This window comes from Rhinoderma darwinii, chromosome 7, assembly GCF_050947455.1.
Source record: "Rhinoderma darwinii isolate aRhiDar2 chromosome 7, aRhiDar2.hap1, whole genome shotgun sequence".
In the NCBI taxonomy this organism is placed as follows: Eukaryota; Metazoa; Chordata; class Amphibia; order Anura; family Rhinodermatidae; genus Rhinoderma; species Rhinoderma darwinii.
Genome location: NC_134693.1, coordinates 14,444,882 through 14,516,970, shown reverse-complemented (window position 1 = coordinate 14,516,970; position 72,089 = coordinate 14,444,882). Strand labels below are relative to the sequence as shown.

General features: G+C 45.5%; 2 protein-coding genes across 2 annotated transcripts; one reads left to right on the top strand and one right to left on the bottom strand.

Moving 5' to 3' along the window:
• Positions 1-14,027: 14,027 nt before the first annotated feature.
• Positions 14,028-33,986, bottom strand: CTH (cystathionine gamma-lyase). Its single transcript, XM_075832836.1, has 12 exons — positions 33,750-33,986; positions 31,614-31,695; positions 29,860-29,955; positions 29,271-29,380; positions 27,393-27,524; positions 25,040-25,097; positions 24,764-24,841; positions 23,388-23,540; positions 22,439-22,560; positions 21,229-21,281; positions 20,113-20,251; positions 14,028-15,325 (listed from the first exon to the last, which is right to left on the bottom strand). Exons 1-12 carry the CDS (start codon positions 33,924-33,926, stop codon positions 15,260-15,262), a joined length of 1,266 nt encoding a protein of 421 aa, XP_075688951.1. The 5' UTR covers positions 33,927-33,986; the 3' UTR covers positions 14,028-15,259.
• Positions 33,987-43,302: 9,316 nt separating this feature from the next.
• ANKRD13C (ankyrin repeat domain 13C) lies at positions 43,303-70,596 on the top strand. Its single transcript, XM_075832835.1, has 13 exons — positions 43,303-43,871; positions 53,172-53,213; positions 56,726-56,830; positions 58,559-58,644; positions 58,752-58,797; positions 59,559-59,625; positions 60,066-60,210; positions 62,444-62,575; positions 65,145-65,306; positions 65,560-65,639; positions 66,261-66,359; positions 66,736-66,836; positions 68,397-70,596. Exons 1-13 carry the CDS (start codon positions 43,571-43,573, stop codon positions 68,525-68,527), a joined length of 1,497 nt encoding a protein of 498 aa, XP_075688950.1. The 5' UTR covers positions 43,303-43,570; the 3' UTR covers positions 68,528-70,596.
• The last annotated feature ends 1,493 nt before the right edge of the window (positions 70,597-72,089 follow it).

Below are 72,089 nucleotides of genomic sequence, written 5' to 3'. Positions count from 1 at the left end.
ACTTACTGCCAGGTTTCCCCACGATTACAGCTGATCGCTAGGGGTCCCAGCAGGGGGAAACTTTGTGATCAGCTTCTAGCAAGTAGGAATTATGTGAAAGCTGAGAGCCTCTCTATTCAATTGGGAATTATATTTAATAAGGGCAATGTCAATTTTGTCCATTTTAGGCTCGAGAAGAATTTTCCTACAACTGCTGAGGGGATTTTGTTTTGCCTTGCTCTGAGTGAAACAATAGTTTTTGTCATCTTCTGTAATAACATAAGCTTTGGATATGAATGGAGAAGAAAACAAAATGCAAAGCTGGTACAAAATAATGAAAGCAACATTTTCTGTAGATGTAGGTTGTGAAATAAAAAGCCAGCATCAGTTTTATTATTCACCTTACAGAATACATATTCATCATTGGGTCCCAGCTGTGTTTACAGAAACATCGAAGCATCTATCACCCACACAAATGTTCATCTAAACGTAATAATTGAATGTTATTAAATATCTCTTTGCCTACGTATTAAACAAAGTGCAGTCACTTTCCGTAATTTCTACAGAAGGTTAATGACAAGACTAAAATTAAAATCATAATATAATGTTCATGTACAGTTTGTCTCATAATATCAGCCCACATAATAACGCTATATTGTGCCAAGACAATATTGACATATAATGCCCACATACCACCATATAGTGCCCAAATAAGACACACCATCCAAGTAATACTCCCTTAAAAGGCCCTCATAATATCACCATATATTTCCAACATAATACTGTCATATAGTTCCCACATAATACTACCATATAGTTCCCACATAATACCCCCATTTAGTTCCCACATAATACCGCCATATAGTTCCCACATAATACTGACATATAATTCCCACATAATACTGCCATATATATCTCACATAATACCCCCATATAGTTCCCACATAATACTGACATATAGTTCCCACATAATACCACCTTATAGTTCCCACATAATACTGTCATATAGTTCCCACAAAATAGTGTCATATAGTTCCCACATAATACTGTCATATAGTTCCCACATAATACTGCCATATAGTTCCCACATAATACTGCCATATAGTTCCCACATAATACTGCCATATAGTTCCCACATAATACCACCTTCCAGTTGCCACATAATACCACCATATAGTTCCCACATAATACTGCCATATAGTTCCCACATAATACTGCCATATAGTTCCCACATAATACTGCCATATAGTTCCCACAAAATACCACCATACTGTTCCCTCATAATACTGTCATATAGTTCCCACAAAATACTGTCATATAGTTCCCACATAATACTGCCATATAGTTCCCACATAATACTGCCATATAGTTCCCACATAATACTGCCATATAGTTCCCACATAATACCACCTTCCAGTTGCCTCATAATACCACCATATAGTTCCCACATAATACTGGCATATAGTTCCCACATAATACTGCCATATAGTTCCCACATAATACTGCAATATAGTTCCCACATAATACTGCCATATAGTGCTCACATAATACCACTATATAGTTCCCACATAATACTGCCATATAATTCCCACATAATACTGCCATATATTTCTCACATAATACCCCCATATAGTTCCCACATAATACCGCCTTATAGTTCCCACATAATACTGCCATATAGTTCCCACATAATACTGCCATATAGTTCCCACATAATACCACCTTCCAGTTGCCACATAATACCACCATATAGTTCCCACATAATACTGCCATATAGTTCCCACATAATACTGCCATATAGTTCCCACATAATACTGCCATATAGTTCCCACAAAATACCACCATACTGTTCCCTCATAATACTGTCATATAGTTCCCACAAAATACTGTCATATAGTTCCCACATAATACTGCCATATAGTTCCCACATAATACTGCCATATAGTTCCCACATAATACTGCCATATAGTTCCCACATAATACTGCCATATAGTTCCCACATAATACCACCTTCCAGTTGCCTCATAATACCACCATATAGTTCCCACATAATACTGTCATATAGTTCCCACATAATACTGCCATATAGTTCCCACATAATACTGCAATATAGTTCCCACATAATACTGCCATATAGTGCTCACATAATACCACTATATAGTTCCCACATAATACTGCCATATAATTCCCACATAATACTGCCATATATTTCTCACATAATACCCCCATATAGTTCCCACATAATACTGACATATAGTTCCCACATAATACCGCCTTATAGTTCCCACATAATACTGCCATATAGTTCCCACATAATACTGCCATATAGTTCCCACATAATACTGCCATATAGTTCCCACATAATACTGCCATATAGTGCTCACATAATACCACTATATAGTTCCCACATAATACTGCCATATAGTGCTCACATAATACCACTATATAGTTCCCACATAATACTGACATATAGTTCCCACATAATACCACCATATAGTTCCCACATAATACTGCCATATAGTTCCCACATAATACTGCCATATAGTTCCCACATAATACCACCTTCCAGTTGCCACATAATACCACCATATAGTTCCCACATAATACTGCCATATAGTTCCCACATAATACTGCCATATTGTTCCCACATAATACTGCCATATAGTTCCCTCATAATACCACCATATAGTGCTCACATAATACCGCAATTTAGTTCTTAAAAGATACCACAATACATTGCTAAATAATACTGAGCGGGTTTCGTTTGCTTTTTGAGTTCCCGTTCTCTGGGACCCACTAGAGAGCGGGTTCCCTGGGCAATTACCCAATTTGTCCACCCCAAACCATCCCTGATCAGACCTGTAGGACAATAAAAGGTGATGATTGCCTTTATGATAAGGTATTTTCTCACCCTGTGTAAGACGCACATGCACACGACCGTATTTCTCACCCGTAATTACGGACCCATTCTTTTCTATGGGCTACGGACACCATTCTGTATTTTTACGGATGGGTGTCCGTTCCGTAGAAATGAACATGTCCTATTCTTTTCCGTAATTACGCCATGGACTCCCCATAGAAATCTATGGGCGTTTCCGTAATTACGGACGGCTACGGATGAGCACCCGTAGCCATCCGTAATTATGAAAGCGTGGCTAGGCGAAGCCAGGTTTGCAACTGTTGCACATCATTTGTGGTATTCTTCTTTTTGCGGATCCGTATACACGGATGCACTATGGACTGTATTTGCGGATACCGTTACGTACATGCGGATAAGTTGCAGATGACTACGGATCCGTATTTACGGACAGTATTTACTGATGGATGAAATTTGCGCCAAATTTTGACCCTCCCATCAGCATGGTGCTACAGAAATCTGGACTCATCTGGCCAGGCGACATTTTTTCACTGTTCAGTGATATAATTTTTCCGCTCTCTTGCCTTTCCGTTTCCCTTAGACAGCAACGGCACTTGAACTGGTCGTCTGCTATTATAGCCGATCCGTGCTATGGACGAGTTGTGCGTTTAGACACGTTAGTTGGAGCACCAGCGTTGTATTTGGCTGCAGTTTTCTTGTCTGTTCCTCCAAATATTTCTTGACATCCTCCTCGGACCCATGTCGTTGACGAGTTGGTGACGTCCACAGGATCCTCTTTTGCTGGATGTTTTTTCGCGATCGCACCGTTCTCCATATCCTCTTGCAAAAACCGCAAGAGGTTGGCAGTTTTTGAAATACTTGCCCCGGCTAGTCTAGCAGCGATGACCATGCCTCATTTCAAGTCGCTCAGATCGCTCTATTTTCCCATTCTAAGGTGGATTCACACTGAACCTGATCCATGGAAATGGTGATCACTTGATTTTATGCTGCACTCCGGGGTCACGCGTCTTATTTCCATACAGGGAAGCTCCGATCATGAAGTGGCCACACAGTGTATGCACAAATTGTGCTCATAGTGTGCCATGACACGTTTCCGGGTGTTAGCAACATCCTTGTAGTGCCCATAGCGCCAGCCATATTATTCCAATTCACCGACCTCCTATGAGGAAAGCTTCTGCACCTGTATCCCTATGACAACACTTCCTGTTCTTTCACTCTATAGCTCTTTGTTATTATAGGGTTGCAGGCCCTTATAACAAGTCTGCCAGTGAGAGACATTTTCATAGTTCATGTTTATAGAAAAAGAGTCCCAATTGTATCTATCCCATAGTTTTTAGATTTCATTTGGCAAAATAAATTCATAGAGGCAGGATCATAAAGGAAAGTCTTATAGCAATACATAAAACGAGCTGTAATAACACACAATGCACATTTCCTCCAGAAAGACATAAAACGCTATGGCCCAAAGCAAAGATATTTGCAGACATCAAACAGAGCCGGAATGAGACAGAAGCAATGTAATCAAAATGTACTGTGGAGACGTGAGGCAGTATGTACGGGGAACTCCAGGTGGACGGCATCGCAGAGGAGTTTACACAGCTCCTGGAAACACTTTATTACAGGTACGGTAAGAACACCTGCTGTGTACAGCAACATTAAGAGGAACAGCGACATGTAAAACACAATAATCAGCCATTTCCCAGAAATAGATTTAAATATGCAACAAATGACAAATCCAAAAAGAAAAAAAAAAGGAGATTCGGCTTTAGCTCCGGCTCTGAGTTTGTTGTTGGTCTTTATGTGCTTATGTACTGCCGTGTAACTTTGTTTTTCTTATCTTGCACCGATTTTGAGTTACATGACGTTTTCTTCTCCATTCACAAGCAAAGCTTTAGTAACAGTGATTGAAGTGCATTGTGCGAGCTCAGATGAGCTCAACTGTTAGAAATGTGCAGTGGACGTCATATGTGTATGGAAAAAAGACTGTTCTATTATCAGTATAGGAAAGAGTTCTCTACAGTAAGAGCAGTAATGGCAAAAACAATGACAAATCAATTTACGCAAGTCTAGACCAGGGACGCAATCAGAGAGCAGTACGATCTTTTACACTGCCATCAGGGTCCTTGCCACAAAGATAAAAAAAAAAGGAGTCTGTTCTACATAGAAGTCTATTCTGTGGTTGGAATATTTTTTGGGGGGTTATGGTCTGGGGTCTGAATTCATTTTAGGGTCTGCTCTGGAGTCTGAATTAATTTAGGAGTCTGGTCTAGGGCCTGAATTAATTTAAGGGTCTGATCTGGGATCTGAATTATGTACATAGAAGTCTGGTCTGGGGTCCGAATTAATTTAGGGGTCTGGTCTGGGGTCTGAATTAATTTAGATGTCTGGTTTGGGCCCCTCCCGATCACTGGAACTGGGGCCCCTCCGTCCTCCTCACTGCATGACCGAAGTGGTTGTCACACATCCGTCCTGCCGCTCCATTCAATGTCTATGGAGCTGACAGAAATAGCAGCTCAGATTTTGGGTCCAAATGGATCTTGGCTGAGCAGATGGAAACTGGTGACATTAATAAAATAATTGTTTTCTGGTGGTTGAATTAATTTGATTGTTTCCATTTTTTGGACACAGGAGAGTGAACAGGATTTCATCAACTAAGAATCTAGCTCATCACTGCCATCTAGTGGTAAACATATATTACAGTCTAAAAAGTTCAGTAAAAAAAATTGGTAACTTTAAAAAGTGTACACATTGCAGAATTTGATGCAGAAGATCCTCATTAAGGGTAGGAAGACACACCGCATGTTCATTACGGATATCCTGTGTCAAGCTGCGCAGCGTATCTGCCCTGAACACCGCAGGGCATGCCGTCTGAAAAATCGCGAAGTTTCCGCTGTGTAAAGCAGCACCTGAAAAATAAAAATAAAACGTTCATACTTACCCCCTCCCTCCTCTCTTCCAGCCTCGTGGGATGACGTTGCAGGCCATGTGACCGCTGTAGCCTGTGATTGGCTGCAGCGGTCACATGGGATGAGGCCAGACTGGAGAAGAAGCAGGGAACTCTGGGTAAGTATAACTTTATTATTTTTTTTCTTACTTGTGATTTTTGCGGCAGAATCGCTGTGATTCTGCCGCAAATGTCTCAACACACACCACTTTGTTGCAGGTTTAAGCGCCCCATTAAATTCAATGGGAAAACCTGCAACAGAAGAGCAGCGCTTCCGCAGCATTAATTGAGATGCTGCGGTTGAAGAAATCCGCAGCGTTTACGCTGTGTGTGTTCGTACCCTAAAACCGTAATAAATTCCACAGGTAAAATCCGCGGTTAATATTGCGTTTTTAATAACGATAATTCGACATGCTGCGGATTATAAAATATGTAACGCAGGTCAATTTACTTTGCAGAAAAATTCCGCAATGTGTTTATGAGATTACTTGAAATCTCATTTACTTTGCTTGTACTTTATTACGCTGCGGATTTACGGATAACATTCTAATCATTTTGATTGTTACAGATGCGGAGATAACAATTATGTTTATTTTTTTATTGTTTTCATTATTTTGTGGGAAAAAAATCTAAAAAAAAGGTTTTTTACTTTTATTATTTTATATATATATATTCTTAAAAACTTTATTAAACTACTTTTTACATATTTTTTTTAGTCCCACTGAGGACTCGAACCTACAATCATTAGATCATTTAGCATTGCAGTACATTGTACTTTTTGCCGGCTCCCATTAACCCCTAAATGGCCAAGATGGCAAAACCGCAGGGCTTTCATCAGGTCGCCGGCTGCCATGACAGTCCATCACAATCACATCGCGACGGGCCAATGAAATGACAGAGGCCCCTCTGTCTAACGGCTTAGATGCCATGGTTGCTATTGAACGTGGCATCTAAGCAGTTAAACGGAAGGGATCGGAGTTATCACCAATCCTAGCCATTAAAGCAAGATGTCAGCTGTAATATACATCTGACACGCGCAACGTATGGAGCGGGCTCAGCACCATACTTACCCTTCCGACTGCTGCCAGACATGTTCGGCGGAAGTCGGAAAGGGGTTTTCTAGTTTCATGTAAGTAATAATAAATAGATAAAAAGATAAGAAATTGTTTAATATATTTTGTGTTTCAATTCCTCACCATTGTTTAAGATCTCGGCTTTATGACAGGAAATAGAAAAGTTCTCATTTGTATTTAAACTTATCCTTTCAGTCCTAACAAACCCAACCTGCCCCATGATCCCACATCCTGCCCCATGACCCCACAACCTGCCCCATGATCCCACATCCTGCCCCATGACCCCACAGCCTGCCCCATGATCCCACATCCTGCCCCATGATCCCACATCCTGCCCCATGACCCCACAACCTGCCCCATGACCCCACAACCTGCCCCATGATCCCACATCCTGCCCCATGATCCCACATCCTGCCCCATGACCCAACAACCTGCCCCATGATCCCACATCCTGCCCCATGATCCCACATCCTGCCCCATGATCCCACATCCTGCCCCATGATCCCACAACCTGCCCCATGATCCCACAACCTGCCCCATGATTCCACAACCTGCCCCATGATCCCACAACCTGCCCCATGATCCCACAACCTGCCACATGACCCCACAACCTGCCCCATGATTTCCCATCCTGCCCCATGACCCCACATTATGCCCCATGACCCCACAACCTGCCCCATAATCCCACATCCTGCCCCATGACCCCACAACCTGCCCCATGATCCCACATCCTGCCCCATGACCCCACAACCTGCCCCATAATCCCACATCCTGCCCCATGACCCCACAACCTGCCCCATGATCCCACATCCTGCCCCATGACCCCACAACCTGCCCCATGATCCCACATCCTGCCCTATGATCCCACAACCTGCCGCATGATCCCACATCCTGCCCCATGATCCCACATCCTGCCCCATGATCCCACAACCTGCCCCATGATCCCACAACCTGCCCCATGATCCCACATCCTGCCCCATGATCCCGCATCCTGCCCCATGATCCTGCAACCTGCCCCATGATCCCGCATCCTGCCCCATGACACCACAACCTGCCCCATGATCCCACATCCTGCCCCATGATCCCACAACCTGCCCCATGATCCCACAACCTGCCCCATGATCCCACATCCTGCCCCATGATCCCGCATCCTGCCCCATGATCCTGCAACCTGCCCCATGTCCCCACATCCTGCCCCATGATCCCACATCCTGCCCCATGATCCCAGATCCTGCCCCATGATCCCACATCCTGCCCCATGATCCCACATCCTGCCCCATGATCTTACATCCTGCCCCATGATCTCACAACCTACCCCAGATCCTGCCCCATGATCCCACATCCTGCCCATTGACCTTACATCTTGCCCCATGACCCCACAACCTGCCCTATGACCCCACAACCTGCCCCATGACCCCACATCCTGCCCCATGATCTCACAACCTACCCCACATCCTGCCCTATGATCCCACATCCTGCCCCATGATCCCACATCCTGCCCCATGACCCCACAACCTGCCCCATAATCCCACATCCTGCCCCATGACCCCACAACCTGCCCCATGATCCCACATCCTGCCCCATGACCCCACAACCTGCCCCATGATCCCACATCCTGCCCCATGATCCCACAACCTGCCCCATGATCCCACATCCTGCCCCATGATCCCACATCCTGCCCCATGATCCCACATCCTGCCCCATGATCCCACATCCTGCCCCATGATCCCACATCCTGCCCCATGATTCCACAACCTGCCCCATGATCGCACAACCTGCCCCATGATCGCACAACCTGCCCCATGATCCCACAACCTGCCCCATGATCCCACAACCTGCCCCATGATCCCACCACCTGCCCCATGATCCCACATCCTGCCCCATGATTCCACAACCTGCCCCATTATCCCACAACCTGCCCCATGATCCCACAACCTGCCACATGACCCCACAACCTGCCCCATGATTTCCCATTCTGCCCCATGACCCCACAACCTGCCCCATGATCCCACATCCTGCCCCATGACCCCACAACCTGCCCCATGATCCCACATCCTGCCCCATGACCCCACAACCTGCCCCATGATTCCACATCCTGCCCCATGATCCCACAACCTGCCCCATGATCCCACAACCTGCCCCATGATCCCGCATCCTGCCCCATGATCCCGCATCCTGCCCCATGATCCCGCAACCTGCCCCATGTCCCCACATCCTGCCCCATGATCCCACATCCTGCCCCATGATCCCACATCCTGCCCCATGATCCCACATCCTGCACCATGATCCCACATCCTGCCCCATGATCCCACATCCTGCCCCATGATCCCACATCCTGCCCCATGATCTTACATCCTGCCCCATGATCTCACAACCTACCCCAGATCCTGCCCCATGATCCCACATCCTGCCCATTGATCTTACATCTTGCCCCATGACCCCACAACCTGCCCTATGACCCCACAACCTGCCCCATGACCCCACATCCTGCCCCATGATCTTACATCCTGCCCCATGATCTCACAACCTACCCCACATCCTGCCCTATGATCCCACATCCTGCCCCATGATCCCACATCCTGCCCCATGATCTTACATCCTGCCCCATGACCCCACAACCTGCCCTATGACCCCACAACCTGCCCCATGACCCCACAACCTGCCCCATGATCCCACATCCTGCCCTATGATCCCGCATCCTGCCCCATGATCCCGCAACCTGCCCCATGACCCCACATCCTGCCCCATTATCCCACATCCTGCCCCATGATCCCACATCCTGCCCCATGATCTTACATCCTGCCCCATGATCTTACATCCTGCCCCATGATCCCACAACCTGCCCCATGACCCCACATCCTGCCCCATGATCCTACATCCTGCCCCATGATCTTACATCCTGCCCCATGACCCCACATCCTGCCCCATGACCCCACATCCTGCCCCATGACCCCACATCCTGCCCCATGATCCCACATCCTGCCCCATGATCTTATATCCTGCCCCATGACCCCACAACCTGCCCCATGACCCCACAACCTGCCCCATGACCCCACAACATGCCCCATGATCTCCCATCCTGCCCCATGATCCCACAACCTGCCCCATGATCTCACAACCTGCCCCATGGTCCCACAACCTGCCCCATGGTCCCACATCCTGCCCCATGACCCCACAACCTGCCCCATGATCCCACAACCTGCCCCATGATCCCACATCCTGCCCCATGTTCCCACAACCTGCCCCATGATCCCACAACCTGCCCCATGACCCCACAACCTGCCCCATGACCCCACAACCTGCCCCATGATTTCCCATCCTGCCCCATGACCCCACAACCTGCCCCATTAATTACCTTTCATATGGATCTATGTTACATATTTATAACCTAATCCATCCTATTCTGACATCAATCCATTAGCCGGAGTAATGTTGCATACAGATTTCAGATTACTGCTCGCCATGGCGCTGACAGTGATTGTAAGGCAGTGCACGTACCCCCATATCCATAATGAAATACCGCGTTCACTCCACATCTGTGGATGTAGACGTCTCCGCAGGGCTCCTGTTCTCTATATTAAAAAAATGTGCACCGTACAAACACTGGATCTGCAGCTCTACGTGATACACCTGGGGATAGAAAACCTGTTCACAAAACAATACGGCCGAGTGTTCAATGACAGCGATGTATATAGCTCCTCTAGGAAACCCGTGTGTTTCTACTTCCTGAGCCGGACCGGTTATATAGAAAATGGGGCCCCGGGCAATAAGCAAAGTAGGGCCACCAAGACCCGGCACGCAGGGGGCACCCACTGGTTGTTTTTCCTCATAATTTTCAAATCTGCATACATATACTTACATTGCCGCACAATGCCAAATAATGGCGCACGGTGTAAATGAGCGACTGGAACCGCAGGGGGCAATATATTTTTCTGTTTCATGCTCAAGTTGCTCATTGTGGTCTCATCCTCAGGGGGGCCCGGGGCAGTTAGCCAGTTTGGCACACCATTAAAATTCTATGCAACCTCTTGTACAGAATATCTGTTTCTAGGAAAGGTGAGTACGATCAATACGGATGCCATTGTCCTAGACTTCTGAATGGCACAGTTGCCAAGTAATATGGAAGGGAGTGGGGGGGGGGGGGTGTATCAGTGCATAGCTCCAATTAGTTCAGTAAGACTTTCTGCTGATATAGCAGAGCTGAGTTTGTCATTTCCCTCTTTGGAGCCGCACTGTTGTTTATTCTCTTAGTTAGGATACAGACCTATATAAAAAGCCATGGAGAATACATTATGTTGTGACCAGGAGTTGTCGAAAATTACTTTTTTTTCTGTCGGATTAATACACGGAAGAAAACAATAATAATATCAAAAGCACCGCAGGTCCCCGTGGAAGTTTATGGGTGCTGTAACGCGCTGGTGCGCATGAGGCCGTACTTGTAGTATAGTGTGCGGGTGTCACTAAGTGGGGAAGGCTCGTGGATTAAATATACCAAAACAAAAAACTAAGCAAACCAAGAATTCGTATAAGGAAGATAAAGTGACTAGCAAGATGCCCCAAACTTATCGCATAGCGTGCGCCACGGACATATTTGGCACATCTGATTAGACACAAATGTCTCACAGGACACATAAGTATTTTGGTGGGAAATAAAAGGTCTCAACCACCTGCATAGGTTGCTAGAGATAAGGACTCTAACGATATATATATATATATATATATATATATATATATATATATATATATATATATACACACACTAGAGAACAAAGGAGTCCATTACTATCAATTTTAGAAAATTTCTTTATTATAAACAAAATAGAGAATCTAAAAAACAAGTCTATATCTGGATCTACGTTTTACATGCACTTTGTCAAAAACATGTACAGAGGATATATATATAGCATGGAAAATCACATCGTTTTACTATCCCGTTTAGAGATGTATCCACTCAAATAGGTACATGTCAGGAGAAAAGGAAAAGAAGAAACTCATAGTAAGAGTTTTAGGAATAATTGAGGTGACAGGTACGGTAGGTATATGTAAGACCCAACAAGACCTTGGTAGTGCACTTACCCATGCTAAGTGACGTTGTTACGTGACCCAGGAGATGAGGTAGCGCCCCGACGCACGTTTCGCAAATAGCTTTCTCAAGACTTGTTTTTTAGATTCTCTATTTTGTTTATAATAAAGAAATGTTCTACTTTTTCTAAAATTGATATTTGGCACATCTTCAGATGGCCTGGTCTAGGTTTATGGGGGCAGATTTACGTAAACTTAAACCCAGCAGTCTTCGGACCCACGCACATGGCTGTGCCCGTAATCACAGACCACGGTTACGGGCATGGCTGGCCGCTGACAGCCACTCGCATTTTTGGCCCGTGCTCCCACACAAAAGTATGGGAGCACGGCCCGTAAAAAAACAAAAGAACGGACACGTTACATAATTTGCGGTACACTTTTAGGGGCCGGACATCTTCCCGCAAATATAGGGGAAGCTGTCCGTGGTCAATAGAAGTGAATGGGTCCGATAATGGGGACCATAAGTATGGTCCACAATTACGGATGATTTTTACGGTCGTGTGAATGGGGCCTTAAGATGCAGCAAATTTATCACAGTGGCGCACGCTATATGATAAATTTGGCACATCTTGCTAGACACTTCTCTTCTTTATACCAATTCTTGGCTTGGTTGTCATTTGACGCACTTTGGTCCAGTTTTAAACCACGCCCCTTTCCTTCTAACTCAAACCCCCTTTTCTAGATTTTTTTATTGTCCGGTGAGGCGCAAACATCTGTTCTTATATTAGTCTAAAATTAAATGCACCAAAATGTGGTGCATTTTAAAACAGATTCCAGACACAGTAGTAAATCTGCCCCATTGTGCCTCAACCAACACAAATTCATAAAAGGCAAATTTGAGAAAGAGAAAGAGAAAGAGAAAGAGAGAGAAGAAAGAGAGATAAGAAAGAGAGAGAGAGAGGAAAGAGAAAGAGAGAGAGAGAATCTGAATTGTGCCGGAATGATCAGTTGGTATAAATGTGAAAGACCGTAACCATATGGTGAAGCAGTGAGTTTATTTATTTTTATCTCTTCAGAATCTCTAACCCCTTTAAGAACGCAGTGATTTTGGTCCTTGTGTCCCCATGATCTGAGATATCGTTTTTCCATTTTTCTGGTGATGGGGCTGTGTGAGGGTTTGTTATTTGCGTGTCGAATTGTAGTTTTTATTGGTATCATTTTGGGGTACATCTGACTTTTTGATCACTTTTTATTTCTTTTTTTGGGAGACAAAAAAACAGCAATTCTGGTATTTTTGGGGGCTTTTTTTTAAAGGCACTCACTGTAAAAGGAAATAAGGCCTTCTTATTAGGGAATTCTGAGATAATAGAGGGTGAGGGGGCCTGTTGAGGATCCTCATCTCGTGGCCAGAATAGAGAGTGGTTGCATAGAGTCTCTGGAGGACCTGTCCTGTATTACTCAGACAACCTATTAATATGAATGGACACTGTAATACTTCATTTTCCCTGCGGCGGTGCTGTAGAGAAATTGAACACTTACTGCCCGGTTTCCCCACAGATTACAGATGATTGCTGGGGATCCCACCAAGGGAACACTTTGTTAAACATTTGCGTTGACAAATTTTGGCCATAGATTTTTACATTTTTCATGTAATCATCTATGTTATAGGCTGATGATTCCGCTTACATTTCAGCTTGTGCTTTGTACACTGGGAGCAGGGTCAGTAATTATCTCATCATCAGAGCATGGGGTTACAATGAAAGGTAACAAACATCTCTATTATAAAGCTGGGAGGCAGATAACACAGGACAATAGCTCATGTGGACGGCTGCTCCTCCTCCCTCCCTGCTCAGTAAGTCACAGAACGCTCACAACGCTCTCCCATAGAAGTCAATACATTATTTTCTAATGTCTGGTTCCCAGTAGCTGCAGCAGCTCAGGCAGGACGACTGGCCCACCATAACTTTTTTTTATTTAAAGCCCCCAAATTCGGTATGGAGATGTGCCCCCAATTACAGTCGCATCTTTAGGTTTATTCATTTTATATTATACCCTCAAAATTTGGTCAATTCATCTGACCTTAAAAATGACTGTAACCTTTTGTCAATGAAATAAAAACCACAACAAGCCGTCAATATAAAAATAGTATGAGATTTATTGGAGAATCCAGTGGATTAAATCTTGTTAAAACCGTTTACTATGGATTACAGCACCTACTCCGGGCACAACAGACCGTTCTAAGCAGCACTCACAGGTTGCCATAGAATACAGTATTTTTTTTTTCTGTGCAACTGCAAAACACCACCATGGTTAATAAAGTTAATGCCAAATCCCTGAACCAAGCCCAAGGGCGGCATTTTAATATAATTGTGGGGGTCATTAAGTTGAGTCACCGTGTACATACATTACATATCTTGTACTGATCCTGAGTTACAGACTGTATTATACTCCAGAGCTGCACTCACTATTCTGCTGGTGGAGTCACTGTGTACATACATTACATTACTTATCCTTTACTGATCCTGAGTTACATCCTGTATTATACTCCAGAGCTGCACTCACTATTCTGTTGGTGTAGTCACTGTGTACATACATTACATTACTTATCCTGTACTGATCCTGAGTTACAGCTTGTATTATACTCCAGAGCTGCACTCACTATTCTGCTGGTGAAGTCACTGTGTACATACATTACATTACTTATCCGGAGTTACAGACTGCATTCACAGTTCTGGAGACTTCAGAGCTGACATTTTCCAGTATTCCCTGCTTGTTCACGGAGTCATTCACTTTCATTGAACACTGACACCTTTCCGTAGCACTACGGAAGGGTGTCAGTGCCGTGGAAATGTTCCGGGAATTATGGAACATGTCCGTTCTTTCGCATTTTGCGGGCTGTGCTCCCATACTTTGTATGGGAGCACGGCCCGAAAATGCGGCTGTCAGTCAGCGGCCGGCCGTGCCCGCAATCGCGGGCCGTGATTGCGGGCACGGTCGTGTGCATGGGGCCTTAAGGGTGTGTCTGGTGACAAGATTGTTGACTGTTTAAAGTGACAGGTTGAAGTTATGTGCAAATATGTAACAAGCAGGGAATGCTGGGAGATTTCAGCTCTAATGCCAGCAGAATTAAGAATGCAGCTCTGGAGTATAATACAGGATGTAACTCAGGATCAGTAATGTATGTACACAGTGACTCAACTGCTTATAATTAATATTGTATTTCAAAAGTGAACATTTGGTTTAAAAGGATCATAAATTACATAATTACAAAGTGTCATGTGCCTGTTCTGAGTTGTCACAGATTTCTTAACTAATCTTCTAAAATATTGGGCAATGCGGTCGGAATGTTAAATTGGTCAATATTCAACAGTTGGACTTTAGATGCTGCAACAAATCCTGCACCTTGGTTGGGTTTGTAAGATCTGGATGCTGTAAGAGAAGAAAAAGAAAATGGACTGTTGTATTAGCCAAGACCTTGTTCATACATTGTGGTTTACTTAAAAACCTATAGGGTGGAGGGTTCAATTAACACATGACAATGTTGTACAGAGAAAATACAAACTTTATTCACAAAAAATTGTAACAATATAAATTAAAAGATGAGTCATGCAGAGCATAGACAAGGCGTCGCTCCTTGCAGGAATGGTATATTCACAAGCTATGTAATACATGGGCATAAATAAATAAATGGATAAAGTGAATAGTGCACACTATTCTAAGTCAGCAGTTGATCCCAGACTAAAGCGGTTGCTAGTGCCACATGAAAACAGTAGCTGTGCCTGGAAAACATTGTGCCTGGGAACATAAAAACTGCTGTTACATACCCATGTAGTGAAGCCTGCTGGAGAGAGACGCCAGACCCGACGCGCGTTTCGGCGGAAATGCCTTCGTCCGGGGGTGGCGTCTCTCCAATGGGAATCAACATTAAAAGAGATAAGCAGCCAAGGGTCCCAAGTGGGGCTGTAGGGCATGCGGACATTGTGTCGCATGCCCTAATATTGAAAGAGCGACCTCTTTTGTGGATTCAGCAGGGATGAAAACCTTTACAATCACACATTCCATCTCGTGTTCCACAAAAGCCGTAATTTATTACGCCACCTGCCCTTGTTCCAAAATATATATTGGCCTAACAACAAGGGAGTTGAAAGTTCGGGTCAGAGAACATATGAGGGACATTTTGGGAGCAGTAGAGGTAGATACATTGGAAATTTTAAAACCGATAGCCAGACATTTCAAAGTTTATCACGCATGTGATCCGACTAAGTTAAAGGTGAGAGGCATTGACTGCATCGAACCCAACATTAGAAAGGGGGATATCTCCAAAAAACTGGCGCAACACGAATCCAAATGGATTTGGACTCTGGAGACCATGCGTCCTCTTGGACTTAATGAAAATTTGAGCTTCGCTCCATTCCTCTGACTATTGACCTCCAGTGGGCCATTTTTTAATAGTATGTGATGTTTAAGTTTATCGGTATTATTTATCATGGTTTTTAATGATTTTTATCTTTTTTGCAGCTGTATATAGATGGTAGTGTTTGTACTACATGGAGACTTTGGAGACGATGGATGGTGGAGGAGAGGTGACTCTGGACAAAATACATGGAATTCCATTTCAGAACAATAACATATGGAATGTCCGGAGCCCATTTCCTTTACCCTCATTCTTTATTATTTTCATATATATTGTCTATTTTTTATTATTTTTTTCAGATTCATGTCTCATGTGTGTTTACGCACACGTGGCGTATTTTTTGCTGCGTGTGCGTGGACACATGTTTATGATATAAATATCGAGTTTGTGTATACATGTGGATTATTTCTGTATTTTCTCCATATTCATGCATTTATGTTGAGAGATTTGTGAGATATTATATATGTTTGTCATTTCATATGGAGATTCAGATATTACATGTGCTTTCTTCTGTATATCCACATTTAGTTATACGCATATATACAATTTTTATCATTCTTTATTGTTTTCATTATTTATTTGTTGATATCTTTGTGGGCTGAGTTAATATGACTTTTTACGTGGTCTGATTTATCTGGATCAATTTACATGGGTCAATTTATTACATCACACACACCGTTACACACACACTTTTTCATCATTTCCATTCACATATGAGCTGGTCTCATAGTTATTATATACACATAAATTATTTATTTATTTACTTATTATTCACTTATGAATCAGTTTCACATATACACTGTTCACTATTGGTTTGTTCACTTTTTCTTGTCACTAATATATTTTTTTGTACACAGTATATCTTTTGTTCTTTCTATTATTATCTATTGCTCTTCATGTGATAGATCTGCCACGCTATTTTTATATATTTTTATATATTCTTAAATGTTCACATTTAAAAGAATGCCACGGTATTTATTGTAAAATATATATGCAGTAAAATTTGCATTTGTTTTGTGTTTCACATACACTCTTTTATTATTTTCATTCACATATGAGCTGGTCTCATAGTTATTACATACATACTAGTCACTTGATATTATTTATCCATTTATTTATTTCATCGTTCACTCATGTATTACTTTAACACATACATCTTTCACCAGTGGTTCGTTCACTTTTTCTCTATAAACATATTATATTCTTTATACACAGGGTAATCTCATTAATTCATTTATTAATACTTATTGCTTTTTATGTGATATACCTGCCACGTTATTGTTATTTTCATTTTTTATTATTTTTATTATTATTTTTATATGCCCACAATTGCAAAGAATGCCATGGCATTCATTGTAAGAGATATATATACAGGAAAAGATTAATCTGTCCAAATAGTTCTCCTCACTACCCAATCTGTCGGACATAATTCTATCTTTACGTACCTTATATTCAGGCATGGTGACTGTGCGCTCACGCCGGGGGGAGTGGCTGGATTGTGTTGCGGTCCGGGCGTCTGTATCTCGGTGGGCGTGTGTTGACTATGTCAGACGTCGTTAGCCCCCGCCCCCCCCGATGACGCTCGGCCGGAGACACGCCTCCGGCCATCTCCACACCTGTCGTGTGACGCTTCTATCAGTACACACATGACCATGGATGGTAACGCCTTCTCAATGTCCGATTGGCTGCTTATCTCTTTTAATGTTGATTCCCATTGGAGAGACGCCACCCCCGGACGAAGGCATTTCCGCCGAAACGCGCGTCGGGTCTGGCGTCTCTCTCCAGCAGGCTTCACTACATGGGTATGTAACAGCAGTTTTTATGTTCCCAGGCACAATGTTTTCCAGGCACAGCTACTGTTTTCATGTGGCACTAGCAACCGCTTTAGTCTGGGATCAACTGCTGACTTAGAATAGTGTGCACTATTCACTTTATCCATTTATTTATTTATGCCCATGTATTACATAGCTTGTGAATATACCATTCCTGCAAGGAGCGACGCCTTGTCTATGCTCTGCATGACTCATCTTTTAATTTATATTGTTACAATTTTTTGTGAATAAAGTTTGTATTTTCTCTATACAACATTGTCATGTGTTAATTGAACCCTCCACCCTATAGGTTTTTGTGTTAACTTGTAGGGTCAATGCACCAAGGTCACTTGGCACACATATTGCTCCTGTCTATACATGATCCACATATTGATTATACATGTATTTTGACAGGATTTTCCTGAATGTACCAATAGGTTTGTATTGTGGTTTACTTGCAGCTTTATCAGGAATATCGTAATACATTGTGACTCTAGTAATTACATTCTAACACTATGACGCTCATTCACACTTTCCTCCACCCACAGTCAACAGAATAAGAGCACATTTACACAAGGCCGCAGCGTCGGCCCACGTTACGTCACTACATCTCTTCCCAAAAGCAAGACCGAATCCCAATAAGGGAAATAATAGGATATCCCTCTCATCTAGTTTTTATGTGAGGTTTACGGCATCCTATATACTATCCATGGGTCACGTATATTGTTGTGGGATCCATTGATAGAATAAGGCTCTGATCATATACCACCGCGTGTGCCGACCGCATTTATAGGGCCCCACTCACCTGGGATATGCTAAAAGGGTGTCCTTTTGGCATACACTGGGTTGGAATGCATAGTTTTATTTATTTTTTATTTGCTGTATAGGATAGCGTAGTAGACTAGGCTACTCATTACAGACGGATACATTTAAAAAAATAAAAATAAAGTATACTGCGCGGTATTTGTTTTTTTACAATGGGAGCTTAAGGCCCTGTTCACAAGTTTTTTGCAGGCAGAAACAAATCTGAAATCCCGAAAAAGGCTCGGAAACAAGTGCCGCAGGTTTTTTCTGCCTCCTATTGATTTCAATGGGAGTTCAGATGCGGCACGAGAGGACATGACGCATTTTTTCTCCCGCAAGTGGCTAAAAGCTACCCGGGGAAGGGAAAAAAAAAACAAAAAACTCCTTTGCCTCCCATTGAAATCAATGGGGGGGGGGGGGAACAATTTTGGGCATTTTTTGGCTCTGATTTCAACGCAGTTTCTGTGTCAAAAAACTCTGACCAGGGCCTAATGGTGATGTACCTTCATACAGTGCCGAAGGTCGCAGATTTCCGTTAAAGGTATATGTTGGTAAATCCTCCTGATGTATATCTCAGATTAAAACGCTTGCGAATGGAGCTCAAAATGTGTCGGATTTCTTGTAAAATAATTCTCTGCAACACCAGCAACCACATGATTTTGCCGGGGAAGCCTTCTCGGGACAGAAACGTAGAGGAAACTTAGTATTACATGTATTTCTTGGACGGCCATTCAGACAAATGGAAGACATGAACAGCCAAAGTTGGCCAGAACAGAAGCCGCCATTAGAGCGTCTCACCGTTCTGAATCATTGAGGTGGTTCCCAAGCGGGAAACCTCCCTCTATGATGTCCTGATGTCCAAAAAGGGTATATAGACAGGGGTCGTCTTTATGACACAACCCCTTAAACAACGGTTACGACCGGAAAAGTCAAGTAACGATTATCATTTTGTGACTTAATAAAACTGCTTAAAAACTTTCCAGGTCTCCACGTGTCGTTACAGAATGAGGATTTACTTTCACATTTCTTGGTAGGTGCAGATACCTGGGCAGCAATGCACAATTATTATTTGCAATAGTTGGAATGATTTGGATTGCTACAGATACCTTGTGATGTAATACCCCCTTTAGGAACCCCCTTTTTGGATTTGGGGCAAGTTGACTAATCTATGGCCCGTCGATACTCACCACAACCTGCAATGCTTGGTCTAGGTCTTCTATGATGTCTTCTGTGTCCTCTAACCCAATGGAGAGGCGGATGAGGGTGTCGCTGATGTTCAGGAGAGCTCGTTCCTCCTCTGGCACGGAGGCGTGAGTCATAATCGCTCTATATAAGAGGAAACAGTCAGTGTTACATGGGCCAAAAACATGCTGGAAGATGATAAGAGCCAGTTACAATCCCATCCCTCCGCTCCCCTGCACCCCATTGGCACCTGGAAGAGACAAAATGCTGAACAGCACGCTAAAGGGAATGGGTTTACACATCGTGACAGGCATAGGAATAAACTTGTGTACTTACGCTATTAAATAGTCATGCTTTATATGTATTTCAAGGATAATTCTAAGGAGGGGATAGATCGGATTTCCCGTTATCTCCACATCTACTAAAAACTATTAGGGTTCACTCCTGGTCTGCCATAGATCAGGTACTGAATTTGCCCGTTCTTTGAATTTAGTATTAAAAAAAAAAAAAGAAAAAAAAAGAAGGGTAGAGCAGGGGCTATTCTTTTCTATGAAGCCTGGGTGACTCGGTGACTAAAAGATAACTAGTTAAAAATGTCTGTTGTACACACATAATGTATGTATTAAGAACTATACATCTACTTAGCCACGGCCGCCATGATATACATGGTGTAAACTGACTGTGCCTTACTGCTTTATGCATCCTGCTTGGGGAGGGATTTCTGGGTAATAAAGAGGTGTGTACTAGACGAGGACCTCCGCAGATCAGCGGGGACAAACAATAGAACCATTGACCCCCATCATAAACACTTAGGGGGAGCCAGAGGAGTAGATATAGGGGGAGAAGTCACACCCAGGCCTTGCGTCGTCACTAACACACAATATAGCAGTATTATAAACGGCACATAGAAGGGGCTCCTGTTACAGATTGTTGAATTGGGGCCCAAAAGCTTCAACTTACGCCTCAAGAAGGAGCGCATAGATGGAAGGTTTCGGACCTGTGGCTCGCCATCTATGCACCGGCCATCAGGGCTTGCTCGGAGTTGTGCAACAGCTGGCGACTGGCAAGCCACAAGTTGGAGACCGCTGCCATGGAGAGCAAATACTTATACATATACTTACGGATGCTCGGCCAGACTTTCATATCCGCCAAGACTTTCAGCAAGTGCAAACATCTGTGGAAGTGACAAATCAGAAATTAGACTTTGATTGGAAACAGGAAAAGACAGAACAGATGACGCCAAATACCTAAGAGTAGAAGCTACAAGAGCACATAGTCCGAGATCTGTGAACTACCAGGAGCTCAATGATATGGTCAATGTCTGGGATGACAACAAATCAGAAACATCGCTAGGGGTTTAGCACAAGGGGGGGGGGGGTGCGAAACACATCTGAGTGGGCCCCTACACAGGGGCCCCCAACACATGCTTGAAACTGCAGGGGCGCATCCGGCAGGGCCCGGCTAACCTAAACAGCGTAGTTTTCTGTGCGACTGTCTGTAAACTTACATAGAAGTGAATGAAGATGCCGATACAGTTGAAACGGAGACATGCCACCACTAGGGGGCCAGCCCAGCCCACCCCTGGGTCCCACCATCTCAGTGGGCCCGGGGCCACCGCCCCCCACTAGCTATGTCTCTGCAACAAATAAAAAGTAAATATTCCACCAGATGCCAACCCTGGTCTGTGAAATGCAACCAACCTGAGCCAAGAGGCGTCCTGCAGCCTTATAACCACAAGACGACAGTCAATCACTCATGTACAAACCATAGAATATAGAGAATGTGCGGATACGGGGGGGGGGGGGGGCATGAGCAGAGACAGGAAAATATCCTGCTGTCCTGCAGGGGGCGTCAACTGATACAGGGAAGTACGAACTCCTGGTACCGCTGGGTGTAATTCCGAAACACTGAAATACAAATTTTAGGGGGGCCTTCAAAAGTGCCAAATGGCACCATCTCTTTCACGTGTTGCCAGTTACCGCTCAGCAAAACCATCTGCGTTTTATTTCAAATGGCTGCGTTCTTGTAATGTAATGCGGTTTTTATGCGATCCTCCCACATCTCCCCACTACTTTAGAATTTAAGTGTTTCGGTATCATTTCACCCACGTACAGATCCTGTATGCAAACATTTTTTTGTATAAGCCTCATGCAATGGGCCAACCATGTAATGAGCTGGATCCTATAGAGCAGGGGGGGGGGGCTCTGAGTAGGTGATTCCTGCCCCCCCCCCCATTATCCCTAATAAGACATATAAAAAGGGGTGGTGTAAAGCAGAGAAGCCCTTTAAAGCTTCCTCAGAGGGTGGGATACATAGGAAATCCATATTTACCTTCAAGCTCTTGAGAAAAATCTTTGCATGTTCCAAGCTGCCCTTAATGTAGAATGTGATCATCCCGGGCACTCCGGTGCACTGACGCTTGGTGATCTCATATTGTGGGTGAGACGGAAGACCTGAAACAAGAAGATGCCAGGTTATTGTAAACCAACCATAGGCGGAGTGTACAATGACCATCAAGTGGGCACATGGTATAGATATTGGTGGTGAGGCCGCACAATGCTATGACAGATCTGTGATGTAAGAATCTGTAGTATAGCGCCTATAGCTTGCCATGGGGTCATACTGTACTGTTCCAACCCATGCCGTATTACGGAGGTATTGCCTGCTAGAAGCTTTGCGCCTATGGTAGGGTGGATCACAGAGGGGCCCTATGGTGGCACACGAAGTGTAATACAGACCCGCGTGCCACCCTACAGGATCGGTGCATATGGACCCTAAGGTCTTGTCCACACGTAACGGAAAATATCTGCAGCATTTACGCACCAACCAGCAGACAATCCGCTGCGGAAAATCCCCACAATTTCATGCGTTTTTTACTGCGGAAAATACTGCCGATTTTTTCAAGGGCTGAGTGATGTGACATTTCTTCTTCCTGTGATGTTATTTCCAACCCTTGTAAGAATTTCCGCAGCACATCAGAAAAACGCAGGAAATCAGTCCACCTTCCGCAGCAATAACGGACATGCTGCCGAACTAAAATTACGCACACGAAGGTGAATTTCTGGACTGAATTATTCCGCAGCGCGTAGAGGACATTTGTTAAATCTCACCCCCTTTGCTGCCACTGTATCCCGCTGCCGATTTTCCGTCCGCAATTGTGAACGGAAAATATGCAGCAATTCTGTTACGTGTTAGTCTTTGAGAACTGCAACTAATCACTTCTACGCCAATCATTTACTCCCTTCTACACATATCAAATGAATAATACCCCAAGTCATACCTGGAAACAGAACTTTATCAACTCGAGGATCTTTCTCCAGAAACATGGCCGCGGCCAGAGCATTATGGAAATGTTGCCTCATTCTCAGGTGTAAGGTCTTCAGTCCGCGGTTGCAGAGATAGCAATCAAAGGGGGAAGGAATGGCGCCAAGAGCTGCAACAGATGAAATACAAAATATGATATATTAAATTATATACATTATTACATGGAAACAGTAGACAAGCAGGCTTTCTCTTTTTGCCCTCACCGTAATAGTCCGGGCTATCGGAGGTATTAATGAGTCAACCAGACCCATTGTCTATTCACAGCAGGGCCCAATATATTGTCAAAAGGTTACAGAGACACAAAAGGGCCCCATGGCACAATTATGGGGCCCTTTGCAATCGCAGTGTGTCATCGCGGTTATTGCCGATAATGTTAAAGTGTAACTAAACGTTGGACAAACTTCTGACATGTCATAGTGACATGTCAGAAGTTTTGATTGGTGGGGGTCCGAGCACTGAGACCCCCACCGATTGCTAAAACGAAGCAGCAGAAGCACTGGTTTGAGCGCTCAGCTGTTTCGTTTCTGTTCGGCTTTTTCCGGAAAGCCGACGTATTGGAGTACGGGCAGAGACTTTCTATTGAGTCCGTCCTCCGATACATTGATTTCCAGAAAAAGCAGCTTCTGCCGCTTCGTTTTAGCAATCGGTGGGACTATCAGTGCTCGGACCCCCACCAATCAAAACTTCTGACAGGTCACTATGACAGATCAGAAGTTTGTCCGACGTTTAGTTACCCTTTAATCTATGGGGGATGGGTTGCAGAAAATCCAGCAATGTCGGATTCTTTGTGGCTGCAGAGTTGCAGGCGAATAAAACAGCACGGACACATGCGATTTCATTCAGCTCCGATAGATTAAAATTAGCATCCATAATGCAAGGCAATGTCCCTCGATCGTGAAGTGCAATTATCATGACGAGTGCCATCAATGGCAGCTTGCTGACGGTTTCCAACTAGCAAGAGTACATTATTTTTATTTTATTTTTGGGGGAGAAGAGGGAAAAAAAACAAAAATGTACAGTGTTTGTAGGTTTCTTCAACCGTGGCATATATATTTTAGCATATGTTTTCCTATCAGTTAGTCGTGTGGCTTAGTGCTGCACCACTACTGCCAAGTGTGAACTCAGACCTCCAAATGGAAAAACTTACTAACTTTGAGCTAGGGAACTATTTCCTGTAGAATCACAACTCTAAAATGATTTGTTATCCTCTAGTGCCCCTAGTGGCGCACTCCATGAACTACATGGGACTGTTACCTGAACAGGTATATGTGTCCACACTATAACAACTCCACAAGACTGGTGAATTAGACTCTTCATTACGTCTTCACTCACCGTTCTGAAGGAACTTTAGCCTTTCGTACAGTTTGTCGCAGTTTACGGAAACCAGTCCCATGACGACATCGCTGTGGCCTGAAACACATCGAGAGTTAAAGGTTATTCATATTCTTCATGAAATCAAAATAACGATCAGATGAAAGGGCCTGAGATTTGCAATGGAATACACTCATTTATTAAACAAATGGGTTGATTAAACACTGCATATAACAGACTGCCCCTAGTGGGCAGAGCCATTACTACAATCGATTTCACACTGCAGCAGGTTCTTACCATTCATATATTTGGTTGCTGAATACATGCAGATGTCCGCCCCCAGTGCCAATGGCCTCTGAAAAAGAAAACAAATTATATATATATATATATATATATATATATATACATACATACATACACACTGTATCGGTATACGTTTAGCATAGTGCACGTATAACATCACTTCTCCTTTAAAGTGAATACCACTGCGGAAAACTGCCGTTTCATCCCAGGAGACCGCTGCATCCGCCCCGCGTGACCGCTGTGATTGGCTGCAGCGGCGCGGTCACATGGGATGAAATGGCCTGGAGGAAGAAACACAGAATTCTGGTAAGTATAAGATTTAAAAAAAATTCTAAGTTGCGTTTTTTGCGCCGCAATAAACGCAACATCTGCTATTTGTTGCGGGTTTTACCTTCCACATTGAATTCAATGGGGAAAACTCGCAATCAAATAAGCAGCGTTTTCGCAAATACAATTGACATGCTGCGGAATAAAATTCTGCACAGCATGTCAATTTCGGAGCGTTTTTTTTTACCGCAGCGTGTGGATGAGATTTGTTTTATCTCATCCCCTTTGCTGCTACTGTATTATGTTGCGGATTTTCCGCAACAAATTCCATTGCGGAAAATCCGCAGTATCTACGCAACATGTGAACTGACCCTAAAAACGTGTTCCTTTTTATTTTCCGGCTGTGGACCTCTGATATACGGTATATATATATCCTCCTTCTAGTGGTGACTGCAGGCAGTCTGAATGATACATACAGGGGATTTGGAGCTCTGTATCAGAAAAACGGAACTCCGACCACTATAAAGATATATTAAGAAATTAATCAGCCCTTATTAATGGACCTTAAAACAACATGATGATGAAATGTGGACGTGCACTTTCACCACTTCTGACTACGAGCTTTACAAAGGTTTTCAGAGATCATATGCTCTGAATTTGGGCCGCGCTGCTTCGGTTGTTCCCCTGTTACTACACATCAGCTCATACCTCCTAAATGTCCATTGTTTTTTTTTGCAGGATTGGCCCGAGTAACGGATGTTAAAGGGGGCTATACAAATACACACAAAAGTGGGCATTTAAAGACTGTTTTGTGCGGGTTCCTGTGTGTAACTGAGGTGGGGCTTAATAATGAGGATTTAAATAGTGCAAGGTATGAACCAGCTGACTACGACTACATCGTTAATCGTTGGCCACTGCAGTGATGCTACATCTATAGTGTATCCATTTCCCAAATCATAAGGCTATGTTCATGCGCTTAACAAAAAACTGAGCTGTTTTCAAGGGAAAACAGCTCCTGATTTTCAAACCGTTTTTTGCTGCGTTTTTTACAGCCATTTTTGGAGCTGTTATTTTATTGAGTCAATTAAAAACTGCTCCAAAAACGGCTCAAGAAGTGACATGCACTTCTTTTTATGAGTTTTTTTACGTAGCCTTTTTTAAAAACGCTGTTTTTCCCATTGAAATCAATGGCCAGATGTTTGGAGACGTTCAGCCCCTGCATTTTTAGCCGTTTTTCGGGGCGTTTACGGCCTGAAAAACGGCTGAAAATAGGCCGTGTGAACATACCCTAAGGCTGGGTTCACATGAGCATGTTACGTCCGTAAAGGACGGGACGTATATCGGCCGTAAGTCCCAGACTGAACACACTGCAGGGAGACGGGCTCATAGCATCATAGTTATGTAAGATTCTAGGAGTGCCTGCCTCTCTGTGGAACTACTGTCCCGTACTGAAAACATGATTACAGTACAGGACAGTTGTCCCGCAGCGAGGCAGGGACTCCTAACGTCGTACATCACTATAATGCTAGGAGCCCGGCTCCCTGCAGTGTGTTCGGTCCGGGACTTACGGCCGAAATACGTTCCGTCCTTTACGGACCGAACATGCTCGTGTGAACCCAGCCTAACACTTCCCCTGCCACATGCAGCCTTGTCCTCCCTAACATCACATCAGTGGTCAGGTCACTGCCCCCCACAAGATCAGCACACTCCTCTCCTACTGCAGTCATCATTCCCTTGATCTGATTGTTTTGACCCCGCCCATTCTAAATGCAAACGTCTCCACAGTAAGGGTATGTTCACACAGAGGAATTTTGCAGTGGAATCAGTGGCAAAACTCCACCTCCCATTAATTTTATAATGGGAGTCAGACGCTTCTTTTTTCAGCTAGCTGATTTAGTGGGAAAAAGAAGAGTCCTGCTCGATTTTCGGGCAGATTCTGCCCAAACCTCCCATTGATGTCAAAGAGAGGGAGAAATCTTCCTGCCGTCTGGTAGGAATAGTTTCGCGGCAGGACCCGCCACGCAAAATCCGCCGCGTGAACTAGTCCGAATTGTCCTGGATGTGAATTAGCGTCACCTACCTGGAAATAGGCCGACATGAAGGTGTTATCTACTGCCAGGATAACCTCTTGATGCTTGTGGACGATTTCAGCACAACCTTGTATATCAATAACCGCTAGAGTCGGGTTCGTTGGAGTTTCAATCCACACGAGCTTGGGTGGAAAAAATATATATATACGTTAAATCTAAGCGGTCACTGGGCCAATCCAGAATGAGCTAAGGTCATCTTTAATTGGTTGAAGTATTAGGCGCCAATGGCTTCCACTAAACACCCCTCCCATTAACGTTACTTCCATGAGGTCAGGAAGGGGGAGGGTTGCACTCGCTGGTTGCATTATCCGTAAACGCTGCCGTAGCCATTTCCATGATATTGTAAAGCTCTGTAATTATATACAGCAGAATTCTTTTGATCCGGCATCCAATAAGTGCTGGATTATAAGCAGAAATGAAAAAAAAAATATATAAAAAAAATAAAATGGGTTTCGGCACTTCTTACTGAATCGGTAATAGGACAAGAGCCGATCCGCACAAAGTGAATTTACCGTAACTCGTTTGGCATCGCTCAGGTGAATGGGGCCCTATGAATACGTTTGGAGTGTGAATAGACACATAGAAAATAAACACAAGCCTTCACCTCAGACCCCGACGTGCGTTCCCTGCGCGTCTTCTTCCAGGGGGCCAACAACACACTGGTATTTGAACCCATTGTGGTTGGTTTACAGATTACTACCAGTGCATATAGGATCATTGTTACACTACAATTCTTCTTCATTTAATTGTTTTTTACTTTTTTTTTTTTTATGGGGGTTCTGCCAATATTTGTGATTGAATAAAGTTATGACATTATAAGGGCTCGTCCACACGTAACGGAATTGCTGCGTATTTTCCATCCGGATTTGCAGACGTAAAATATGCAGCAGAATACAGTAGCAGCAAAGTGGGTGAGATTTAACAAAGGTCATCCGCACGCTGCGGAAAAAAAGTCAGTCCAGAAATTCACCCGCGGTACGTAATTCCGCAGCATGTCAACTATTGCTGCGGAAAGGGGACTGATTTCCTGCGTTTTTCAGATGTACTGCGTCATTTCCTTGCAAAATTTCTTACAGGGGGTGGAAGTGACATCACAGGAAGAGGAAATATCACATCACACGGCCCTTAAAAAAAAAAATAACCAAAAAACGCAGCAAAAATCTGCACTATTATCCGTTACGTGTGGACAAGCCCTAATGTGATTACGGTAGTTTATTAAGCACAAGGGTTTTTTGTAGGTTGATTTTAGTGGATTTATAATAAATATAAGGTCGGACACCAGTGTCAGCGAGATATCGGTTCTTGTACTCAAGATCTTCTAGACCTCCGCAGTGCAACCCCCCGCCCTCCTCCCTTATTCCTCCCGAAAAAGAAAAAAAATGATTGTAAATTGTAATTATGGGGAATAAGGCTTCAGAATATTGCAAGAGCTCCACCTCATCCCGATAGAGGATATTCCTCCACCTTACCAAAGATAAACTGTAGTCTCAGGCCGGGTGTGGGTACAAATAATAGACCACATTACTGAGTCAACAAATATATCAATGTTAAGGTGCCCATATTCGTTAGACGTACCTCAGCCGAACCTGCCGATTTCGACAGGACTGGCCGACCATCTAATGTGTATGGGGTGTCCAGATTCTCCAGAAAGAAGGAATGGGCATGTTGGGTTTCAACATGTCCAATCTTTTGTTACCACAGATAATCCGCAGCCAGACGAGTCAGTCAGCGGTTTATCCCCCTCTCCCCAATGAGAACACACGCAGGCTCGGCCAAGCATGCATGTGTATGGGGGTGGGTGGAATAGCGGGCGGCCGAACGAGCGTTTGGCCGACAGCTATCTAAGGTGTATGGCCACCTTTACTCACCTTGGTATCTGGTGCGATCGCAGCTTCCAAAGAGTTCAGATCAGAGCAGTCAACAAAAGTCACCTTCAGGCCCATTTCTGCTGCAACTCTCCTAAAATATCTGTTTGTACCTGCCAAGATTAGCAAAGTGTACAGTGACTGATCAGATATTATCTTATCCGACTGACACCATGAGACGCCGCAGATTATTAATCAGTACTCTGCTCCAAAGTCCAAAAATAGCTGTTATATGACTTCTTGTTCCTTCACGGTCTTGTGTTCTTCCTATGCAAGCCAGTTACACTCCAATCCCTTGTATTCTAAGTAGAAGCCAAGATACAGCAGCCATTTTTAGCAGCTATGTGGTATCACTTTGTCACCTAGTCACCCAGGCTTAATAGAAATGCATAGACCCTGATCTCTCTTTTTTCCTTATGGCTCCTCCTCTCAGGTTTTAAACTGAACTTACATGGAGATGTAAAACTCTAGTAAGATTTTAATAAAACCACTATATGAACATGGGGACCCACTTGATATTGGTTCCCTTTTCAGCGCATATATATTTATGTGTTTTATTGAGAGATGTTCTTGCAGATAACTGAGTCTTTACCTCCATACACATCACTAGTACAGATGATATGGTCTCCAGCTTTCAGAAGATGAGCAATGTTGAGAGTAGCAGCCAAGCCGGACGCAAAAGCCAAAGCTGGAAAGAGAAAGATGTAGTAAAAATGTAACCTCAAGCAAAATACAACAAAAAGACATAAAAGTATATAACACTTTCTGATATTTTACAAAATTAGCTTCATTCCTTTATGGTCAGACATAAGAGGTTATTGGTATTGACAGCTTCGTTGTCAAACATGCCCTAAAGGGAAGGGTCAGGCTGCACTCTGAACACCCGCCCCCGTTTCTTTATTTAAAACGGTAGTCTCATGATGAAGCCGGCCAGCAAGATGCAGGATCAGACTACAAACAAATCCTGTGTGTAGTCTGTAACCATAGAGACACATAGGTCTGCATAGGAGCTGTATACAGATAAAGGTAGAACATTTTTATTCAAGATTTGCAAAATTATTTTTATTTTATTTTACATGCATTGAAGCAATAAACATATTTTAATAGGTTAAAGAATGTGACATATTAGGTAATTGGACCTGACAGGTCAGGAAACATCTGCACTGTAGTGAAGCTTACTGTACATTGGCGATATTGTTAATAAATCATTAAATGGGTTATGTGGGGACCAAAAATTATTAGCAGTGTAGCCAATGCAATATGTGATACACTCGCCAATATACATTCCGGGCCCCCTCAAAAACTCTTCGTCATGTGACCGGCCCCGCTGCACTCATATACAAGCAGTAGTACATGGATTACCTAGAGTACAGCGGGATCGGTCACATGTCGTCATCAAAGAAGACTGCGCGACTAGACTTCCGGTCCCCCGGCAGCGCTATGAAAATCTATAAAAATCTCAGAATCAGCGTGACGGGGGACCAGAATGTATATTAGCGAGTGTATCACATACTGCAGGGACTACACTGATAATCATTTTTGGTCCCCACATAACCCCATCTCTGATAATAGTCCATGCGGTAGGGAACCTGAAGCAATTTCAGGCTATACATCAAGACAAACTAGAATAACTGGTACAAGCTGCAATCATTGCCGTACAAAGGATGTAGTCATACAAGTACAGTCTAGAATAGAAGAATGGCGGGAATGATACGGATGCCATAATTGTAATCTGCAAGGCCCCAGTTTGCTGCCCCCGGGTATAATCCACCTTGTAGTTACCTTTGATTAGATCATGTAATGAGGGGCAACTAATGCTTTGCGGCAAGTGGGCCATAGCAAATCACTTCTGATGACATCATCACATAACACGCCGCGGAGACGCCAGCGCACCATACACCACAAAGTCTGATGCGTGTTCAGGTATACGTGCCATGGGGTCACAGCAATGATTTCTCTCATTTTACATGTAGACCTAGACTTGTATAACACAGGTTACGCTAATGGGATATTCCCATCACAGAAAGTGATTGCATATCACAAGGTTATTCCATCACTCTGACTGGTAGGGGTCCATCTGCAAAGACCCCCCTCCCCCGATCCCATTAAAGGGCTACAGCACTGCTTTGATGTGAATGGGGTTGGCTGTAGTTCCCCGCACAGACAGTGGAGCCGTGGTGGAGGGAAAAACTGAAGGGAACGCGCCGCTGGGGTCCTTAAACATCAGGATCGGTGGGGGCCCTGCCGACGGACTCCCACTCATAAGAAATGTGCCATCGCTTTCTATGATAGGAATGACCCTTTAACTACTGAAAATGATCGACCTATGAAGATCTGAAATCTTACCGTATTTGGCACCATCGATGGCAGCGACAGCTTTCTCCAGACAGTCCCTTGTTGGGTTTCCACTGCGGCTGTATTCATAACCCTAAAAAAATAAAAAATGTAAAGGTAGAAACGCTTAATTTTATTATGCACGTCCGCTACAAATCAGGCTACCAGGGCAAAGACAATACATAGAGGGGTGGTCTGTTAGGGTACGTTCACACAGGCTATTTTCAGACGTTTTTCGGGCCGTAAACGTCCCAAAAAACGGCTAAAAATGCAGGGGCTGAACGCCTCCAAACATCTGCCTATGGATTTAAATTGGAAAAACGGCATTCCGTTAAAAATGGCCGTGTAAAAAAACACCTCATAAAAAGAAGTGCATGTCACTTCTTGAGACGTTTTTGGAGCCGTTTTTCACTGACTCAATATAAAAACAGCTCCAAAAACGGCCGTAAAAAACGCAGCAAAAAACACGAGTTGCTTAAAAAATGGCTGAAAATCAGGAGCTGATTTCCCTTGAAAACAGCCCCGTATTTTCAGATGTTTTTTGTTAAGCGTGTGAACATAGCCTTATTCTTCATCACTGACGACTTTGTGTAAAGAGGGTTTCCCCAAATCAGGGAGGGCCCCAGAGCAGCATTTTCCGATTTCCACACGGATTCTGCTGCAATTCCACCATGTGTGATCCTGGCTTTAGGGCATATAGAGATCATAGATGTGGGTCACCTGCTCACCACCCTCTAAGCGGCCGTGAATAAGCTGTTCTTCGACGGTCAATGAATTACGTGGTCACTGGGGTTGTACAAGGTTAGAAAAACACGGCTGCTTTATTCTAGAACTAAAGCCTCTACAGTCTTTGTGTTGTGTCTGGTAATGCAGCTCAGCTCTATTGAAGTGAACAGGACAGAGCTGCAATACCACACACAACCTGTGGACAAGTGTGGCGCTGTTTTTAGTAGAAAGTAGAAATGTTTTTATTGATCCTGGACAACCCCATTAATTTGTATGGATGGACAGAACTACTTGGTAACATCGTCGATTTCAGGAGCCGGACCCATTGGCGGGGGGGGGGGGGGGCTGATCACCGGGCGGCTTTCTACATGCCTCAACAAGACAGGGGTGGGGGTGTTTTGTGTCCTTATTTAAACTGCTGATAATTTTTACAAAATTGATCAAAGGGAGAAATTTGGAGAATGATCAATGAATTGCGCCATCAACCATGTCATAAATAGTTACCAGAGTCTAACTCTATTGCCAGAAGTTAAACTTTGACTTGTAAGAACCTTGGGCGAATCTCCAAAGTTAAGAAAACCGAATAGTCAGCTATATATGACAGCAGTTCACCGTCACGCTGGGCGTCGGAGTGCCACGTTCAGAGGTGGCAGAACTTCCGTGGATTACAATTCAGGTGAAAACACGAACCACAATCCGCAGCATAAAAACTGCACCTATTTAAACATCAAAATGAAAAAACAAAAACAAACCCGAAAACCACACACAAAAAAATAAAAATATGCAGTATTAAGTGCGGATTTTACCTGCGGCATTACCAATGTTTACCTGCAGTTTTGATTAAAATTCTCCAACTACGCAATGTGTGAATGTAGCCTTATACTCACAACGCGTGACAGAATCCTATATTAGCAGCTACGTCCCCAGCTGGCGTCTCCCCACCCCCCTTTCCTGGAAAGTGCCGATATCCAGTGACTAAGCAGATTATATTGGCGTCTCATGCAATATTACATCATGCTCATTCCTCTTTTTAAAGAGCGGCCACGGCAATGACCATACAAAGCTGTGGAACCTGCTGGTGCTCCCCATTGTTCTCTGCACATGTAGACAAAAAGGGGAATAGAACAAGGAGGGGGGGGGGCACAGGCATGACAATGCTGGAAGCTGCTGCAGAACCTCTTGACAGCAAAAACAGTTAATGGTCCTCTAGGGGGAATGATACTATAGGATGACACGGTTACTACTAAATTGTGATGTCACATTTGTCAAGATGTGAAATTGCAGAGCAGCATTTCAGCCGATAGAAAATCAATGCAGCGGTGACAGTGATCTCCCTGGAAATAGAGACAAGATGTGATGCAATTTGCTCAGGATCTGGAGGTGTGCGTGTATAGGACATCCTGTAGTAGTCAAGAAACTCACCGCATGCTCTCCTGGACCATGCTGCTTGAAGGTGGTGGAGAGGGAGATGGGTGGCACTACTGCCATAGAGTTCCATTGCTCAGGTTCCTGCCCGGTGTGGATAGCCTCAGTAGCAAAGTGTTTAAATGCCTCCAGGTAGCCCTGTGTGGGGCACTGCTTGTAGTTCTGATTCTGCATGCTGCTGGCTGTGGCAGTGTGATCTGCGATCACCCCTTCTTATGAGCAGATTCCAGGCTCAGGGCATTGGTTGAGGATAGAGGCGTTGTCACCACATCACAGGAAAGGGGTGGAGAGGTGATCGCCCACTCATCCTCTGATGTCATCAGCCGGCAGCTTCATAGTGGAAAGTGTGCAGATTGTCCTATCACAAATATACAAGATACATAAGCGATGATGATCTAAACTATTAACTCCTTCCCGACCGCCAACTGTCTTTTGTTGCATGTTCAGAATTTACAGTGACGTCTTTTGGCGTCGCTGAAGAAAAGGCTTATAAGCGCTTCGGTGAACGCTCATTCTCTAAGCAGGAGTTGTTACTAACAGCTCTTGTACTTAGAGCAGCCCATTGAATACAGCTGGGATTGGAAAAAACTCCGACCCCAGATGTTTACCCTTTTGATCGCTGCGGTCTGTGACCACGCCATGATCAAAGGTTTTTTTTTTCAAATGGGTCACTGGGATCGGAGACTGGGGGAACCACCTGCAGTCAGCCCTGGGGACTGAGAAAGGACCCTGGGGCTGTCTGTTCAGTAATGTCTAATGCAAACGACCGTAGACCATATCTCCCAACCGTCCCGGTATCAGCGGGACAGTTCCAGATTCTAGACAGTGTCCCGCTGTCCCGGGCGGTTGGGAGTATGTCCTGCAGGGACCATCAACTCCCTGCTTCAGAATTAGTTCAGAGGGGAGGAGCAGAGGGAGCTCCTCTGCTCGCCGAGGACTCCCCGGGGCACAGCGCTACTTTTGCTCGGGGAAGCCTTTGACGTTACTGTCCATATATGGACAGTGACGTCAGTGGCTACTCCTTGAGGAGCCCTGAGCCCTGAGGAGGAGCCCTGACGTCAATGTCCATATAGGGAAAGTGACCGCAGGGGTTTCCTCTAGGAGCGGAATCCCTGGCCAGATTATCGGCAACGGGGAGTCCACTTAAGGAGTAGCCACTGACGTCACTAATAATAATTAAAATAATAATAAAGAAATGTCCACAAAAAAGTCATTATTTAGCATAAAGTATATTTTACTACCCATACATTACATAAAATAAAAAACAAAACACATATTAGATGAAAAGGTAATATGCACCCCAAGATGGTACCAATAGAAAGTACAGCTCATCCAGCAAAATACAAACACTCACACTGCCCTATTGAAGGAAAAATAAAAAGTTTATGGGTCTCAGTAGAGGGTGACACAAACAAATTGTTTTTAATTTTGCAAAATATTACAATTTAAAAAACGAATTTGCTATTAACGTAAATTCAAACCCAAAAAACAATGGAGGAATTGCTGGTTTTTTTTCCATTCCACCCCACAAAAAATGTTTTTAACGTTTTTCAGTACATTATATAGCACATATAAACATTCAGAAAACACGTCATAATAACAAGGCGATGCCATGTAGTGCTTAAAAAATAACGCCATAGGTTCCAAAATAATGCCAGAACTGGTGCCATTATATAAGTAAAAGGGGTTTCCCCAGTCCATATGTCGTATCGGAGGGGGGTGCCTATTTTTCAGAATAGAGATCCGCTCTATAGGTTTGTCTCCTGCTCTGGCAGACACAGCTCGTCCATGCCTTACATAAACGGCCATTCATTTCAATGCCGCCATGTTACATTTTGCTGCAGAAGGTATGCCTAGACTGAGCCAACCGAGGATCAGCGTGTCACCACGTCGGCTTAATTTTAAAGAGGGATTCCGGTCATCGTGTGACAACCCCTTTAAAGAGTCTCTGTCACCACATTATAAGTGGCCTGTCTCCTACATAATCTGATCGGCGCTGTAATGTAGATAACAGCAGTTGTTTTTATTTTGAAAAACGATCATTTTTGAGCAAGTTAAGAGCCAGTTTAGATTTATGCTAATTAGTTTCTTAAAGACCAACTGGGCGTGTTTTTACTTTTGACCAAGTGGGCGTTGTAAAGAAGTGTATGAGGCTGACCAATCAGTGACCAATCAGTGACCAATCAGTGACTAATCAGCATCATACACTTCTCATTGTTCCAGCCCAGCTTCTTTCACTGCACAATCACACTGTGCTGTGGATCATGCTGGGTTGGAACAATGAGAAGTGTGTGAGGCTGATTAGTCACTGATTAGTCACTGATTGGTCACTGATTGGTCACTGATTGGTCAGCCTCATACACTTCTTTACAACGCCCACTTGGTCAAAAGTAAAAACACGCCCAGTTGGTCTTTAAGAAACTAATTAGCATAAATCTAATCTAGCTCTTAACTTGCTCAAAAATGATCGTTTTTCAAAATAAAAAACACTGCTGTTATCTACATTACAGCGCCAATCAGACTATGTAGGAGACAGGGCACTTATAATGTGGTGACAGAGACTCTTTAAGGCCACGGTGGAGGCAGGAATGTTGCGAGCCCTCAAGTCATGGAGACTCTGGGGCAATTGTCCTTGCTATCATCCCGCCCTGATACTTCGTCAGCTGAGTTTGGTGCTCAAGCCTCATGCAATGAATCTATTTTACGGACATTCATTAGGGACCTTCAGATTAGGCAATGGCTGACCCTCAGCATGTAAGGCTGGGTTCACACGACCTATTTTCAGGCGTAATGGAAGCGTTTTACGCCTCGAATGACGCCTGAAAACACGGCTCAAATACGTCAGCAAACATCTGCCCATTCATTTCAATGGGTTTGCCGATGTACTGTGCCGACGACCTGTCATTTTACGCGTCGCTGTCAAAAGACGGCGCGTAAAATAACAGCCTCGTCAAAGAAGTGCAGGACACTTCTTGGGACGTAATTGGAGCCGTTTTTCATTGACTCCAATGAAAACAGCTCCAAATTACATCCATAATGGACGCCTCGCAAAACGCGAGTACGAGCAATTACGTCTGAAATGCAGGAGCTGTTTTCTCCTGAAAACAGCTCTGTAATTTCAGCCATAATTGACGTTATCGTGCGCACATACCCTAAGGCTGCATTCCATGGTGCCATGTAGCCAAAAGTTCCCCTGTGGGCTATGGTGGGTTACAGCACAATGTGGCCATGATGGAACAGCCATGGGTCAACACAGCCCACTATTTTGATGCTTGACGTTTCGGGCAGGATGATCTGCAAGAAATATGGGTTTTCCGCTTTTCTATGGCAGCATCAGATCACGGTCCCAGACTGAAGTCACAACATAGATATAGCGGTCTTGAATCTAAAAGGTTGAGTAATCCAATAATATAGGATCTGAGTGCTGGGAAAATCTCCTGATACGCCGAATGTATGGCCTGGACGAATGCAACTGTATGGCTGACCGTTGTATCTGTTATCCCTTTTAGAAAAAAGTACACAACCCACAATACGGCCGAGCCGAGCAGGCCGTCCGTCATTTCTGACAGGAACGGCTGACGGCCCAACGATCGTTCAGTCAGAAGCTATCTAGTGTATGTCCAGATAGATCTGACCCCGCACCATGTGAATACCTTCTCCTCGTCTTCCTCATATTTTATACCTTCAGTTCTGGGTCAAGTTTCTAAAGCCGCCCAGCAACTTATTAGGCAAATTCGATGTTGGTGATTGGACAGTAAGGCAAAAAGTTGTGGAGTACGATAAATAATGAACTCTTCATCGTCCCATAGGCCTTATTCACACGAACGCGCGTCGCACGGACCTTTGTTAGTGAATGGGGCTGTTCAGACAGTCAGTGATTTTCACACAGCGTATGTCCGCAGCGTAAGGGCGGATTTACACAAACGTGTAATACGTCCGTGAAACGCGTGTGATTTTCACGCTCCTCGCACGGACCTATATTAGTCTATGGGGCCGTTCAGACAGTCAGTGATTTTCACGCAGCGTGTGTCCGCTGCGTGAAACGCACGACATGCCCTATATTTGTGCGTTGTGCGTGCATCACGCACCCATTGAAGTCAATGGGTGCGTGAAAATCACGCGCAGCACACGGAAGCACTTTCGTGGGACGCGCGTGATTCGCGCAACAGCAGTCAAACTATGATTGAAAACAGAAAAGCAAGACGTGCTTTTCTGTTTACAAACATACAAACAGAGTGTCATAATGATGGCGGCTGCGCGAAAATCACGCAGCCGCACATCCTATGTGATGACTCACGTAGCGGTTAAGTGCCTTTTGCGTGCGCAAAACGCCGTGTTTTTTGCGCGCGCAAAATGCACACGCTCGTGTAAACCCGGCCTAAAACGCACGACATGTCCTATACTTGGCCGTTTTTCGCGCATCACGCACCCATTGGTCAATGGGCGCGTGAAAATCGTGCACGGTACACGGAAGCACTTCCGTGTGACGCGCTTGATTCGCGCAGCAGTAAAGAAATTAAGGAAAAAATAAAAGCACTTCCTTCATTTATTTTTCTAAACTTCAAAACCGCGTGTCATAAGCATGGCATATGCGTGAAAATCGCGCAGCCACGTAGCAAACACGTATGACACACGGAACTGCAATGTGCAAAAAACGCAGCATCTTTCTCGCGCGCAAAACGCACACGTTCGTGTGAATAAGGCCTTAATTCCACTCCCTATAGGGGGTGGGGGATGTTCAGTTTGGATAAATGGAGGTCCATCTGCCTAACCTGTGAAGTCAGGCCCAATGTGTGAAAAGTCACACCCCGTCTCTGCAGCCCCCCCCCGTTCTGCTGCCCGTGATACATTGCACCAAACAACATCCAATAACATTTCCAGCCACTTCAAAGCGTTTAGGCCCCATCCTGACGAGAATTGCCGATTTGCACGCGTTAAAAATTCTGCGTTTTGCCTACATTTCTTGTCCGTTGCGTATTGGTATCAGCGTGCTTTGCGTGTGGCATGCGTTTATCACGTCCGTGCAAGCACTTCATTTTTTTTTTACATTTATTTCTCTGCTTTTCAATGTGTTTTTGACGCGTGAAACACGGACAGCACATGGATGTGGGCTGTGTGATGTCCGTGGTTTTCACGCACCCATAGACTTCAATGGGCGACATGTGGGACATGCAGTGGGTTTCACGCAACGGACACACGCTGCGTGAAAAACAACGCATGTCTGAATGGCCCCATTGAATTGCATGGGTCCGAGTGATTTCAACGCACAGCACGCGGACAAGTATTACGCTCGTCTGAATGAGCCCTAACTTGCCTTTACTCCAGAAATTAACTATTTTGCGGCCAGTTATAGACAGCTCTATTATCTTTTTCATTACAGTAAGGAATTGTTCTTTAAATTAAAGGGGTCCCCCGGGACTTTTCTATGGATAGCCTATCCTTAATATGGGTCATCAATATCAAATCGGTGGTGGTCGGCATCCCGGCACTCCCAGCCATCCGAAAAGGGTGCGACGACAAACCTGCGGCCTCTTCGATGTTTGCCAGGCACAGCAGCAAACACTTCCGTAGCGGCTGTGCCTGGGGATGGGGGAGAAGACCCAGACAAGTCGTAGACGGAGATGTAAGGGAGAAACACGTGAAGGGAGAAATGGAATAAAGCAGCATGGCCTATCTTCCCACCAGTAAGACGACCATTGATGATATCAGGGTGAGTGACGGATTCCGCTGAGCCCAGATGTAATGCCAGGTAGATTCCCACCGGTCTAGTTGACTGTCAAGTGAAGAAGAAAGGCGCTCTAATCTTCCGATATCACATATTCTAACATGGAGATCTGATCTGGAAGGGGTCCTGTCTGTACTGTAGTCCGGCCATTCCATTTATGACATTGGTTGTCCGCCTCTATGTCTTCTATGTCCAGGGACGTAGCTATAGGGGGTGCAGAGGTACCAGTCGTACCCGGGCCCTGGTGCCTTAGGGGAATCAAAAGTTGTATTACCATGTTCCTGTCATGTGCACCTAGGCCATATAAAAAGATTTTATTGCGTAGATAGAAAATACACCTGATTGCGGCAGCCTCATAGATATCTATATGGCATGTTATACCGTCATGGTTCATGATCCAATATTCGGTGCCAGTGTGCTGCCAGTGCAGATGGCATTCTGTCACTGATTCCAGGAGCCCCCTGTAATCTTCTGCATCAATAACTCCTCCATTGCCTTTTCATGTGGCCAGAATAGGAGGTTTGCGGAAACCTCCGCCTGTTGCCATCTGCTGCTTACCCATCTTTGCCACCTTCTTATATATTCTCAGTAAGTGTTTGCACATATCTGACACTGACACCTGCCGGCGCCCGCTGCCAAGTGCTTTTCTTGGATGCTTGATCGGCCACATAATCTGGCTTTTTTTGTGCCCAATTTTTTCCACCAGCATCTTCTCCGTCAGATGAGAGAATCTTGTACATCAAGTGTTATATATTGCGTTCGTTTTCCAATGAGAATTATATCCTGACCGGATGCTGCCACCTCAGCCTGGTATCCGGTGTACATTGTAATAAGGTTATAGATGGGAATATTTGAGATGATTCTTGATTTGAGACGTCAGTGGGGCTCCGACCTTTGGGATTTCCACCATCCCGGAAAATAAAGTGGCCACAGCACACTAAGGCCTTATTCACACAAACGTTTTAATACGTCCGTGTGGCGGCCGTTAAAACAACGGTAGTCACGCAGATCTATATAATTCAATGGGGCCATTAACGCGGCCGTTATTTCAACGGACCGTGTGAAGGGTCCGTGAGAAAATAGGACATGTCCTATTTTTTCACGCTTCACGTGTGCCACCATGGACTCTAGTCTGCGTGATAACGCGTCCCGCAGCACAGAGCACGGATGCACCTCGGACGTGAAAAACGGCCATTTTTCACGTCCGAGATGCGCAACGCTCGTGTTAATCAGGCCTAAGGCTATGTTCACACAGGGCAGATACGCTGCGTAAAAACACACAGCGTACCCGCCCCGGTCGCCGTAGGGAATTTTGGCCAAAAACTGCAACAAATTATGGTGCCGTTTTTCAGCCGGAATGTTCGCTGCGGAAAACTGCACGCACATAAAAAAATAAAAAGTTTTATACTTACCCATAGCCATAGCGACACGTCCGTCTGCCATCCTGCAGCCGGCCCCTGGGATGACGTTTCATCCCATGTGACCACTCAGAAGCACAGAATTCTGGGTAAGTATATGATTTATTTTTTTTCTGAGTTGCAATTTTTACGGTGGAATTGCAGCTTTTCCGCTACAAAAATCGAAACATCTGCTATTTGTTGCAAGTTTTACCTCCCCATTTCAATTCATTCAATTCGGCAACAAAAAAGCAGCGATTCCGCAAATACAATTGACATGCTGCGGATTTAAAAAAACGTACCGCAGGTCAATTTCCGAGTGTTTTTTCCGCTCATCATTTACGCAGCGTGTGGGTGAGATGTGTTCAAATCCCATCCACTCAGCTGCTACCGTGTTATACGGCGGAATTTCCGCAACAAAATACGTTGTGGACAAACGGCAGTATTTACGCTACGTGTGAACCCGGCCTAAATGTTTCCATTTTTCCTTTCAACATTCCTAGGTTCTATAGAAAAAAATATATAATTTATTTAAAAAACAAATTGGGGTTTTTACAAGACTTTTGTCGGGATCAGTCTTTTTTTCCGATCCAGCAGTCCTAGCAGGAGTGCGGCTTTGTATTACAGCTGTTCCCCCACCTGTAATCTTGCGGGCACGATAACAACGCCCGTGCGATCACATTGACATGAGGCTATGTTCACACACTTAACAAAAAAAGTCTGAAAATACGGAGCTGTTTTCAAGGGAAAACAGGTCCTGATTTTCAGAAGTTTTTTGAGCAACTCCTGTTTTTCGTGGCGTTTTTGGAGCTGTTTTCAACAGTCTATGGAAAACGGCTCCAAAAAGGTCCCAAGAAGTGTCCTGCACTTCTTTTTCGTGGCCGTTTCTTTATGCGTAAAAAAACGCTCTGTCGGAACAGAACGCCGTTTTCCCATTGAAATGAATGGGCAGATGTTTGGAGGCGTTCTGCTTCCGATTTTTCAGACGTTTTTCGGGCGAAAATAGGCCGTGTGAACATACCCTTAGGCTATGTTCACACAGAGTTTTTTGCAGGCGGAATTTTTGGCTCAAAATTACATTTGGATTTTCCTCTCCCTGCAGGCCGAATTTCGCTGCGTTTTTCGCCCGCGGCCATTGAGCGCTGCGGGCATAAAACACAGCGAAATACGCTTTCTCTACCTCCCATTGATGTCAATGGGAGGTCAGAGGTGTAAACTCCCGAAGATAGGGCATGTCCCTTCTTTCTCCCGCGAGACGGTTTTACCACTCACCGGGAAAAAGATGCCTCCGCCTCCCGTTTTTGACTAGTTTTGCGGCGCAGTTTCCGCGTCAAAGAAACTCTGTGTGAACATAGCCTAATAGTAGATTAAGTACCCCAAAATCCTCCTCACTGCTCGACCGCAGAGTAGGAGCTTTAATGGAGCGCCGATTGAGCATGTGCCCGCCGCTCCATACAATTTCTATGGGACTGACGGAAACAGCCGAGCACCACACTTGGCGGTTTCCACCTTTCCCATAGACTTGGAATTGAGCGGAACGCATGCTCGACCACCACTCCATTCAATGACCGCAGTGAGAAGGGACAGGGGGTTAGGGACCCCCATTTTCACGAGCGGTGGGGGTACCAAGTGAATACCGTTTAAGTGCTCGTGCACATTGCCGTATTACATTGCTGCTGTGCAGAAGTATATTATTGCATGATTTCTTATTTGTTTGATTTGATATGAGCTGCAGGGGACTCTGTGTGGCAGGACACTAAGGAGTCTCGGAAAGCGTGTTAACCTGAGAGAATGGACATGGCGGCCATATTGGTTGTCATTCAGCTTTCTATGGAACAAATAAAATGTCTGGGTAGAAGTTTTTATAAGTCGACTCAAGGTCTTTTATACTGGGAATCATTTGATTTTAGAGGGAATGTCACATTTATCAAAACTGCCTAACAGTAAAACGGTACTTTTTGCCTATAGCAACCAATCAGAGCTCCGCTTTAATTTCTTACCCTGCTCTTGAAAAATGAAAGCAGCGCTGATTGGTTGCTATAGGCAACAAGGACAGTTTTGATAAATCCACCACATTGGGCCTCATGTTCTATAGCAACCAATCAGATCACTGCTTCCATTTGAAACCTGCTTTGGAAAAATAAAAGCGCGAACCTGATTGGTTGCTACGGGCAACACTTCTTGTTTGAACAGCACGTGGGCCACTTGCGTTTCTCCAGCTATTGTGACACTAACCATGCAGCAGAACCAAAGAATGGCGACCACTTGTATATACAGTGTCTTGCTGCGGAAATTTAATGACCGGCAGTGACCATTGCCTATTACGTCACTAGATTGCGACCGCCCACTTGGGTTCGCTGATCGAGTGGATTGCGCATGCCTAAAACGTCACTAGAATGCGTCCGCCCCCTGAAGTATTCTATTTGAAACAACTGCGCAGGCGTGCACACTCGGCTTACGTCACGATTTCTTCTCCCCGCCCACTGATGTAGCTGAGTTCTCGGTGCTGACAGACTTCGCGATAGCGGTGCTGTAAGATGGCCGCGGTCGGGTTGTTGCTGTGTTGAGGAGGAGGGATGCGCTCTGTTCGCTGTTGGATATCCCGGGTGTGAGCCGCATGTTCGGGGTTTCTGTTCCTTTCCACACGGGGCTGCCCGTTTTCTTTCCCCTTGTTTCCCCCCGTCCTATCTGTTCCAATGACCGGGGAAAAGATCCGCTCCCTCCGCCGGGACCACAAGCCGTGTAAGGATGAGGAGCTACTGGAGCCCGATGAGGAGGCTACGGCCGGGGGTACCTTCAACCGCAAGAACAGGAACAGCAAAGGCTTCAGCAACCACCGAGTGATCCGCGCCCCCTCCAACCCGGCCATTACTAACAGCGATGGGGAGTCCAAGCCCGGCACCTACTACCCCGTACACGAGTGCGTCTTCAAGGGGGACATCCGCCGCCTGTCGTCCCTCATCAGGACCCACAGCATCAGCCAGAAAGACAACCACGGTCAGTGACGGGGGGAGGGGCTACGGACATGCCTCAGCTGATACAGAACCTCATAGAGCCGAGCAGGGTCAGAGCTGTCCATCAATGTCGGCCGCAGAAATGTCAAGCAGGGTCCGGGCTGTCAACCACGGCCGGGTCAGGGCTGTCAACCACGGCCGGGTCAGGGCTGTCAACCACGGCCGGGTCAGGGCTGTCAACCACGGCCGGGTCAGGGCTGTCAACCACGGCCGGGTCAGGGCTGTCAACCACGGCCGGGTCAGGGCTGTCAACCACGGCCGGGTCAGGGCTGTCAACCACGGCCGGGTCAGGGCTGTCAACCACGGCCGGGTCAGGGCTGTCAACCACGGCCGGGTCAGGGCTGTCAACCACGGCCGGGTCAGGGCTGTCAACCACGGCCGGGTCAGGGCTGTCAACCACGGCCGGGTCAGGGCTGTCAACCACGGCCGGGTCAGGGCTGTCAACCACGGCATGGTCGGGGCTATTAATGTCAGCCGCAGAGATGTAAATCACGGCAGGGTCGGAGATGTCCATAATGTCCACTGCAAAAGTGCCAATCAAGGAAGGGTCAGGGCGGTCAATCAATGTCAGGCAATCTAGGCAGTTTTGAGAGCGGTCAGTCAAGGCAAGGGTCAATCTAGGCCTGTCAGTTGCACAGAAGTCTATCAATCGGAGGCAGGGTCAGGGCTCTCCTTCAATAATGTCAATCACGTCAGGGCTACCAATGTCAGCCGCAGAGATATCAATCACGGGAGGGTTGGGAGATGTCAGGCACGGCAGGGTCAGTGCTGTCAATCTAGTTAGTGTTGAGATCTGTCAATCAAGGCAGGGTCAGGGCTGTCTGTCAATAGAGGCCTGTCAGTTGCACAGAATTCTGCCAATCGCACCAGGCGTAGAGTTGTTGGTCACTTATGTTAGATGCCAGTAGTGGCTGCCGGTCAGGACATTTGATCTGTGGGATGTACGTCTGCAGCCGCTGCTTATCAGATATCCCCTCGTATACCACTGATCATATAGTGGATGATTGGAGTTATAGTAGAACAGGGCATATGACCCCCCCCCCCTCCTGTATGTAATAAATGTGTTGTCCGTCACTGCAGCCACCGATTCTTCCCTGCCCCCGCACTGCACCTCCGGCATCATAGTCAGTGATGGGTAAATGCACCTGTCACAGAAGTAGAGGATGATGGGGGTTGTCTTCCCTATGTACAGGTCTCTAGTACACAACCCCCACCATCTAAATCAATCATTCTTGGTATCTATACCCAGGGGGCGGCTCTGGGACTGCTTAATACCGGAGCACACCTTTATCTTCAGGTAGCGGCAGATTACTACAGGACACGTCACTCCGTGTTTTAGGGGCGATGGTACCACTAGAATTGAATTTCTCTGGTTATAAGGGGTGGACAATATACGGAAGGGTCCCTTGAAAATAAGATGATAGCCGGTTGATTCCGAGCGATCAGATGTAACCTGGCAGTAAGTGTTTAATTCCTCTACAGCAATTGACATCAATAGACTGTCTGTAATGCTTGGGTCTTTCATAATCAGACGCTCTTGGTAGCCAGGATAAGAAAAACATGGCTGCTTTCTTCAATAAAAACAGCGCCACACCTGTCCACAGGTTTTATGTGGTATTGCAGCTCAGCGTCATTTACTTTAGGGAGTGAAGCTGCTATAAAAGCGCGACCAATGGACCAGTACAGTCCGTTATCATTTGGGGGGTAAAAACTTATTTTGATGGATCCGTTGTTCCCCAGTGCGGCGAGTTTTGTCCTAAAAGTGGCAGAATCTTAACTTTGCAGCAGCTGCTTTTTTTGGTTTTGTGGTCATTAATAGCGCTGGACATGAAGTATTTTGCACGGTTGTGAGCTGAGCCCACTGGCAATGGAGAGCATAATAGAAATCTGATGGAAAAAAGCGCAGATAGTGCTCTGTACCTCCATGCTTTTTACTGCAGCTCTGCTTTTTTTTTAGATTGGCTGCTGCATAGAATAAGCTGGAAGTTGCTGCAGAGATATCACTGTGCTGGAAATCAGCCGATAGATTATAAACTATATAAAGCTCCAGTGCCTTACAGAAGACCATCGGGTAATTTCTTTATATAGGGAGATCGGAGAGGGGAGTGACGCATGACTGCAGGATCCGACTACACAGGATTTGTTTGTTGTCTGTAACCATGGAGACACATAGGTCTGCCTAGGAGATTTTACAAAGCTGCTTCACTTTTGATTTTGATTATGACCTGCTCAGGCTAATAGACATCACAAATGGTATTCCCAGTCTTGGCAAAGTGCCATCAAGACATGTGCGGGTTCCACCTTGGCGCGGGCATGCGTTACATGGTCACTTCGCAGAGTGTTCGTACTGCTGTGGATTTTCGCAGATTTTTTACATTGACTTCGATAGGAAAGAAAAAAATCTAATCCCCCGCGAGCGATCTAGTGTTAGGGTCACGTGCTGCGGGTTTTGAATGACTAAAATTTTAGTTTTTAGTTTTTTTTCGTTTTTTGTAAGTGAAAACTGCAGGAAAATCCGTAAGATTCTGTGTGGCTCTTTTTTTGCCGATTTCCTGTGGAAAAAATTTTCGGCAATCCGCCACGTGCGGACTACAGGCCCTTTTATATGGGCCAATGATCAGGCAAACGCTCGTTCATCGGATGATCGTGTCCTTTTTGCAGCAGGAAATATTATGGTTGTCGTCAGCGCGTCCCCCTGTATAAACCTGCGCTGCCGACATGATGGAAATGTATGGGGACGAGCGCTCGTCAACATACGTAACCGTCATTATTCCCTGTGAAAGGAGCAAACGAGCGACGATCAAAGAGCTGCCTCGTTGATCGGCGCTCGTTGTTATGGCAAAAATTGGTTGGTCTAAAAGGACCTTTGTTCACATCTGCATTATTTTATTTATTTCTGTTCCCCTGACGGAACAGTAAAAAATAGTCCATTTCAGATCACATGACACAAACTGCGCTTGGCTTTCCGCTGTTTTAGCGGAAAAAATATTGCAGCATGCTGGGCTATTTTTTGGCATTTTTGACAATATCTGCGATGGAGCCTACAACCGTGTGAACAGAGCCTTAGCTTTAGGGTATGTTCACACGGCTTATTTTTGGCCGTTTTTTCTGGCCGTAAAGGGCTGAAAAGTCGGAAGCAGAACGCCTCAAAACATCTGCCCATTGATTGCAATGGGAAAACGGCATTCTGTTCCGACGGGCCGTTTTTTTATGTGGCCGTTTTGAAAAATGGCCGCGAAAAAGAAGTGCAGGTCACTTCTTGGGACGTTTTTGGAGCCGTTTTTCATTAACTCTATAGAAAACCGCTCCAAAAAAACAGCCGTTAAAAACGCAGCAAAAAACGTGAGTGGCTTAAAAAAAAAGCCTGAAAATCAGGAGGTGTCTTCCCTTGAAAACCGCTCCGTATTTTCAGACTTTTTGGTTACGCGTGTGAACATGGCCTTACTCTACTATTTGTGCCTCTAAAAGTTCAGGATATTTTTGTCTATCTCCAAATTCTTCAGCTTGTTCTGCAGATGTCGCCGCGGCGTGGGCAGGTGCAGGTTTTCTTGGCAGCAGCTATAACTCTCACACAACTTGCACACGACCGAGTTTGGGCCGTGAAAAACGGTCCGTGTGTCGGACGCGTTTCCTGGCCTGACCGCGGTCCAGGTGAACGGGACTCCTGGCGTCGTAGGCACTTTCATGATGCTTGGAGTCCCTGACGCCCCACGGAACTGTTCGGAACGGAATAAAATGATACGGTACGGAACAGCCGTTCTGTGGTGAGGCAGAAAACGTCTGATGCCGGGAGTCCCGTTCACCTGCACTGCGGTTGGGCCGGGAAATCCAGTTGACACTCGGACCGTTTTTCGCGGCCCGATCTCGGTCTTGTGCAAGAGGTGTCAGTCTATATTTACGTGGTAATGGCAGGAAAGTATCTGGAGTATCGCATTGATGAACCTGTCAGCCTCTCGCCGGCCGTAAATGGCTGATAACAGGGAACAATAGGTGACTTCACCTCCATTTGCTGCAATGTTGAATGCTGCAGATTTTTGAAAGAAACCCCCTGCTGGTCAATTTCTAAGTGTACGTTTTCCGCAGTGTGGATGAGATATTTTTTCAAATGCTGCTGCCGCGTGCCGATGCGGATTTTCTGTTTGCAGTTATAGACGCAAAATCTACAGCAAGTCCGCTACGTGTCAACATAACCTTGCAGTTAGGTGATTGGTTTTCATAATATGCTTCCTAAATCCCTGTTCACACTGTGACACATTACAGTACTGCTCCAGTAAGGGAGGGTTCAGATTCAGTGGAAAAAAATATGCAGTAGGTTTGTTGCGGATTTCATCCTTAGGCTATGTTCACACACAAACTCAAAAACGTCTGAAAATATAAAGCTGTTTTCAAGGGAAAACCGCTCCTGACTTTCAGACGTTTTCTAAGCCACTCGCGTATTTCGTGGCGTTTTTTACGGCCGTTTTCGGAGCTATTTTTCTATAGAGTCTATGAAAAACTGCTCCAAAAAAACGGCTCAACAAGTGACCTGCACTTCTTTTTCGCAGCCGTTTTTTACGTGGCCATTTTTCAAAACAGCCGCGTTAAAAAAAAACGGCCCGTCGAAACAGGACTCAGTTTTTCCCATTGAAATCAATGGGCAGATGTTTGGAGGCGTTCTGCTTCCGATTTTTTTATTTTTTTTCCTGCCGTTTTTGGGCGTTTACGGCCCGAAAAACGTCCGAAAATAGGCCGTGTGATCATACGCTTCACATCAAAAAGAGTAAAATCTGTTGCAAATCCACAACATATTTGTCACACGCAGCCGCCCCGTTAATACCTTGTGTTTTAATGAACCGCAGCAACTCCGCCACAAAGTGCAGACCACATAAAGTTAGAGCCGGGGCGCCGAGTGCTGAGGAGCAAGTGCAGAAAAGTCACCAACGCTCTGCTGACTCCATAACTGCAGAGTACAGACCTGCTCTGGTATTAACATCCACACAAAAACTGTGCCCGGGAGCTTCATGTCATGGGGACCGGGCAGCTGCATGCCAGCCTTACATTGCCAAACATCGGATGGACTGGTGTAAAGCCGCCGCCACTGGACTCTGGAGCTGTTCTATTACAAAGGGGGAACAACTCCATGTTATTACCTATGGATTTATAATGGGCTGTCATAAAAGCTTCTGTAGTGTAATGTGGAGGTGTCCCAATACTATTGTCCATATAGTGGATCTGTACGTTCCTCATTCACTCCTATGTAGACCATTTCACAGCTCTTCGCACCGCTGCCGACCATTGGCTGAGTAAGGAGCTTTCTCATTGGCTCTCCTGCTCAGGCGCCTCGTGTCCTCGTCTCCATACTAAAAGACGTATTTAAGGATGGCTTATGCAATTAAAAACTGAAGGCGCTTTTACGTGGGCCAATGATCGGGCAAACGCTCGTTCATCGGGTGATTGGATCGTTTTATGCAGCGTTAAATATCATTGCCGGCAGCGCATCTTTATGTGTAAACAAGGAGACGCGCTGCCGGCATGTTGGAAATGCACGGAAACCGGCGATCGATCGTAGTAATGATCGCTTATCCCCGGACATAACCAGTTACGAGTTTTTTGACGCGGAAACTGCTCCACAAAACTTGCCGAAAATGCCTCCCATTGATTTAAATGGGAGGCGGGGGCGGTTTTCTCTCGCGAGCGGTAAAACGAAGAAGGGACATGCCCTATCTTCGCGCGATTACGCCTCTGACCTCCCATTGACATCAATGGGAGGCAGAGAAAGCGTATTTCGCAGCATTTTATGCCCGCGGCGCTCAATGGGCGAAAAACGCAGCGAAAATCGGCGTACAGGGAGAGCAAAATCTGCCTCAGACTTCCAGACGGAATTTTGAGGCAGATTTTCCGCCTGCAAAAAACTCCGTGTGAACCCGGCCTTACTCTGCTGGAAAATACTGAGCCCGACCTCTGTGCGCAGGGGATTTGGAGCTCTGTACCAGAAAAAATGTACTTAGACTGCTATAAAGAAATACGAAGTCCTTAATCAGGACAGAATTTTGGACCATAAACGTCACGGGGTTAATAAATGTTGGGCATTGGCTGTACAGCTGCTGCCTCTGCGGAGGGGACCGCCGCGGCTGCATCCAGTATTGCTGCGCTCCTTCCTATCACATATTTCATGCACCGGTTATTTCCGGATGCCGCGGTTATTCACGCCATGCGGTCTTTTTATATTCTCTCGTATCTGTCAAAACTCTCTGTTCGTTCAGACCTTTTCTCTCCGGGCGCCGCGCTCTGACTCCCGTACAATCCTTACAGATCATTTTATCCGCCGCCCACATAGGAGAATACTCTGATGTTATTATATTTACTAATTAAGTCTTCTGCTTCCAGGGATTGCGTTACCCTCGAGAGAAACCGCCGTTACCGTCTGCAAGAGTTAATAGCTTCAAGTATTCCATAGGGAATCTTCTAAATTAAAACGTAATGAATTTGCTGCCGTCCCTCCCGGCCCGTAGCGTTACACGATCAGCGCAGGGGGCGTTGGCCAATATTCAGTGATTTCCTAATGATCCTCCTGGACCTCAGTGGTGTCCTCCGCAGGCCTGAAGCCAATCTGTTGCAAACTACAACTCCCAGCATGCCCTAGTAGCCACATGTTGGAGACCACTGACTGATTTACAACCACCAAACCCTGGGGGAACCCTCTTCTTCCTGTATGGGTGTATAACTCTTCTCTATATCGCCAACCCACCTGTAAATGTTTAATCTCTTGCTGCCGTCTTCTGGGGAGCGCTGCCATAGAGCCAAGGCAATGCTGACCGTTGTATGTAAGGCTGTGTATACGCGGCTGTACGATGTCAGGGCAGCTGCCAGGCACCAAACGTGTTTGGGTGACTTCTATCTCTAGTGTAAGGCGGGGGGCGCTGTGTCTATGGTTAATGTTCCCGTTCACTTGACTGGGACAGTCGCAGTTTTTTCTGCAATAAATCTGCCATTTGTGACCAACCCTTAAAGGGAACCTGTCACCAGCATTTCACCTATTGAACTCTCCTCACTCCTCGCTGGCCGCTGCTGTCAAAAGTTTATTGGCGTTCTCCCTGCTCCTAAACTCCTCCTCCGACCATAGATAACGGTCTGCAAACATTTTGCGCCTTTTATGGTAATAATCCACTAGTCTCGTTCGTTCCTCTTATGCCCACCCACCGCCAAAATCTCGCGCGTGAGCCTGTCATGTATGGTTCGACACCATTTCCTAATTCGTCCGGGCCTCAAATCTAGTTACTGCGCATGCGCCGCTATGGTGTCCCGTTGTGCGCACGCCCCAGAACAGGACATTGATGAGCGGGACTTTGTGTGTGCTGGGGGAGGTGAGGAGCTGTCAATCAAAAGTAAAGAGGCGGGGTTAACTCGGAAAGGCTTGAATGAAGATATGACACTTATGCTGATTAGCATAAAATGACTGTCCGCTGAACCTGCTGATTTCAGCAGGATCGGCCAACCTTCTAATGTGTATGGGGGTGTCCCTACTCCCGCAACGGCAGATGCAGGGGAAAGAAGGATCAGACCGGCTGCATTGCATCGTGCCCGATCCTTTGTTTTTTGTGCAGGAGATAAGTGGCTGCCAGAGGAGAAAAGCCACCGCCTCTCTATACTAAAAAGGGGGGGGGGGGTCAGGAGCAATAGCTGTTGGCCAAAATGCGTTTGGCCAACTACCGTCTAAAAGGGGTTTTCCACCTTCTGACACATGATGACCTATCCACCGGATAGATCATCAGTACATGATCTGTGGGGGTCAGACACCCACTCCCCGCACTGATCAGCTGGTCCGGTGCCTCTGTGCACCGGACGAACATTACGGAAGCGGTTGGCTCCGGCGACGGGATAGCGGCTGAGCTGCAGGACTGTTCAAGTGAATAGGAGCGGACCTGCATTTCTGCAGCGCGGCCGCTATGCAATGTACGGAGCCATCTGCTTCCGCCTCCGTACGTAGCATTATGTGCCATAACATCTGGTGCTCGCAGGCCACCGACGCGGCTTAACGGTGATATAACACCCACACCGATGATGTACTGATGATCTATCCGGTGGATAGGTCATCAGTTGTCAGAAAGTGGAAAACCCCTTTAAGTGTATGGCCACCATTTACTTCTCTAAGCTGCAGACTTCTGGTTTTAGAGCATTTTTAAGGAGTACCCCTCCCCCAACCTCATCAGCTGCGCGTATGTCTTGTTCCGATCACGCAGACGATGTTTGGCGTGTTATTTTACTTTTCTGCACCTGAAATATTTATATAAAGTGCTGTTTAAAGTTTGATCAGAGTAAGGCGCGTGTTTGCTGCCCTAGATCTGTCAGCCTCAATATGCCGCTCGTCCTCATAGGCTTTCATGCTTCCTTCAATAAGATTTTCTCTTTTCCTTTTTAAATGGTGACCCATTAATTGGGATTTGTGCTCCGTGATGCTGACATGTCGGCTTGTATTACAGGGGACTCGCTCGCGTTTTATTCCCATATGTTGCGCCGGAAGTGACGAGAACCGGAGCACAATAGGTTCGTTCCTCTGCTGCAGTAATCTCTAACCTGTGGCTCTCCATCTGCGGGTTAAACTACGACTCCCAGCATGCTGGTTGTTGTATTTTACAGGTTGGAAATTAATTCATCGGGTGTTTCTATTCACGACAGCAAGCAGAGATCTTGAAATGGGTGAGGAACTGAAACACAAAGTATTAGAAAGTTGCAGATTTTTTCTAAAATATATATATATCTATACACAAGGTTTGATCTGTAGTCTTCGGTTCCACGGCGACTTTCGATCACCGTACAATAGGGAAGCGTTGAGGTTGCACGGTGTAGCCGTAACCAAAATTAGCTGCAGAGCCCTAACCTAATTGAGAACTCCGGAAACCCCCTTTAAAAAAAAAACCTTCTCAGTGTCCAGTTCTTAATTCGTCCTCGAGTGGTTAAACTTTGGTGAACAACCAATATGGCCGCCATTAGAGCTCCCACTGGGGTTGTCGCCCAACTAAATGAAGTCTCCATAGCTGGTATTAAATGTCTAAAGCTCAGCCCAGCTACAAGAGGGAGAAGTCATGAGCAGGACTGGCTGATACAGGAGGAAAATAGCACACGTGATAAAACAAAGGCGTCAGCAAGTCGGAGCTTGAGCAGTGGGTTTGTGTTTAGTCTTTGGGTTGTTCTGCATTCAGATGCCCAATGTGGTATCAATATTGGGGCATGACGTCGATCTCCTAAGCCTTGTACCTGGTATTACCGGGGGGCATCTCACTCATTTCTTCTCTTGTTTTTCTAGGTAATACCCCGCTACACCTGGCAGTGATGTTGGGTCATAAAGGTACGTGCAAGTATCACTAGAGCCTTCCTCTAAATGCTATAAATCCTTGTGCATTGCGTGTCTTCTCTAGTTCAGTGGCTTCATCCCGTGACTCCGGCTGGTGCAAAACTACAAGTTCCAGCATGCCCTCGGAGTCTGATTTGCAACATCTGGAGAGCCACAGGTTGGAGACTATTCTGGGGTAAAGAAGCTTTATATGGCACGGAGCATCCCAAACCTCACTAGCGAGTCCGTGCCACCCCCAATGTCCGCCCCAGTGCCCTCCGTATCAGCCGTGGTGCCCTTAAACCAGCCACAGCCTCTCCTTTACGTTCCAATACTCCCCGCGCCAATCTGCAAAGATCAATGTCTTCCTGGAGGAGCGATCTGGAGCCGGAGAGTCTCGTACTGGGAAATTGGGTCTGTCCTGTTGACTCCAGGACATTTGGGAGGTGCGACACCTCATAAAAAAAAAAACTGGGGGATGAGGAGCAAATAGAACTTCCTGTGACTTCTACAAATAGTGGTCACCCAGACAGGAAGTCAAGGGGTTGCTGGGACACAGAGTATATTAATTGGGGGGCGGAAGAACAGAAAATTAGTCCAGGTATATTAAAGGGTAACTAAACTTTTTAAAAAAACGTTGACATGTCATAGTCACATGGCAGAAGTTTTGATCGGTGGGGGACCGAGCAGCGAGACCTCCACCGATCGCTAAAACGAAGCAGCAGAAGCTCTCAGGTGAGCGATGTGCTGCTTTTATTTCTGATCGGCGTTCCTGGGAAAGCAGAGGGAGCGGTCTACGGACTCCTAGACTTTCTGTTGAGCCCGTACACGGCTCCGAGGAACGCCGGTCACAAACTAAGTGGCACAGCGCTCACCCAGGTGCTTCTGCCGCTTCGTTTTAGAGATCGGTGGGGGTCTCACTTCTCTGACCCCCACCGATCAAAATGTAGAAATTGTTGAAGAAAAAGGATTCAATTCTCCGGCGCTGTCCAGGGTTATTGAATTGGGGAAATCAATCCAAGGTTGGAGGTGTCGCATAAGATGTATTCTTTATCCGTATAAAACCTACAAGTTACGAGATCGGACCGATCTCTTCATCAGGCGAGAAACACCTGTAGTTATACTGCTAAAGTGAAAGTAAACATCATTGGGGTCAGAGGTTAAGAGGATTAAAAGAATTCGTTAATCCCGCTGGGTGTTTGTGTTTTTCTTGCCTGATGGGATCGGTCTGATCTCGTAACGCGAAGCTTTTATACTGAGAAAATATATCTTATGTTTCTTGCACACGACCATTGTGCGACTCGGGCCGTTTTTGACGGCATCCGATAGTCTTCACGGACCCATTCACTTTAGCGGGTGAATCGGGTCCGAGTCTCCGATCCGAGGAAAGATAGAACGTGTCCGATCTTTCCTCAGATCACTGACGGGACTCGGTCGTGTGCATGAGGCGTTATTCTACACCTCCGACCTTGGTTTCATTTCCCTAATTCAATAATGGACAGCGCTGGAGAATTTAATCCTTAGGGTATGTTCACACGGCAAACCTAAAACGGCTGTAAAATACGGAGCTGTTTGCAAAGGAAAACCGCCTCTGATTTTCAGCTGTTTTTTAAGCATCGAGCGTTTTTTACGGCCGTTTTTGGAGCTGTTTTTCTATTGACCCAATATAAAACAGCTCAAGAAGTGACATGCACTTCTTTTTTTTTTTACTAAGGGGGGGCTTTTTTACGCGCCGTTTTTACAAACCGGGTGTAAAAAAAAAATACCCTGGGGAACGAAACACTGCTTTTCCCATTTGAATTCAATGGGCAGATGTTTGGAAGCGTTCAGCCCCCGTATATTCGGCCGTGTGAACAGACCCTTTTTCTTCAACAATTTCTACATTATGAGAGTCCTGACGGCCCCCCGCACGGATTTACCAGCCGCAGTCTTTTCACACCTTACACAGCACAATACCAGCAGGTAGGCAGAACCGCTTACCCCTGACCCTTTGGAACCACAAACAAGAGATGATGCGCGATGTGCGCCCGGCGTTCTTTGTTTTGGCTCCTTTTCTTGTAGATAACTAGCAAAATGTACGACATGTCAAGAGTTTTTTTAATAGTTTAGTTGCACTTTAGAGGTATGAATGAGGCTTTGAGCTTTCTATAAACCAGGACGTGGCACCGGGGTCTCGTGTTTCCGCAGTATATGTGGGTGCCGTATAGATGATGTGTAATAAATGTGATCAGATGAGGCAGGAATAGTGGAATATATTAATATAAGGTTTAAACCAGATCAGAGCGGAGGAGATTTATGAAAACTTGTTCACAGTATAAGTGGAGATGGTTTCTATAGGCGATTATCAGGTCGCTGCTTTCTTTTCCCAAAAAGGCCTCTAAAAAATAAAAGATGGAATCTGATTGGTTGCTGTGGGAAACTACTCCAGTTTTCATAAATCTTCCCAAGAGACTGACCCCCATTCTCCGACCTAGAGGCAAGTAGTGTGTGGCCGGGGGATCTGCTGGGCGATCCTTCCCCCTGCACAGATCACTGCAGACAGGGCACTAGTTCCTCTTCGGTGAGCGCAGACTTTACCCCTCGCTTTATAGACGGTGGCGTTTTACTGCACAAAATCTGAATGGATGACATGTTAACTTCTGTGACGGCCTCACGTCCGTGACATTGTGATCATAGAAATTCCTGAGCGGATGACGAGCCACAGAATAGCCGAGAGTGGCCACACACACTAGATCATAGACGGCGGGACCGGCCTTCCATCCCTCCTGCACAAACTCCAGCTGTGTGTGCGCTCCGTGATTACAGCACGCACGGGCCGTAGAGCGTCATCCACCAGCCGTCCGCAATCAGGGACCGCGTACACACAAGATGTGCATTCATTTCAATCAGACTGGACCGCAAATGCCGACCGTGTAATGACTTGGCCTATAGGAAGACATGTTTGGGGGAGTCGGGAGGAATAAACGTAGTCACTGCAATGCAGAATTTGGTTGATGCTTTTTCAACTCTGCAATAATCCGCAGCATCTAACATGCGACTCCTGCACCGTAGAGCGGCACCGCGCCCTTCGCCACTCTATAGAAACCTAATCGCCCAAAGATCCTGTCCAGAACCCATTTCATGAGAGCGTGGTAGAGAGCTGTGGCCATTCCTTTTTGAGCCTGGTATTTCCAGTGCTGGCAGCCAGGGGGCGCACTACCCTGCCCATGGAGATGTAATTACTCCAGCTTTCACAGATGATGCCACGTTTGCCGTTATTCAGTCTCAGACAAGGTTATTGGGGTTTTAGTGTCGTTTTAATTTTTATTTTTAAATATTTTTTCATATAGGTCCAAAGATGTTCTGCATCATTTCATAAAAAATCTTTATAATGGCTGAAACGTGGCGTTAATGGGGTATTCCCCGATCATATTGCTAGGACATGCATCACTTCGCCATCGGTGGGGGTCTGGCTACCGGGGCACCTACCGATCTTAAGAGAAAAGTAGTCCGTCTCTATCTTCTCCGTTTTTCTGTTTGTTTTGCAGAATGTGCTCATCTTCTATTGGCGCACAATTCTCCTGTAAAAGTGAAGAACGCGCAGGGTTGGAGCCCGCTGGCGGAGGCAATCAGCTATGGAGACAGACAGATGAGTAAGCAGCTTCCCCCATGTGTGATCCTTGCAGGGCGTCCGTCGCCTCCTCGTTGCTTGACAATAAGGACGAGAGACAAGTGGACGACTCAGATCTTGGCTGATGTTTATGGCCTTGTAAATGCTGAGCGTGAAATACTGACAACGTGTCAAGCATCTTTCTGCTGCCCCAGGCACATCAGGACAACATAGCGGTTTCTTATAAAACAGCACCACACCTGTCCACAGGTTGTGTGCGGTATTGCCGCTTGGCCCTATTCACTTCAATGGAGATGAGCTGCAATACCCGACTCGGCCCATGAACAGGTGTGGTGCTGTTTTTGGAAGATTCAAAGGCATTTTAGATATGTAACATTACCTGCAAATACTGATTGGCGGCAGATGGTAGAAGAGCATGGCATATATGGCAGCCCACTCCCTCCCCCCTGGGCAACTCGGCAGCATCTATTGGGTTAAATATTACAACTTTCACATGTGCTGAGATCTAGTGGCCAGACTCTTTACAGCCTACAGTGAAAATCAATGTTACAACTTCTTTATCACCAGTAGGTAGAGGATTATTGAATGTCAGGTCTATTGTACTGCTTCAGGGAAGACCCAAAAGGAAGAGTGTGGAGGCCAGACACAGAGCAGAGTGATGTCATTGTGGGGGGGGTTATCTGGGGAAAACTGGTGATGTCACGAAGGGGAGGATAATCTGGGGAGGACTGGTGATGTCACGAAGGGGAGGATAATCTGGGGAGGACTGGTGATGTCACGAAGGGGAGGATAATCTGGGGAGGACTGGGGATGTCACGAAGGGGAGGATAATCTGGGGAGGACTGGTGATGTCACGAGGGGGAGGATAATCTGGGGAGGACTGGGGATGTCACGAAGGGAAGGATATGTGTATCTGGTGATATCACAGTTGGGGTGGGTTTTTCTGTGGATGACTGATGTCACTGAGGGGGACTTATATGGTGGGCTGGTGATGTCACCAAAGAAGAGGATAATCTTGGGAGGACTTGTTATGTCACTATTAGGCTACATGCACACGTCGCGTATTTTGCGGTGGAAAATACGCAGCAAAACTGCAGGAAACCGCAGGAAAAAAAACCCATTTTTTTTAATGCATTTTTCAGAGCGGTTTTATGTTTTGCTGCGTAAATAGCTGCAGTATTTCTTAGAACTACAAGGATAGAATTTGCAAGCGGAATTGCGAGATAAATTGACATGCTGCGGTTTCGAACATACGCACCGAGGGTCAATTTACGTCCCGAAAAATACCGCAGCGTGGACATGAGATTACCTGGAATCCCATAGACTTTGCTTGTACTGTATTACGCTGCCCTTTTTTCCAAAAGCGAATACGCTTGGCAAAACCGCACGTAATATGCAACGTGTGCATACGGCCTTAGGGGAGGGGTTATCTGGGAGGGCTGGCGATGTTGCCGCTCACCTCCTGTTTCCGGCTTTGACTGTAAATCCTTCCCCATCTGCTGGGAATAGAGTGCGGTGTTAAAGAAAAAAAAAAGATCTAAGCACAAATACCAGTTGGTTCTAGATCTACTCACATACTTTTGGGGATGGTGTTCCTTTAAATAAAATGAAAAAAAAAAAAAAAATTTGGTGTTAATAAACCAGCTCAAAGCTGTAATCAAACTTAACTCCCCATGACTAACGTTACACGCCTGCATTAACCTATAAAATCCTGGCTGACGTGCAGTCTCCGCATGTGTTAATATTTCAGTCACGGCGTTATTGAGAAAGCTGAAGCAGCAATCCAGGGAAAGTGTGGAGGAAAAGAGACCTCGTCTGCTGAATGCCCTTAAAGAGGTAACGTGCACATTATGGACCAATCACAATGCGCTGTCATCTTATTCTGTCTCTCTTTATGGCGTGTGAGTAGTTTGTAGTATAAGCTCTGCCCTGTGTATTTACAGCTCGGAGACTTCTACCTGGAACTTCACTGGGATTTTCAAAGTTGGGGTAAGTAGTTCCTGGGAGCAGCCCCTCCACTTTGAGCCCTTGGGCCTCATGCAAAAATGCGGATGTATTGCGGACCCGTCTATGGGCCCATGCACGCGACTGTGGTTTACATGGATTGTGTGGGGGGCCACAATTGCGGACCCTAAAAACTCAGGACAAGTCATTTTGCTGTCCACTCCCATTGAAATACATGCACATCTTCTGTGTGCACGGCCTGTGATTGCGGACAGACCGCGGATGACACTCCACGGCCGGCCGTCCGTGCCTTAATGGCGGACCGTGCGCGTCTCTTGCTCTGGAGGACCCAGCGTGTCCAATCATTACACAGACCGCCTATTGATTTCAGTAGGCACTGTGTAATGCTTCATTCCCCCTGTGGTGGCGCTAAGGAGAAATTAAATACTTGCTACTGTGAACCCCCTTTGATTAAAGCTGATCGCTGCAGACTCCAACACCCTGTGATCAGCTTGAGGGAAGTCTTCTAACAAAAAGGGAATATCCAAATCGGAGAACCCCTTTAATGATCCCAATGATTTTCCACGGATTGTCACAGGCCTCTTGTAGTGGATGTCCCTTTAACGACCAGCATACCTACAATGAAAATCATCAGTACATTGATCGGGCTGATCGCTGGTTTGCGGTTACTGGCACCTGGATGGGTGTTACCATCTTTTTGTCCTTACAGGAGGTACAACGTATATATCTGTATTTCTGATTGGACTATGATGTGATTACATGGCGTGTGTTTCCCTCCCATCCAGTGCCTTTACTGTCCCGTATTCTGCCTTCTGATGCGTGCAAGATCTATAAACAAGGTATTAACATCAGGTGTGTGTCCAACTCTTCTACCTGGATTTCGGGAGGTATTTGCAGCACTTCTTATAGTTTTCCTCTCCGTTTAGGACTTTGTAACATTTTCGATGGTAACATCTAGTTATTTCTGAATTTTCTGTGCATTGGCCTATTCACTGTGGAGCCCATTACTGTACCTGATGAAGGCGGCCATAGAGGGGGTTCTGGTTTATAGGTGGATGCTTTAGATTTCCTTGGAACCAGTGTCTTTGTCTATTTGGTCACTTTATTAAAGGGGCATATGGACTTCATAGAAAGGGTCACTAGCTTGAGATCCTACTCTGAGCCAGAAGGGGGAGCTGCTAAGTAAGTGCGGCACCTGCTCTAGGGGGCCCGTCCAAAGTTCTTGACGTAGTTCAGATGGAGTGTAAAGTTCTCGCAGTTTCTGTAGTAAGTAAGACTTTCTCCTTTTCCAGGCTTGACACTACTCTCATAGACTTCACAGACATGAAGTGCCAACGAGGAGACCTCAGCTTTATCTTTAATGGAGACGCTATACCCTCCGAGTCATTCGTAGTCTTAGACAATGAGCAGAAGGTCTACCAGAGAATACATCACGAGGTGAGTGACCGCTCTGATAACACGCTGGGGTGCAGCCATGTGCCCTTACCTGACTTTTTAGGTTCCATGTCCCCCTACTCCCCACCAAGTCCTAGTTTTTGACATCTTATGTCTGGGCTGTCATGTTTTTCATTGAACTCCCTTTAGACTTTTGCAAAGAGCTCTCTGCTTTAGTTAAATGGGATTCCACTTTAAAAATTAAAATCTACTAATGTTTAATTTGAATGGCCTTGAATTTATGTGGTTTTTCTACCGTGTCAAAAATGCGGCGTTTTATTATAAAAATGGGATTACCATGATAGCGGCAAAAACCACTTGATGCAAAGCTGGGTGATGGCTCTTAGGCGTGTGCCTACACCTTCTGACACTGTCAGCACTGATTGGATAGTGTCAGACGGTGTAGGGAACACACCCTATTGACAAGGGAATGGTAACCCCCAGTTTTCAATATTTTCATAAATCTCCAGTAGGAATAATAGAGGAATAGTGCAATGCAGTGCTATAAGAAAAGATGGTCCCAAATTATTCATAGGGAATAGAAGTATTTACTAAAACATGTCAGGACAGCTCCTCTATACTACACCACACAGGAGAGCTGACAGATCCTCTATACTACACCACACAGGAGAGCTGACAGATCCTCTATACTACACTACACAGGAGTGCTGACAGCTCCTCTATACTACACTACACAGGAGTGCTGACAGCTCCTCTATACTACACCACACAGGAGAACTGACAGCTCCTCTATACTACACCACACAGGAGAACTGACAGATCCTATATACTACACCACACAGGAGAGCTGACAGCTCCTCTATACTACACCACACAGGAGAACTGACAGATCCTCTATACTACACTACACAGGAGAACTGACAGCTCCTCTATACTACACCACACAGGAGAACTGACAGCTCCTCTATACTACACCACACAGGAGAACTGACAGCTCCTCTATACTACACCACACAGGAGAGCTGACAGCTCCTCTATACTACACCACACAGGAGAGCTGACAGCTCCTCTATACTACACCACACAGGAGAGCTGACAGATCCTCTATACTACATCACACAGGAGAGCTGCCAGCTCCTCTATACTACACTACACAGGAGAGCTGACCGCTCCTCTATACTACACTACACAGGAGAGCTGACCGCTCCTCTATACTACACCACACAGGAGAGCTGACAGATCCTCTATACTACACTACACAGGAGAGCTGACAGTTCCTCTATACTACACTACACAGGAGAGCTGACCGCTCCTCTATACTACACTACACAGGAGTGCTGACAGCTCCTCCTATACTACACCACACAGGAGAGCTGACAGATCCTCTATACTACACCACACAGGAGAGCTGACAGATCCTCTATACTACACCACACAGGAAAGCTGACAGCTCCTCTATACTACACTACACAGGAGAACTGACAGCTCCTCTATACTACACCACACAGGAGAGCTGACAGATCCTCTATACTACACCACACAGGAGAGCCGACAGCTCCTCTATACTACACTACACCACACAGGAGAGCCGACAGCTCCTCTATACTACACCACACAGGAGAGCCGACAGCTCCTCTATACCACACCACACAGGAGAGCCGACAGCTCCTCTATACTACACCACACAGGAGAGCTGACAGCTCCTCTATACTACACCACACAGGAGAGCTGACAGCTCCTCTATACTACACCACACAGGAGAGCTGACAGCTCCTCTATACTACACCACACAGGAGAGCTGACAGCTCCTCTATACTACACCACACAGGAGAGCTGACAGCTCCTCTATACTACACCACACAGGAGAGCTGACAGCTCCTCTATACTGCACCACACAGGAGAGCTGACAGCTCCTCTATACTACACCACACAGGAGAGCTGACAGCTCCTCTATACTACACCACACAGGAGAGCTGACAGCTCCTCTATACTACACCACACAGGAGCGCTGACAGATCCTCTTTAACGGGATCATATCTTGAAAGACGCGGTTGCTGCATTTTCCTCTGTGTATTTGTATTGTTCTGTATATGGTGAATAGTGTAAGGCCTGGATGCTGGATCCTGTATAAATCAGATTGTGTTCTTGGCTGTATTCCACACAGGTGGCTCAGTTTATTGGCCTTCGCTCTCCTATCTTCCCTAGGTTTACAATGTGTGTTCCTCTATTGTTGGTGGTAATTGCTCTAAAGTTCATTATGTTCAATTGTTTCCAGGAATCTGAAATGGAGACGGAAGAGGAAGTGGATATTTTAATGAGTAGCGACATATATTCTGCAACCTTGTCAACAAAATCAATCACATTTTCACGGGCCCAAACTGGCTGGCTTTTCAGGGAAGATAAAACGGTATGTGGGCGCTCCTCTGTGACCAAACCTGAGTGACATATAAAGGGTTGAGTTGTCTTTTATAAGTATTGCTGTGTCATCCGTCTCCAGCAGAAAGTCTCTACAGAATATTAATAGAATCACGTGATGCATGTGACTCGCTGCCAAGATGTCCACCATGTGCTGCTTTAACCCCTTAATGACCAGCCTATTTTGGACCTTAATGACCAAGCTATTTTTTACGTATTTCCATCGTCGCATTCCAAGAGCTATACACTTTTTATTTTTGCGTCGACATAGCCGTATAAGGTCTTTTTTTTTGCGGGACAAGTATTTTTTAATAGCACCATTTTTAGGTACATATTATTTATAGATTAACTTTTATTAACTTTTTTTTGGGGGGGGGGAATAGAAAAAAAATCTGAAATTTTGCCACTCTTTTTTGCGTCCTAAATCTACGCCGTTTACCGTGTGGTATAAATAACACAATAACTTTATTCAGCGGGTTGTTACGATTGCAACGTTACCAAATTTGTATCGTTTTTGTATGTTTTACTACTTTTACACCGTAAAAACACTTTTTTCTTTCTAAATTTGTTTTTGTGCCTCCATGTTTGAAAAGCCGTAACGTTTTTATTTTTTCGCCGATGCAGTTGTATGAGGGCTTTTTTTTTGCGGGACGACTTGTAGTTTTTATTGGTACCATTTTGGAGTAGATGCGACAGCTCCCTGCTCTGTTTACTTTATCCTGATGCCGCGACATAAAAAGTCTATGGCATCGGAATAAGGCCCGTTAGTGACTGACGTAGAAACACAATGGGCCGGTCACTAACGGGTTAAAGGGGTTATTTGATTTAGAATACATTACCAAAAACCCTTGTAGTTAATAGAGGAAGCTGCTTCATTCTGGAAGCTCCTCTATAAGCCTGAGTGAGGTTCGCTATTAGGGAGCATCTCTCTGGAGGACCCAAAACATCCGTGCATTACACAGACAGACTATTGATTTAAATGAGCAGTGTGTAATACTTCATTTCCCCTGCGGTGGTGCTGCAGGGAAATTAAACCTTGGCTACGGGGTTCTCCCACTGATTGCCTGGGATCGATACCAGGATCTTAAAAGCTGGATTTCTCTTTATCTGAAATTACAAATTCCTGTGTGATAAGCCGCCCCAGATGTGTGGCAGCTGCTTATCTCCCCTTTTCTAATGTGAGTTGACCAAACCTACATGCTGGTTATGTAACCTCTGGGATCTACTGGGTGCAATTAGGCCTACCAAATGTCACCACCTGATTGTGGAGGCTGGCAAAGGTCAGATGTCTGTTTCCCACCCCCAGGACTTCTCTTAAGAAGGGTAAATGAGGACAAGAAATGGTGACATGGGAGCCTCTTGACCTACATGTTGGTGTAGAACAGGATTAGAAACAAGATGGCATCGGCTTACATGAGCTGGAGCTTGGCCTATTTTCCCTGTTCTTAGTCTGCATTATTTCCTCCATGTGAATTCCTATCCTTAAACCCTCTGTTCTACTGTTGGCTGCTACTCTGCCTACATGTTGCTTTGCGCCGGTGCACTAGACCTACTGAAAACACAGCAAGTCTTTGGGCTTTACACACTACGATTCTGCACTTGGGCTCTAATGATTTTGATGATTGTCTAGAATTGTATCCAGAATGTCAGACGGCAATAATTCACCTGCAATGCAAATCGATGGAAATTTTCCACAGATGTGCGTGTATATTGGGCTCTGTCCACACGTCTGTCTGTTTCTTCAATCAGGCTTCAGTTGCTTTTTGATGGTCAGAATAGCATAGCATACTGCAGTACTGTATCCAGCATAAAAACTGATACCTGACTGATCCTAAATAAGTCAATGGAGAAAAAAATGGATCAGTCCTATCCGCCACGGCTCCGGTAAAAAGAGAAATCGTGACGCAAGTGTGAACAGAGCCTAATACTTGTATAAATGGCGCATTCCGTCCATGGGTTATACAAAGATGAACGGCTCTACATGGGGTCCGCACATCCATCCTCCAGCAAAAACAGATGTTACAGGTCTTTTCTGTCTTTCGGGGAAGTTCCTCAGAGGCGGAAAAAAAAATGGTTGTGAAAGAATGAGCAGGAGGGTATTACGCTGTATGGGTGGAGGAGCACAGTGCGCCTGACCCTGTGGGGGTGGGGGCAAGCGCTTTGCATCTAGCTCTGTATATGGGGGGGAGCGAATTTCAACTGGCACTGTATATGGGGCGGGGGAGTGAATTTCAACTGGCACTGTATATGGGGGAGGAGTGAATTGCAACTGGCACTGTTTATGGGGGGAGTGAATTGCAACTGGCACTGTATATGGGGGGGAGTGAATTGCAACTGGCACTGTATAGGGGAGGAGTGAATTGCAACTGGCACTGTATATGGGGGGGGAGTGAATTGCAACTGGCACTGTATACGGGAGGCATACATTGTGGCTTGCACATCTCCGCTCCATACTGATGAAGACGCTTCATTACACTTGGTTGATAACACAGATATACATATCCAATTAGACTCCCTTTACCCCCAATAAAAAAATTGTAATTGTCTTATTCTCTCTCCAGGAACGCGTGGGAAACTTTTTAGCAGACTTCTACTTAGTGAATGGGTTAATATTGGAATCTCGAAAAAGAAGAGAACATCTCAGTGAAGAGGACATCCTGCGAAATAAAGCCATCATGGAGAGCCTGAGTAAAGGGGGGAACTTGATGGAACAAAATTTTGAGGTTCGACACCAAACTGCTCCCCGGCAACCAATTCCCCCGATCCCGAACATGTAGATTCCTATGTATCTGGTGAATTATGTCAGTTCCATATCAGGGGACTAGGATAACATAAGGAAAGATGTTTGTTTATAGCCGTGTTTGTACAGATGTAGCAGAGACAAGTCAGTCATGGTGCGAGTCACAATACTACACCACGGTATCTGTTAAATATGATGTCATCACAGTGCACCTCTGACCTATGTTCTCATTGCAGCCTGTGAGGAGACAGTCACTGACCCAGCCTTCTCCCAACACCATTACGTGGGAAGAGTACATGTCCGCCGAAAACGGCAAGTAAGTATTTAACAGATTGTTTGTAATGTATATACCCGGGGGCGAGCACAATCATGCCACAGCTATAATATATCACATGTAAGCCACACCCCCTATTCTGGCCACACCTCCAAACCCCAGCTATAATCTCAAAGTAATCCTGCGTCCTCAGGCTCCCATAAATTGTTCCAGAAAGCAGTGCTTACAGCAGACCACCCCACACTAGGTCCACACAATGTGGGGGTGGGGGATTCTCTCGACATCCTACATATGCTCACCCCGTACAGGTGGAGTATGTCTGACTTTCTCCATTGATTTCCATGCGAGTTACGGAAACAGCCGAGCATAGAACAGAATGTGCACGGCCACCTTCATTCTCCGCCTGGGTGCTGTGCCCGCCTCACGGGATGGGGCACTGGGGATAGGTGGCATCCCCCGCCTGTCAGACCGTTATTGGATATCCTGTAGATATGACCTAAATCTCTGATAGGAATACCCCTTTAAGATTCCATTCCTGGGTTTGGTTTAAAAACTTCAGCAGTAAAGTGTGAAATTTCCGTCGTGTTGCGGTATTACAAGGCCATTGATGTAACCTCTTAAAGCATTTGCTCCAGGATCATTTCCTTTACTTCTTGGTCCTAGAGCTCCACATGTTGGACGGGAACTCTTCTGCAAAGAGAACAAGAAAACCTTCAAAGCAACAATTGCCGTGAGCCAGGATTTCCCTCTAGGAATCGAATCGTAAGTTTCCGCCTGCAGGGTTGTGTTTCTAGATCTATGGAGAAGCGCGAGGCTGGAGCTGCGCACTCTGCTACATCTATCATTCCTAACCAGTGAGATTTGTGTGCAACCGAGTGAGCGGAGCTGTGTTGCAACTCTGACACTACACATGGGAAGGAGGACGGGCGGTGCGTTTTGTTTGTAGCCTCTTATTCTAGGTGTTGGTGAGGTCCCGGCTGTTCTGTATTATATCATGACGGCGTGAAACCGGCTTAAAAATGGAGGAGCTGCCAATGACTATGAAATAGAAGTTGGACTCCTATTGGTTTATTATGTTTTACATGTCGGCCGTATCTTATCCAGGGTCATGTGATCACATGTTGTCTTTGTCTTCCAGATTGCTGAATGTCCTGGAGGTAATTGCACCGTTCAAGCACTTTAATAAACTTCGAGAATTTGTACAGATGAAGCTTCCCCCAGGATTTCCTGTAAAACTAGGTATGTGTTCATATCAGTGTCACATGGCAGGACCAGTCGCCTAGAGCCCTGACTGCCGGCGCCTGGTGATTCATGTTACGGTGTGAGTGGCGGCACCCGGTGATTCATGTTACGGTGTGAGTGGCGGCGCCCATATTACGGTGTGAGTGGCGGCGCCCGGTGATTCATGTTACGGTGTGAGTGGCGGCGCCCGGTGATTCATGTTACGGTGTGAGTGGCGGCGCCCGGTGATTCATGTTACGGTGTGAGTGGCGGCGCCTGGTGATTCATGTTACTGTGTGAGTGGCGGCGCCTGGTGATTCATGTTACGGTGTGAGTGGCGGCGCCTGGTGATTCATGTTACGGTGTGAGTGGCGGCGCCTGGTGATTCATGTTACGGTGTGAGTGGCGGCGCCTGGTGATTCATGTTACGGTGTGAGTGGCGGCGCCCGGTGATTCATGTTACGGTGTGAGTGGCGGCGCCCGGTGATTCATGTTACGGTGTGAGTGGCGGCACCTGGTGATTCATGTTACGGTGTGAGTGGCGGCGCCTGGTGATTCATGTTACCGTGTGAGTGGCGGCGCCTGGTGATTCATGTTACGGTGTGAGTGGCGGCGCCTGGTGATTCATGTTACGGTGTGAGTGGCGGCGCCCGGTGATTCATGTTACGGTGTGAGTGGCGGCGCCCGGTGATTCATATTACGGTGTGAGTGGCGGCGCCCGGTGATTCATGTTACGGTGTGAGTGGCGGCGCCCGGTGATTCATGTTACGGTGTGAGTGGCGGCGCCCGGTGATTCATGTTACGGTGTGAGTGGCGGCGCCTGGTGATTCATGTTACGGTGTGAGTGGCGGCGCCTGGTGATTCATGTTACCGTGTGAGTGGCGGCGCCTGGTGATTCATGTTACGGTGTGAGTGGCGGCGCCTGGTGATTCATGTTACGGTGTGAGTGGCGGCGCCTGGTGATTCATGTTACGGTGTGAAAAAAACGCAATTTAGCCATTGTTCTATGCATTTTAAATTTATGCCATTCACCATGCGGTGTAAATATCCTGCTACGTTTTATTCTATAGGTCGGTACGGTTATGATGATACCAAATGTATTGGTTTTATGTTTTACTACTTTTGCAGAATAAGAACGCTTTAACTACTGGCTGCCCGTGGGTGCTCCCCCTCCTTCTGTAAACTACTCAGATGCCGCAGTCTCTAATGACCACAGCATCTGAAGGGTTAAACAGTCCCGATTGAAAGAAACTTCAATTGCTACCGTTGGAGCAGGAGCCCGACTGTTGTCAGACGACCGAGCACCCGGTCCAGCCTGCGGGGGATTAATGGCATATCTCGGGGGGGGGGGGGTGTTTGACTGCTGTGACCCCTGGCGATCACTAGAATGAAGAAGCAGTTTCTTGGTGGACACATGAAAGGCCATTGAGTATATTCGGCCGACCAGAGCCGACAAGCTGCAACTTCATTCTAGTGATTGGTGGGGGTCACAGCGGTTGGACGTTGTCACGGCTAGTATGTGCCACTAATGTCCAGGCCGAGACCATCCCTTTAATTTTTGCCGCCTTGTGTCCACAGACATCCCCGTATTCCCAACAATAACCGCCACTGTAACGTTTCAAGAATTCCGCTATGGAGAGTTTGAGGATTGCATCTTCACGATACCGGACGACTACAAAGAGGATCCAAGTCGCTTTCCCGACTTATAATTCCGGGGCGTTCTCTGTAGCGGGTGACCGTGACCGTACAAGTGGCCGCAAGGAACACAGCATTGGCCAGGGATCTTTTAAAGGCAAAGCATAAATGGTTCTCCGGTGCAGCGGATCCCAATGGTCCACTAGGATCACTACAGGCCGCACGCTCGGATAAGATGGCGGCATTATGGGCCCTCCGGGTCCTCACTTTTCTGTCTTATGTTTTCGCATCCTCCATTCCTCGCTGCAGTCATGCGTCATTCAGCAGTGTTAACAAAATTTTGGCATTTTTACACTTTGAACTTTTGAAATCCTATTTTGTTTTTCACCCCCCCCCCCCCTCGTAAATTATACACTATGTAATATTATGTATAGATTCCTGTTTGGAGATATATATATATATATATATATATATAGCGGAGGGATATCCTTCTGTGGTTTCATGAAACAAATGTCGATCCAATAAATTGTTACAGCCCCATCCCCCGCAACGTGCAGACAATCATACTGCACTTTTTTTCACTGAATATCGTAATGGACGCCATTTTTAAAAACATTTTTTTTTTAGTAAATGTTCATGGTTTCAATGTTTTATATTTTTTTCTTTTGTACAGGTCTTGTTTTTATTAACAGCTGTTCTTTCGTTTCTTTTTACGTATGTTTTTTTTCTTTGCGCTATTTTTACGCAAACTGGATATCCTAAGGCCGGGTTCACACTGAGTTTTTTGCAGGCGGGAAATCTGCCTCAAAATTCTGTTTGGAATTTTGAGGCAGATTTTGCTCTGCCTGCACGCTGATTTTTGCTGCCTTTTTTTGCCTGCGGCCATTGAGCGTTGCGGGCAAAAAACACTTTGAAATACGCTTTCTCTGCCTCCCATTGATGTCAATGAGAGGTCAGCGGCGTAAATGCCCGAAGATAGGGCACGTCGCTTCTTTTTCCCGCGAGACGGTTTTTCCGCTCGTGGGGGAAAAAAAACCGCCTCCGCCTCCCATTTTCGGCCGTCTTATGGCACATTTTCCATTTTACTCAGTGTGAACTCCCCCTAAGAAGCATTCCCCTCACCTGTAAGAATAAAAAAAAAAAAAAAAAAAAAGTCATCCTCTTAGAAATGGCTGAACAGGATTTATCTGTTCCTGGGAAAGCCAGGTGACAACCAATATGGCGACTAACACAGGGCATCCAGCTTATCTAGGACCCTGAATGGCAAATCTGTGATATCACTTGTCGCTATGTTGACAGTAATAAGGCTCAGTAGCTGTATTGGTAATTACCCAGCATTCCCAGCCAGTTCATATTGTATAAGGACACTAGAGGGCGACCTATCGGATTATATTTACTGGGGTGTTTGTTTTGCTTCTAGATCTGTATAGAGATTTTTTTATATATTTTTTTCTGATTCTCTTAATATACTGGAATACTTTCATGTTGGTCGTTCATCAGTGATTGGACGGGTTTTTGTTTTTATACAGTGCAATGACTCCACACCCGCAGAAAAGGGCAGGGAGCGCGTTACCAGCCTGTGATCGCAGCTTTAAGGCTCCGCGTAAAGGGAGAAATGGGCAGCCCTGTCGTTTTTGTACAAGAACACACATCCTCTTGCATTTTTAATACTGCAACATCCTATATCTCAGCAAGCTGAGGTTTTGTATATAGCAAGATTCTATGGAAAGGGCGCTTTTAAATATGGGTGGGGGTGGGGGGGGTATAAATGGACTGCGTTTTATCATGAGGCATTTACCAAGCGGACATGACGCTGGAGAGAACAAGCAAGTTCTGCAACCTAGTGCGCCGAGGTAGATTTGCCACGCAATGCATCCTGGGTAATATGAAGCAGATCTTCAGGCTAACGTTCAGGTCTTCCAAATTGCTGCTTTATACTGAAAGGGAACTACGCATCGTCTCCCCTCCCCCGTCATTGGATAACTCACCGCGTTGTCTATGGATTTTTACTGGAAGCGGTCGGACTTCACTCGTTTTACTCTATTTTTTTTTCTGTTTTTTGTAACTCATTAATTAATCATCCATTTCTTGCTGGATCCACACAAAGTACTGGTTTAATTAAACAAAGAAAAATCAGTCTGTTCCTATGTTGTTCTGTTTGTCTCCTATAGGGTTTTCTGTATGTGTTTTGCTTCGTCTTCAGGTGCTTATACAAGTAATACGATGAGTAACTATTAATGTAAATGTCACTAAAACAATTGGTTCCAACAAACGGACAAGATTGAAGACTAAAATGATAAAATTCTTGCTTCCAGTGGCTGCCACTAGGAGGAGCTTGTTGAAGACTGAGTAACTTGATCTGTGTGAATCTATCTGGAATAAGCTCCTTAGCTCCCCCTGTGGCAGCTGCAGGCAGCCAGACTTTAAAGGGAATGTGTAGCTAGAAATTATTATTTCTTTTAGTTAAATGCTGATTGTTTAAGTGATTACACATTGTTTTAATTTTTTTCATAAGTCAGGAAATATTATAAATTAGATTCTAATTTATAACCTTTCCATGTGCTGGCCACTAGAGGGAGCAGTTCCCAAAATTCCAGCATGGTCACCGTGGTAAAGCAACCTCATTGATTTATGCTGCAAATTTGGGGTGGACACACTTGCTCTAGTGTCCTCACACAATCCCCCCTCCTTTATTCTGGCTAGTGCCAGGAGAAGGAAGGGGTTGAATCTTCAAACCTCCTACACTGTGTGCTGCAATTTCTAAGTGACTGCACAGTGTAGGAGGATTAGATACAGGGCTCAGCAGACAGTATCACACGAACACGATACACACATCATCATAATACACAAATTACCTGCCGCCTCCGCTGGTCTACTATCCTATTCCTTGCGCCTTCGCTTTGTTGAACATATGTGCCGCATTCCAGCTCTGTATGTGTCGTTAATCGACACATACAGAGATGAAAAAAAAAATGGAGGCCCCCAGAGAAGTAAAAATACATTAAGTAAAAAAATGAGAACACAATTAAATTTTTTGTTAATATATTAAAAGCGATATAATAAAAAAATCACCTTCCATTTAAAGGCATTATGTGGGGACTAAAAATGATTATCTGTGTAGTCCCTGCAATATGTGATACACTCGCTAATATACATTCCGGGCCCCGCCGCGCTGAGATTTTCATAGCGCCCGCCGCTGGACCGGTAGTCTAGTTGCACGGTCTTTGAGGACAATACGGCTTCGTCATGTGACCGGCCCCGCTGTACGCCATGTATAAGCAGTAGTACGGTGAGTACAGCGGGGCTGGTCACATGACGAAGAGTCTTATCGTTAAAGAAGACTGTGCAGCGCTATAAAAAAAAAAAAATCTCAGAATCAGCGTGATGGGGGCCCGGAATGTATATTGGCGAGTATCACATACTGCAGTGACTGCACTGATAATTTTTTGTCCCCACATAACCCCTTTAAGAAAACACATGAGCAGCACTACAGGTCAGTGATGGTGAAAAACATCAGAATGCTAATTGGATTGGATTTATATTGTGCAAATAGTCAGAATGGAAACTCATTTGTGTATACAGCTGCGATGCAGATCACTGTAGATTTGATAACCGACTACAGACACTTGTGTAATC

Coding starts and splice junctions, on each gene's coding strand:
- CTH (XM_075832836.1), bottom strand. CDS start 33,926: ATGCAGAATCAGAACTACAAGCAGTGCCCCACACAGGGCTACCTGGAG. Junction 25,098..27,392: donor TCATGTCGGCCTATTTCCAG/GTAGGTGACGCT, acceptor TTTCTTTTTCAG/AGGCCATTGGCACTGGGGGC. Junction 20,252..21,228: donor GAAAGTCTGGCCGAGCATCC/GTAAGTATATGT, acceptor CCTCTTATATAG/AGCGATTATGACTCACGCCT.
- ANKRD13C (XM_075832835.1), top strand. CDS start 43,571: ATGACCGGGGAAAAGATCCGCTCCCTCCGCCGGGACCACAAGCCGTGT. Junction 58,798..59,558: donor CTGGGATTTTCAAAGTTGGG/GTAAGTAGTTCC, acceptor CCTCCCATCCAG/TGCCTTTACTGTCCCGTATT. Junction 65,640..66,260: donor ATGTCCGCCGAAAACGGCAA/GTAAGTATTTAA, acceptor TCTTGGTCCTAG/AGCTCCACATGTTGGACGGG.